Here is a 72,089-nt window from a genome sequence, read left to right on the forward strand (position 1 = left end):
TACTCAGATGTAAACCCACACATTTGACAATCTTCTTGGCAAAATCTCACCAAGTTTGATGAATCCATAACAAGCAGGGTCTGAGATGGAGGGAGAATAGCATTAAGTAAGCAGTAAACATTAGTGGTGGACACAGGACAAACCTCAACCACCTTTCAGGTGTAAATCCTCGATCCATCTTCACTTAAAAAAGTAAACCCTCGATTCAGTCATGTAAAAAAGTAAACCCTCAATCCGTCCTCATGTCAAAAAGTAAACCCTTGATTAACTGCCGTGTAAAAAAGCACACCCTCAATCTGTCCTCACGTCAAAAAGTAAACCTTGATCAACTGCCATGTAAAAATGCAAACCCTCAATCCGTCCTCACGTCAAAAAGTAACCCCTCAATCCATCCATGACAAAAAATATTCCCTCAATCCATCTTCATGTCAAAATCTCAGTGACTTGGTTGGACCAATTGAATATGAGGTCAAAGGTGGAGAGAAGACCATCTGTTGGCTGAGATCTGGGAGCCCTCCAGCAAGAACTGCTTTACGCCTTCATTGGCCACACGATGCAATGGGAACTCCAGCTGTGGGCAGGAAGGAAATGGATTTAGTGGGTGGTTAGAATTTCATCATCAGCATCATTGTTGTCATCATCATCATCATTCAGACCTCTTTCCAACCTAAGGATGTGTTGATGTAGGGCCTCAAGAAAGAATGCACACCAATGGGAAGCCTATCAAAGTCTTAACCCTTCTGCGCACAGTAAGTTTTCTGGATCATGATTTTATTCCATACCCCTTCTCCGCCAGCCCCCCATGTCCCTAGGAAAACATGTATTCTCGCCTTATTTTCGCCACCCAAACATATATATATTGCCATAAAAGCTACAACACCTTATTCACCAATGTTTGTTCTAGCTGATAAGCAAAAAAGAATATAGAAAAGTATAAACAGAAGTACATTAGGCTGGTGTGAATAACCATTCTGGAACATCAATCTCACTTTCCAACACCATAGCTCGATTGTTTTCCCACATACCTCTAATTGTTATTACATGTTTAGAAAGAGAATTTCACCAACTTTCTTAAAGTGTTAACGGCTTTTTGATACAATTTTTAGTTTTCAAGAAAATAGCCAAAAACTAAAGTACTTACTTACAGGGAAGTGATATTTTGTTCACGGTTCTCTAGCAAAAGTTTCTCGCAGATGTTTTTATTTCTTCAGCTTATGTAGAATTTCATGGGCTTTCTCATGGTATTTTCAGATTTTTCATGCACCTCATAATTTCTGAGTAATTCGCATAAAACTACTTTTCATGCACTGTCATACAAAACCTTTTATCGAGACTAACACTACTCAAAAGATTCAATATATTTCTCAACACACATTTGCTGCACTATATACGTATATTTTACACAAACCCACATGTAATCTATCACTGTCTGAGAATGGTGCAATACATTTTATTCAAGGTATGTGGCTGTGAGGCATATTTGACACCTCTCATTCTTCCGCTGTATTTATAATAAATCATGCAATGCACACAACATACTTCTCTACGAACACTCACTGCACTGTATACGAATACGGTAATCCCTCCATTATCCGATGTAATAGAGCCAAAGGCATGTCCGGGAATTGGTTTTGTCCAGATACTGGGCCCCTGCCTCCTGGACTGGTACTTATGGACCTTAACCCAGCCAAACTTTGAAAGCCACCTAAATAACTCCCTACCGGACATGCATAGCATCTATTTAAGACCCTATTGACACCAATAATGGACATAAAGCATGAAATAAATGAAAATGAACCAGAGAATGAGGAATTAGAAGTATGGAAAATATTAAGCAGTGTACAGGGTACTCACAGCACGTCTGTGGCCGCCTCCTCTAAGGCTCTGGCAGTGGTGAAAATGCTCTTGAAGCACGTACAGTAATCCAGTGTTGTGTAGCACTTAATTCTTTGTATTGTGAGTTATAATTGTTTAACACTACATATTCTGTTCTTAATTGCACCACACCAGTTTCATCTGCCTGTTTGCACTACACACTTAATCCTTTGCCCTCTAAATTCTAATTTCTTAACACTGCACAACACTGTAAATTCCCATGTGGTCTAGTGGCGAGGTATTGCAGTTTATTCACTGTTTATTCACAAAAACGAGCACGTGTGGCATCCATTGCGATGAGCATCTACTCACAATGGTAGTTTGGCGGTAACTGGGGAGGGGGGAGGAACAACAGGAGGCCGGCGGCCGTGCATAAACACAGCTGTTCAGTGCCATGTGCCAATTTCAAATTGCGGATGGGATTTTTTTTTTTTTTTTTGTTGCCATTTCTGGGTTCCGAAGGCCCAGGCCCAAAATTTCAGGGTAGTGGGGTATCTGGTTGAAGCGCCTTAATTACCCACTAAACCACCAAGCGCCATAGGCTGGTTATATGGTTACCACCCAGCATAGTAAATGGTTTCCTGGTGTACAGGAAACCATTTGGCTTGTTACTCAGACTGAAGGAAGAGGAAAGAAAGAATGACAGAAAGACATGAGAGGGAAAGAAGAACAAGGGGAAAGGGCAACCACCTGAGAGCAGCATAACATCGAGTGAGTGCATGGTGAGTGCCCCACCTACCACTAAAAATGATATAATTGCTCCTTTGAAAATAAATAATAAAACTATCTATCCTTCTATAGCCAGATGCCCTAGTCCTGTAAGGGGTGGCCACAAACAAACTGTCTTCACGTTGCCCTGTCCCCTGCCATTTTGATGCCCTCCCCCCAATTTACAACCCCCTCTCTCTAATACCTTTCTGTTTCATCCTTGGCCTCCCTCTCCCCCTATCCACCGCACTCACATACTCTCCTCATTAGTCGCTCACACTCCATCTTTCCACATGGACAAACCACCAAGATGTATTTTTCCTAATGCTTTCTATCACAGCCACATCTGCACCACAATGTTCCTTCACCTCTGCATATGCCAGTCTCTCTTCCCATGTAACTCCATATGCTTCTCTCAAATCTTCACTCATCTCCACTGTTCTCACTCTTGACATGTGTCCTTCAAACTCCTTTGAAAAAATATAAAATAACTGCTTACCTCGCTGACAGCACTCCATGTTGCCGAAAGCGCTGCAACAAATGCCTGTAGCTGTCGACTTGTGCGGAAATATAGTGCCCAGTCTCCTGATATTTCACCAGCCTCACTGCACTCAAACTCCTGTGGGAGAAAGCTGTTATTAGAGAGATGATGGACAATGTTTGAATATCTTGGTCATAAATGCATATGTATGCCTTACTTCACCTGCTGATTGCATTTAATCTATCAACTGAAGCTAAGCTAAAATCTGCAACTCCTATGGTGTGGGAGGAAGAAGAAGAGAAGAAAAGTTTTCAAATGGATTTTATATTGGATGATTTTTTTTTTTCCCTCCACCATGGTGTCATACAAGATGTACAGTAGTTTCAATTTTTAAGTTCAACAGTTTAACCATTACAATATCCTGAACTTATAAAAATTTTCAGAAATAAACAAAAGTGAAGAGAGTATATTTTCCTAAACCCTCAAATACTAGATTTACTATGGGCTGCATTCTCAAGAAGTTATGAGATTACTACTACTAAAACACACACACACATGCACGGTGCCCAGAGATGAGTTTTATAGGCAGGGAAGATACAACTTTGGGAAAGCAAACTTTACAGGATTGAGAAAATTCTTTGAACATGTGGATTGGAGAAAATTCAGAGAAACAAGAGAGATACAGAGGATGTGGGGGGGAAAGAAAACAGGAAAAAGGAGTGGTTTAATGGAAAGTGTATGATAGCGAAAAAAAAGAGAGGGACATGGCGTGGAACAACTGGAGGAAGAGAGGTAATAACAGAACAAAGGAAGAACATAAAAGAACTAGAAATGAATATACAAGGATATATAGAGAGGAAGAAAGGAACTTTGACAAAGGTATAATAGACAAATGTAAGGATGAACCCAAACTGATTTATAGATTTGTCAATGGCAAATTGAAACAAAGGGAAGGAACCACCAAACTGAAATTAGATGGAGAGGTCTATAAAGATGCGGCAATGCAGGCTGAAATAATGAACAAACATTTCCAGTCAGTTTTCACCAATGAAAGTGAGTTTGTGGAAGGGGATGGCGTGACTAGAAATGTAGTGATGCAAGATATAAAAGTGGAAGTACAGGAAGTGTATAAATTACTGAAAACTCAAGATGTAAGGAAAGCCCCAGGAACTGGGTACTGAAGGAATGTAAAGAACAACTGGTGGATAAGATTCTTGGTTCAATTGTGTGTTCTCTGGAAGAGGGGAAAGTGCCTCAAGAATGGAAAACGGAAAATGTGGTACAAATTTATAAGGGAGGAAACAAGGAAGAACCCCTGAATTATAGACCAGTGTCCCTAACCTGCATGGCTGCAAAATTGTGTGAGTGAATCCTGAAGGATAGATGGATGAAAAATCTGGAAGAGATGAATATTTTGGCTGATAGTCAGTTTGGATTCAGAAGTGGAAGGTCATGTGTTTCCAACTTGCTGAGATTTTACTCTAGAGCAATTGATGTGCTACAGAAGAGAGATGGTTGGGTGGATTATGTGTACCGTATTTAGATTTGGAAAAGGCCTTCAACAAGATACCCCATAAAGACTATTGTGGAAACTAAAGCATATAGGAGGACTGAAGGGAAACCTCCTGGAATGGATGAGAGACTTTCTGAGAGACAGACAAATGAGGACAGTAATTAAGGACAGGATGTCTGGATGGAGAGAAGCAACAAGTGGAGTCCCCCAGGGGTCTGTGTTAGCGCCAGTAATGTTCCTGATTTACGTTAATGATATGGTAGAGGAAGTGAACAGTTATGCAAGTCTCTTTGCTGATGATGCAAAGATCCTGAGGAAGGTAGAGGCAGAGGAGGACTGTAAAATGCTGCAGGAAGATCAGGACAGGATACATGATTGGAGCCAGATGTGGGAAATGAAATTCAATGCACAGAAATGTAAACTATTGGAAATGGGTAAAAGTACCACGAGGCCATCACTGAATTATATGATGGGTAATGAACCTATCACAAAAGCCAGAGAAGAGAAAGACTTAGGAGTGCTGATCCAGGATAGTTTGTCTCCTGAAAAACATATTAACAAGTTGGTTAGAGAGATGTATAAACTTCTGACTAACATAAGAGTAGCATTTCATTACATGGATGAAGAGGTGATGAAAAAATTAATAGTGGCCATGATCCACCCCAGGTTAGAATATGCAGCAGTAGTGTGGTCCCCACACAAAAACAAAGATATAAAAAAGATTGAAAGAATACAAAGAACAGCAACTAAGATGATCCCCAGTCTGGCAGATATCGTACAGTGAGAGGATGGAAAAGCTGGATTTGCCTTCCTTAGAGGAAAGGAGAGAGAGGGGCGACATGATTGCAGTGTTCAGGACCATGATGGTAGTAGATAAAATTGACAGAGAAGATCTGTTTTTATGGGATAAGAGAGTAACAAGAGGACACAGAATGGAACTGAAGACGCAAAGCTGCTTGAAGGATATCAAGAAATATAGTTTTCCTTATAGATGTACAGACCTGTGGAATAACCTGGACAAAGAGATTGTCCAGTCTTAAAACTTAAACGCATTTAAAGCAAAATTTGACTTACTAAGAAACAGAGACGGGACCCCACGAGCGTAGCTCATTTCCTGTATATCATACCTAGATAAATACAACTACTGTAGGTAAATACACACACACACAAACACACACACACACACACACAGATACCAGTATTAGCACAACAGATCACACAAACTTACCAACAAACATGTTGTAGGACACTCAGCATACAGTGAAACAGACGACAAGTGCTCCAGTGAACTAAACGTCAATATCTTCAATTCTCCACTCCCTTTGAAGCCCTTATTTGCTGGCATCTTCTTGCTCTCACTTGGTATTTCATTTTTCGCTTTGGACTGGCCTGGTTTCTGCTTCACTGGGCTGTAGGGAAGTTTGGAAGCCGAGTGCCGTCTCTCCGGACTTACACCGGGGTGTTTAGAAGCGGAATTCCGTCTCTCGGGACTCACGCTGGTGACTGGGGAATCAGGTACCTTGGTAAGGCTGAACTGACGTCTGTGATGGGATTGGCTACTATGAACTGGGGTTGAACTTCGCTCTCCACACGTGGGCTGGGTCAAACTTTGTTCTCCGGATGTGGGATTGGCTGAACTTCGCTCTCCAGATATGGGACTGACTGAATTTCGCTCCCCAGACATGGGACGTTTCCTTGGGCTCCCTGGGATGGAAGATAAACTATTGGTGCAGTTCAGGCCAGTTAGGGAGGCACTAAGGGGCTTGCGGTCCTTCAGGTTGGAGACAGATAAGTTTGTGGGTTTCACATTCTCCTTCTTTTCTAATACTGGTGGGGTTTGTGTGGTGGCAGCTCCTACACACTGCTGCTGTTGGAACTGCACAGCTCCCTGGGTCCCGCCAGACTTCTCACCATTGGGATTATGGGCAGATGATGTTTTCTGTGGAGTCGGGCCGAGGAAGATGTTGGATTGCTGAGTTAGCATCACACCAGACTCCAACAGTACCACTCGACATGCCACCTGGTTCCGCTCACTTACATCTCGCATCTGAAATGTTGGAATATTTTAGACTGATATATTTTTTCATCAATATCGTCATCCAGACCTTTCAGTAACACCAAGCATATAAAGGTGAGAAAAAAGGTCACAAACTGATGATGATGATGATGATTTAACCCGCCACGTGCCAGAGCCATTTTAAAATGGTCTGACATTATTCCGTGGCCAGTGCCAGTGCTGTTTTAAAACGGTTTAAAATAAAAAATTTCACTGTGACCGCATGTTTAAAGATTCACGGGTAAAAATTGCAGGCATGTATGGTAACTGTTCCTCTACTGTCCCTCAGGCTGTCAAGGCCTTACACTCACTCGCTCCACCCCTCACACTCGCTCTGCCTCACTGCCTGTGAGCCTCATTCAGTGCTGTACACAGTGAAGGCATTTTGTAAATATTTTCACATGTGTAAGTTGTAAGCATTTTCTTGTAAGTGTAAGGACTATATAGTGATGTCAAGTTGTAAATACCTTCTTGTAAGTGCCAGGACTGTACATAATGAAGTCAGGTTGTACCTATCTCCAAGTAAGTGTAAGATAATGCATTCATTGTGAGAAAGACACGCAAACTGTGATAGATGTTGAACTAATAATTAATCAGAAAAGTACATTGAACATTGCTATACCTTCCCAGCATAAATACCTGAGTATACCTTACATAGAAAACGGCTTTCTCTCACCTACGTGGCGAGCGTGAGAGCGGCTATACCTGTATACGAGTATGCAAGACTCAATAAAACCCATTTTTGAGCTTCGGTGAGCATTTTAATGGTGAAATTCGTTGTTTTCACATCAAAATATATCATTTAAGAAAAAAAAAAAAAAAAAAGTCAAAAATTGGCCAGCACGGAGGCGACCCATAGGGCTAAAAATAGTTGGCACGCGGCGAGTTAATTACTGCAAAAACAACACTCGATGGATCAATAAGTGATCGGATGATGGAAGAAACTCTAAAAAAGGATGCCTTAAAAAAATATATATATAAAAAAAAAAATAATAATAATAAAATAAAAGCCAACTTCAAGATTATTACCTGCCAAAAGTGATAAATTACTGTGCACAATTAAGGCTGCTTAAACTTCAACACAAGATGCTCTGGAATTAGGCATACTTTTTGTAATACTGTACTTATAACCTTCAGTCCTAAACCAGAAGCAAGTGCATTACTTAGGGCTGCTCCTTTCAGATCTGAAGTGGCATTCTGCATGAATCCATGGATGATAGAAATAATGGCTTGTACTGGTACAAATCCCAGCACCGGTGGTGTGCATTTATGCAAATGGAGGAAAAAGGTAAGAGAGGTAAAACCTGAGTGTGGTGAGCATGACTGGTACTGTACAGACAAGACAGAAAGAGTAAAAAAGTATACTAACGCCTGTGTTGATGGTGGTAAGGAGTGCCTGCAACCAGAACGATGCCTGATGCTCATCCGATGCTGCAAGCAACAGCGGAGCGGCACCTTTACGCAACAGCTGTCAATACACAAAAATACATTACCACACCAGTTACTACACAATTACCTTCTTCACTCCAATGTCATCTTTTATATTTCTCCCCTTGCCATAAGACTTGTAACTCACTCAAACACTCCTCTTGCTCTTTCTTCTCTCTCACCAATATATTGCTTCACTCTCCTTCAACCCTGTCACAACTGCAACAGAGAGTTTAGGTAGTATAATTATAGTGTGGGGGTAGGTCTGACAGCCAATATAAAGAGGTTGAGTCTACAGTCTTACACTCTTTCTACAATATATTTATGGTTCATTCACTCTGATTTAGTAGAGATTTCTGTCTTTTCGCGGCCTATTTCCTGGAGCTCAATGGTAGATTAATACAGTAAAACTTCATTATAATGGACTAATTGGGACTCAAGCCATTCCGAAAAAGCGACATCCAGACTTCCCCCTGCAAACCCAAACTTTTTTCAATGTATCAGACATTAGTCTGGATTGCACCAATGGTTTTTAAACTGTTTTCACTACCACTGCAGTACTATACTGTATTATACAGTATATTCACTACAATAATCAAATGGTATAACACTGTACTGTACACTGATAAATGTCTTTTATTTACCTACTGTGGTGAACATGACTGAAATGGTCAGGCTGTCTGGACTGCTTCTGGCTTTATCGGACTTTTTCTGATATATAAGAATATAGTCCGGTAGCTCCTTGATTCCGATAAAAGTGAATTCCAGTCTACTGAAGTCCGTTATATTAAGGTTTTACTGTACTATGGTTCTGCATTGTTTCCATAGCACTTCACGAGTAGTACCATTTTCGTTTGTTAATCTCTAGATATAGCTCAGCATCCAAGATGGACAGATGGCAATTTTATACGCTGTTCTACTCAGCACAGTTTTGTTTTCATCTCCTAACACTAAGAAAATTAAAATAACAGTCCTTGTGGTACTATGTATAGTTGTACACAATGCAAACACCTGGAATGCATATGGTCTGTGTGTGGTTAGGGCACTACACTCTTTCTACAATAGTTTATATCTTTAAGTTAAAAAGTTCTCCAAGCAATATGTATACAGTGTACACACCTGGAATGCATGTGGTCTGTGAGTGGGCGGGAGTCTGACACAACCCACACACTGCCCTGCCTCCACTATCATGTGAGGCAGGCGTTCACGAGCGTCATTGAACTGGTACAACACACCAGCCCTGTGGACAAATTATGATACTACGATTAAATCATTTTCTGTCCAACAAGACAGTAGTTATGAATACTGTTCTGGTTGGGATGATGCAATACAGTGTGACTTCACAGATATGGAAATGAACAGGGAGGCTGCTAGATACTGAGCAATGTGAAAAGCCACCATTCAGTGACCAAGGCCAACATGACAATATTAATGTATTCAGCTGAGTGTGATATCTTCCCCACACAGGGTTAAAACTGTACTATACTCTAACAGCAAAGTTAACCCTTTCACTTTTTTTTTTTTTTTTCTGGATGTCCCACACACGGGGGTTTTGAGATATATAATGGTAATTGTTTTGATAAAATATTCCACACCAATAAATAACCATAATTTCCTGAATAAAATGATGCCTAACATAGTGTAAGAAAAAAATAATAATCACCAGGTACCTCTGTGGTGAGCTGTCAAAACCTCTGGTGTTGGAGTTCCTCCACTGCCAGACATATGCCATTATGCATAATGATAAAGCTGTTTTTTTCTCATTTATAACAGCACTTTCATTTTCACTCACTTTCATCAGACAACATAATCTGAGTCATCAGACATCGCTTCCATCAGATCCAATAAAGCTGCCATGGTAGCAAAACATCTCACATCGTATGCCTCAACATATTTCTCGTGCGTGACGAAAATAATAGACAATAAAATAGTCATCCCGTGATGGCAACTCCTCAGTCTTGCCACCTCCTGATACTAAATCACTATTGGGCCCTCAGTACTGACATGCAAATATAAAAAGTCCAAAATATGTATATGTGCCATTCAATGGCTACAGTCATCTCCTCGGTGGCAAGTTGATGTGCCACCTGATATGAAAGGGTTAATGATACCAATATGCCAGCCTCTCTGTTTCCCTACATGTACAGCAGTACAAGAAATTCCATTTAGACAATGATGACATCCATCCATCCATCATCCAATCCTATGTTGCCCCATGAGGAGCATAGGAGCCCGGGGCTAGGAAAGTTGGTCCTGGCATTTAAGATGAGAGTGACCAGCCTCACTCATCCCTGAGTGGCATTACATGAGCAATAAACCCCAACCATCCCTTGGATATAAACCTTCACTGGCTCAATCCGATTGGAGCACCTTTATCACCCACTAAACCACCTGGAGCCAAAATTTGGTTATATGGTTACCACCCAGCATAGTAAATGGTTTCCTGGTGTACAGGAAACTATTTGGCTTGTCACTCAGTGTAGAGTCACCCACAGGCAGAAGGAAGAGAAAAGAATGAAGGAAAGAAAGACACAAGAGGGAGTGTTAAGTCACCTGCAGGCAGAAGAAAGAGGAAAGAATGAAGGAAAGAAAGACAGAAGAGGATGGATGGAAAGGATGGAGGAGAGGAAAGGGCAGACACCTTGAGAGAGCACTACATCAAGTGAATGGATGGTTTGTGCCCCCACCTACCCAATGATTAATAAATATGTAACATTACATTCATTTTATTTAAGTATGAAAATAATTCACTTGAGTATAAAGTAAGCAGGTCTCCAAGGTGTGAGTATGCCTGGTGGTTTAAACATAAGAGGTCCTTCTTTAGTTGGTCCCAGTGGCCCTGCATCACCACCACCCAGACTGCTGCCATCCTCCCAGTCCACCAACCACCACTCACACACACTGCCCACACTCTGAAATGAAAATGCACACCATCATAATTACTCCACCCTTAAACATAAACAATCTCATCACCATCACTCCTTTCTTAAACATAACTTATTATCACCATCAACTCCAACATTACACATAATCTCTCATTATCATCATCCATACCTATTTTCCCACCTAAGGATGGGATGGGTTAAGATCTTAAATGCAAGAAAATACCTGACAGAGGAAGACACCGGCCCATTCCCATAGCTGTAACTCTATACCCTATCCTTCTGTCCAATTCTGTCTTCTCTACCTCACTCACATACACTCTCCCAGTCAGTCTCTCACTGTCCAATTTCTTCACACAGCCAAACCATTTCAAGACACTTTTCCTATAAAGCTACGGTACTGATGCTATATGGTAAACAATCATACCTGGACATGCAGCAGTGTTGACAGCCAGCTGTGCATGCCAGCCAGCTCCCATGCTGGGTGAATGACAACAGCTGGCAGCTCCTCATCCCTGACAGCCGATCTGTTCCAGAACCTCCCTCTCCCTTCATGTACCAACCCCCACATCAACCCGTTCTGTTCCTGGTCTTGGAGGGTGAGTCGCACTGGGGAGAACTGGCCTGTACTGATTTCTGCATCCCCAACAGTCTCCCTTGACCCCATTCCAGTTCCCTCTGAGGTTTGCTCAGAAACCTGGCTAACAGAAGCCTCACTCAGGCTTGAAAGGGACTGGAGCATGTCTGAGGATGTTGGGGTCTCTTCGGACGTGGACGAAGTGCGGCTCATGTTTGAAACCAGACCACTGGCTTCTGTTGACTCAAGACTTAAGTCAGCAGAAGCACGACTGGGATTACTTATCTGCTGACTTCCGCTGGGTACAGATGGCTGACTCAGTGACTGCTCTGCTGATGTTCTGCTAACTGACTGCTGACTGATGCTGGAGGCCTCACTGACTGACTGATCACCAGTAACTGACTCCTGACTGGTATTATTTGAGGTCTCGCTGGCTTCGCTCGACTCATGAGTTACATCATTACTCGCATCACTACTCACATGGCTATAATCAACGCTCTCTCTACTGGCACAACTCTCCTCTTCATGTGTACTCATAGTAGGCGAAGCCAGGGAGGAATCTTGGCTCCCTTCACTCTCTGGGCTCATATCATTCTGCTGTGACTTCCTTCCTGCCTCCCAGGCATTCAGCAATGACTCCTCTAGCAGTGAATTGGAGAAATTGTCAGCGCATTCCCTTGTAAGATCTTGAAGTAGCTTTCTCACCGGGTGGCTCAACCTTACGCTGGTCTTGCTTGATGTCTCCTGCGTGATTTCGCTTTTCCTCAACCGAGCCTTGATGGATGATAGGTGTCTTCGTATGGCTAATTCCAGGCAGCTCATGAAACTGTGGGTGACGTCAGGATCTCCAACTTCCAAATGAATTCCTGGGCTCACTCCTGATACTGAGAGTTCAAATTCCACAGCTCTCTTGCTTAACAGACAAACCCACTGGTCGTTCGCTCCAACCTAAAATGGGTTATGCCTGTTAAATGTGTTATTATCATCATCATCATTAATCATTATCAACATCACCAATATCCCAAAGTCTGTCATTGTTTTTATCATCATCAACAAGACAATGCTCCTAAGAATATCTTTTAACTGGTCACTTGCTCCAATCTGAAATGTTATACTTAAGTGTATTATCATCATCATTATCACTATTATCCTTATCCCACCTCTACTTAAAAAATCATCATCATCATCATCATCCAGACCTCCTTTCCCACCCTAGGGCATGATGAGGAGTAGCAACGTCCAGACAGCCCATGTTTGCCCACTCCAATGGACTAAGCTTTCATTCACTCATCATTCAAGTCCTCGGAATCCTGGCGATATACTACATGCCAAATACATTCACTACATTCTGTAAATGGTTTCCTGGTGTACAGGGAACCATTTGGCTTGTCACTCAGTGCAGAGTCACCCGCAGACAGAATGAACATGAAAGAATGAAGGAAAGAAAGACAGAAGAGGATGGAAGGAAAGAAAGAAAGAAAGAAGAGAGGAAAGGGCAGGGACCTGAGCACAATATTTATACTTACAATAATGGTATGCAGATGTGTGTATGGCAGTGTGTGTCTGGTTCTAACTCCTCGAGGAGCTGGTGTAACAACATACAGTGCTCTTGAGGACAAAACCACCCACACACATATGCAACTGCCACTGCTATGGTCTTCTCGGACGCTGAATACCTGAGGAAAACAAGGTTCATTATCATCATCATCATTCTTGTTATCATTCTCATATAAGAAATGGTAAAACAATTATATACACGTGACTTTCCACTCCCTCTTCTGTCTTTCTTTCCTTCATTCTCTCCTCTTTCTTCTGCCTATGGGTGACTCTACACTGAGTGACAAGCCAAATGGTTTCCTGTACACCAGGAAACCATTTACTACACCAGGTGGTAACCATATAATCAAATTATGGCACCTGATGGTTTATTGAGTACTGTACTTAAGGCGCTCCAATCGGGTTGAGCCTGTGCAGGTTTCTATCCAAGGGGTGATTGGGGTTTACTGCTCACGTTATGCTACTCAAGGATGAGTGAGCCTGGTCACTCTCATTTTCAATATCAGAACCAACTTGCCTAGTCCCAGGCTCCTACACACCTCATGGGGCAACATAGGACTGGATGATGGATGGATAGAAAACAAATATAGTCATTATCATCCTTGTTGTCATCATAATTAGCATCATCAGTCATCATCATTACTGTCATTATCAATATAAATCATAACACCTGGGAAAAAACTCTCATCCATCCATCCATCATCCAATCCTATGTTTCCCCATGAGATGCACAGGAGCCTGGGGCTAGGCAAGTTGGTTCTGACATTTAACATGAGTGCCCAGCCTCACTCATCCCTGACTGGCATTACATGAGCAATACCCCCCAACCACCCTTTGGATACGTAAACCTGTACCGGCTCGATCCGATTGGAGCGCCTTAATTGTCTACTAAAACACCAGCTGCCATAATTTGGTTATATGGTTACCACCCAGCATAGTAAATGGTTTCCTGGTGTAGAGGAAACCATTTGGCTTGTCACTCACTGTAGAGTCACTCATAAGCAGAAGGAAGAGGAAAGAGTGAAAAAAAAGAAAAACAGAAGAGGGAGTGTAATGTCTCCCATTGGCAGAAGGAAGAGGAAAGAATGAAGGAAAGAAAGACGGAACAGGTAGAAAGGAAGATAAGAAAGGGAAGACACCCAAAGCAGCACTAGATTGAGTGAGTGGATGGTGAGCACCCCCATCTACAACTCTCATAATCATTATTATCACCATCATCATCATCACCCCAAGCCTTATACTCACCCTATACAGATCTTCACTGGGCTCAGAAAAAAGAAGTTTTGTGAGCCTGTGTCTGAGTGCAGCGCCAATGGTATGTCCAGGCAATACTGTGTTGGACTGACCCTGAGCTACCTCCAAGGCAAGATGCAATTCTTCATCTTTAAATGTGGCTGGATCCACCTGGGCAGGAATGTAATGATTTGGCATATTCTTGTCTTGCCTGTACATCTGTTTGTATGCCTGCCTCTTCTCCTGTAGGTCCAGGCGTCTACGAGATATGTGTTCACTGGCTACGGATCCCCTCTGACTGCTGTTCTCACTTAACGACTGGAACACCTGACTTAATCGCTGCCTGAGCTTGGGCCTGAACCCAAATGTTTGGTGCTCCTGCTCTGCCTTGCTGAGGGTGTAGTTAATGGAGTCCCTGGTCAGACCTCTTCCTTCGTCCTTCAGCATCTCCTTTCCAATCTTTGTCAGCTCCTCCCACCTAATGCCGCTAAGAATATCCACCTGTTCTGCAAAACATCCGATCTGTTTGTGTCCATCTTTTCCTGATTTCATGTCTGCCGAGTCTTCTAAAAACCCAGCTACATTCATGCAGCTGCTGTTGTTGTTGCTGTCGTCATTGATGCTGTTGTTGTTGTTGTTGTTCAGGGGTGGCTGCTGTGTGGGGGTAAGGCTGGTGATGCTTTGGTGTAAGGGTGGGTCCTCCTGCCCCTCGGGGGGTGCCCTCTCACTCAGCATTGGGCTTGTCTGGGGAGATAATTAACAATACTGTACTTAGGTATTATACATGCAGAGAATATGGAGAATAACACTGACCAGGTAAGTGCATAAGAGTGAGGGAGAGAGGGAAACCAAGGGATGGGGCAAAGAAGTAAATGAGAAAGGTGCAAGTTGGAAAGGGCAGCTTGATGGCACTGGACAGGGTGATATGGAGGCAATTCATTTGTAGCCATCCTTTAAGGGATTAAACCATCTGGTTACAGACTGAGAGAAACAGGATACAACCTTGTCACATAACTAACTTCCCATCATCATCATCCTGAACAACTTAACTCCATCCTAATTCCCATCATAATGCCATGTTATAAGTTGCATTTATTAAATGTTCTTTCAATGGGTTCACAGTAACCTACAGATAAATTGCCTCCTAAAGAGCTACTGCTACCCATTTCCCACAATTTTCATACAGCTATCAACTGTATATAAAAATGTTGTAATATTTTGGAACATATCTTTCCCCTAGGTATTATCTTTGGTTATCATTTTACCTAACAACCCACAAACAGAAGGCAGACACCTGAGTCAAGTGATGCCAGCTGCCTGTACCAGAATTCAAACCCTGGTGTTGTCAGATCAGCAGCTTCTTAGACAGCAACACTACCATGACCATTCTGCTACTACCAATGATGCAACAAACAAAACAGGCTAACAAAAACAAGAACTGCCACTGTCACTATTACTATCACTCACCTGGTCAAGTCCAGTAAACAGGTCATCCAGTGATACAGACAGGGGCAGCAGCAGACCCTTCTCCTTCAGGGCCGAGAGCAGGTCCTTCAGGTCACTTAGGTCTCGGATCTCCAGACCTCGACCAGACTCCCCCACAAGGCTCAGTCGACTAAAGAAGGAGAGGAAGGAAATTATCATTATTATTAATACTGTATGATCACCAACAACATCATTATTATCATCAACATCATCGGCCAACACTCTTTCACTTCCTTATTTGTCTGTCTGTCTGTCTTGCTCTCTCCACATATAACTCTACAGGCTCCTAAATGCTCCTTCACTTCCTCACATCTCACAGACTTTTGACAAACAGCAATCTTCACCATTTACATATCAAAATATTAAAATCTTTTACAGCTAGGCACAGAGGGACAGCAATGTCAGGCCAAGGTAATGTGAAGAGAGTACAGTACAAGACTTTACCTGTGTGCTGCTTTGTGAGTATTTCCTTCAGAATCGGTGAATGAGACTCTTTTCTCTGTATTCTTGGCTCCCAGAAGCTGCCGTCGACGGATGACAACTGAATCACTTGCTTGCTGTTTGCTATCACTAGTATCTTTATATTCATCATTAAGTCTCTCACTCTCCTCTCTATTTTCCTCACTAAGTCTCTCCCTTCTATCTTTATTTCCCTCAACCCCACTTGTCTCTTTATTTTGTCTCTCACTTCTCTCTCTCTTTTCCTCACTCCTGTCTTTCCCCCCCTCACTGTGTCTCCCCAACCCATCCAAAACACACTCCCTACCCACCTCCATTGCCCCACTCAAAACCAAGACGTCACTCTCTTTGGTGTAAATATCACACGGTCTTTCGGGCAACTGGTGAACAATGATTTCCGAGGCTGCAACTTTCTTCTCCTCACTATATCTGGTGATGTTACTTCCTGTGGGTGTTATGTCATCGGAGGAGGAGGCCTGTGACGAACTTTGGGACGATGATTGGCTGCATCTTTTCCTACGCGACAAGGTCTGGAAGAGAAGGAGATTTTAACTGCCTGAACCTATGTATACTCATTTTACTCTTAATTCTATCAAAAGTTGGCCTAGAACTGCCATCGTTTCACAGTGAGAGCTGACCAGCAAAAAGAGATTAATACAGTATTAGAATATGGTGCTAGTTCCAAAGAAGTGCTATGGAAAGGATGTAGAGTCACAGCAATCTCTGTCTGCAATAGAGCTATGTGAAGTTGGCTACAAAAGGACAAAAATCTGGGCCAAGTTAAGGTAAAAAAAACTAGAGACAGAAGCTTACTGGCTGCTGGTAAGAAGATGCAGGTGCATTTGTGAAGAAATGTACAAGCAAAATACTGTTCTGCTGTCATTCACAAACTCAAGGTTACTGTTTGATAATGTCTGGTCTTGAGTCACCATAGATAAGATACCAATGCTGTACCAGAAAGATTAACTCTTTCTCTGTACTCTTTTTCACATCATCATCATCATCATCATCATCATCCAGGCCTCCTTTCCCATCCCATGGTGGGGTACAATAGGATCTAGAGAAAAATAAAAAAATAAATATAAACTAAACTTTGCCCAACTGAATGAGCAACACTACCACTCACTCATTTTGACTTGGTTTGAAATCTGCATCTCTCCATCTTGTGCAGATTTGTTACATTACATTAACAAGAATATGCGGGAGGTGGTGGCTCAATAAGTAGAGAGGTGGCCAGCAGTCCTAATGGACCCCGGTTCAAATCCCTGCTGGGGCAGGGAACAGTTTCTGGATTTGAATTTCATAAAGGCAGACTTTACTGATATACCAGAAGACCCGCTGACCTGTTGTATAAACACCCCCGCTAATATCAATACACCAGTCCTGTATGAGACAGCCCTAGCATGTACAGGTATTCAACATGGACAGTGGGTGTTAGTAATGAAGTGGTGACAAGTGGAGATGTAGGGGGACTACTGGGCCATGGGGATACGCCCTGAAGTTTTTGTCCAGAGTCGGACACACACACATATATATATATATATATATATATATATATATATATATACCGGTATATGTATAGTCCCACACTTATCCGGAAGTGCATATACTGTATAATCAATAGGATAGAAGTTGTGGAAGCAATGAAGAAAGTCGAATTGGGGAAAGCCCTAAGAATTGATGGAGTGTGTGGTGAAATGCTGAAGCATAGGGGAGAGATAGTAGTAGAATGGATGTGGAAGATGTGCTGACTGGCCTGGGAGGAAGGTAGAGTCCTGGATTGGAAGTCAGGTATAATTATTCCCTTGTACAAAGGAAAAGGGGAAAAAGAAGTGTGTGGTAATCATAGGGGCATTTGTCTTCTTAGTGTAATAGGAAAAGTGTATGGTAGGATACTTACTGACAGAGTTAGGGAAATAACAGAGGAATTAGTTGGAGAAGAATGAAAGGAAGAGGTTGTGCAGATCAGATATTCATTCTTAGATCTTAAGTGGAAAAGTTTCTAGAGAGGGGAAAGAAGCTGTATGCGGCCTTCATGGATTTGGAGAAAGCATATGACAGGGTGGATGGACATGGATTGTGGAAAGTATTAAGAATATATGGAGTTGATGGGAAGTTGCTGAATGCTGTGAAGAGTATGTATGATGGTGCTAAGGCTGCAGTGCGTGTGGATGGTGAACTGCGTGAATTTTTCTCTTTGAAGGTTGGGTTGAAACAGGGATGTGTCATGTCTCCATGGTTGTTCAATCTGTACATGGATGGGGTAATAAAAGAGATACAAGGTAGGGCAGTGGATGTTGGAGTGGCCTTAGTGAGAGAGGGTAGTGTTTGGAAACTCCCTGTACTGTTGTTTGCAGATGATACTGTGTTGTTAAGTGAAGATGAAGGGGAGCTGCAAGGCTTGGTGGATGAGTTTGGGAGAGTGTGTAAGAAATGGAATCTAAAGGTGAATGTTGGGAAGGGTAAAACAATGGTCTTTGAGAGCGGTGAAGTCAGTGAATGTACAGTGAGGTTGGATGGTGAGGAAATGGAAAATGTGAGTACGTTTAAGTACTTGGGTAGTGTGATGAGTATGAATGGAAGTTTGGAGAGTGAAGTGCTTGAAAGGGTACAACAAGGAAGAAAGGTTGCTGGTTCCTTGAAAGCAGTGATAAGAAACGGGGAAGTGAGCAAGGAAGTGAAAAAGTTACTACATGACAGTACTGTGAAACCAACTCTTAACATATGGAAGTGAAGCTTGGACGTTGTTGGAAGGACACAAGTCAAGAGTGAGAGCAGTGGAAATGAGTTATTTAAGAGGAGCCTGTGAAGTCACATGGAGAGACAGGCTGACAAAATTATGAGGATATAAAGGAGCATTGTGGTGTTGATGTGGATGTGATAGGAAGTGTTAGGAGGAACACACTGAGGTGGTTTGGCCATGTGGAGAAGATGGAGGGTGAGAGACTGAATGTGAGTGAGGTGGAGGGGGGGAGTGGAAGGGGGAGGCTGAGGATGATACAGAGGGATAGAGTGGAGAAGTATATGAGAGAGGGGGGTGTGAGTTGGAAGCAGGGCAGTGAAATGGCGGGGGACAAGGTGACATGGAAACAATTTGTTTGTGGCCACCCCGTACGGGATTGGAGCGTCTGGCAATATTTAGATAGATAGATAGACAGCATATATATATATATATATATATATATATATATATATATATATTCACTCAACTCCCTGCTATCACACTTATCTGCTATCACGCACACATCAAATGCACAACCATACATGCTATCACGCACCCCAAGACCGCTATCACGCGTCGAGTTTGAAGACAGGCTAAGCGAAACTTATTCACACGGCACTTCATACGAGGTTTGCAGAGGATACGATGGTTAATCGGAACGGTAACGTGGTAAAATTCCCGATTATAGCACGAGCATTTGGAATGCATCTGAACGGATTCCTGCCAAGGACATGACGGGCAAAACAGTGACCAAAGCCCATTCAGCTCGAAAGAATATAACGTACTACAGCATTGAAATTTAGCCAAACGCTGAATACTTATTAATATTGTACTGTATTTTAGAATAAATATCAATAGTTTTGAAACCCTTATAAAGAGTTAATATTTCTTATGCTGAAAAAACTGTGATGTCGATAAAGTAATCACGTGTTTACAACTGAGACGGGGCTCTGACGACAGTGTGAGGAATGTGTGTGATAGCGTCCATGTTTTGTTCCACTTAAATGTTCCTCAGCCATTCCTGATATAAGGTACCATGTGATACCCCCTTTAGCTGTGGACACTAAAGAAATGGAGACAGCCAAAGAGATCTGGCGGCAACTAAGCCACTCCCAAGCCTCGGAACCCATCAAACCACCCAAGCCGTAATCCTTATAAAAGTTTGATGGCCTTTTATGTTGTTTATTTATTCATTATACTGTTATTATTAATGTAATAATGCTTTATTTCATGTTAGAGGAGAGATTGGCAGGAAATCATAGGCATAAAGTGGTTAAAAGTTAGAAAAATGGGCCACCGAAAAACCAATTAGAAATTTTCCCATTGATTGTTCAGTTCAGCTATCACGCGCGTTTCCTGTGACCAATTAGGCGCGATAGCAGGGGGTTGAGTGTATATTTATATATGCAAATCCCACCCACCTTGGATACATGGAGTATTTCAATAGTTGTATCAGTGTCCTCCACAACTGTGTCTGATGCTGGGGTGCCTTCCTCCACTGACATCTGAAGTCAGAGAAGATTCCAATTAATACGTAATTACTGGGTTTACACGAGAGGGGTTGTGCTTGAGAAAGATGCCTTCATGTGGTGTCACTGATAGAACCTTAAACAACCACCTCTCAACTCCTTCCTCTCCCCTGATTGAAGGATGGCAGACTGTAGGAGAAGGGCAGCTTCAGTCTGCAGTCCACCAGGTTAACCCTTTCAATACTTAGGGCAAAGCTGCAAAAGTCACCCGCTCGTTACTGAACACCAAAAGCTACATCAAACCTACTCTCACCCGCTTGTTACTGGACAAAGCAAGCTGCGTCGAACAAAATCGCTCCTTGATGGAAAGAAAAAACATCGTAAATTAGCACATAATTTATATTCGCCGAATGTTTTTATCGACATAATAAGCAAGTACAACTATTCAAGATTAGATGAATAAAAGATCAGGCAGATAGAGGCATAAATAAAGACGGGAAAAAATAATTTAGCAACAACTTGGGCTGTGTGAAACACTGCTCCCGCACTGCAGTGCAACTATAAGATAATTTCCCTTTGCAGTATTTAAAATCGACCCGAATCGTCCTACAGTAAATGTTTATATACCAAAATGTAGCCAACAAAATTTCCTAAAACTCTTTCTCAGCAACAATTACCATAAAACATATATTTCTATCAGAAAACATGAAGGAAAGAAATAAACGTAAATTAGCGAATAATTTACATTCACCAAACGTTTTTATCAACACCATAACCCAAGTACAGTACAACTATTCAAGATTACGAGGAATAAAAAAATCATGGAGACAGATGCAAAACTAAGGGTGTGAGGATAAAATGTTTAAGAAGTACCACGGGCACAGAAACAGGAGAGGTTCTCCCAGCACTCAGCCATGGCCAAGCTGAACCACATCCTGAGTACTTGCCGGCGCCTGGACGCAGCCTGCGTTGTCCAGTAATGAAAGGGTTAAAGTGAAGAGTCTGGATCCATGTCAACAACAACAATAATAATACAAAACGTGTAATGGAGGATGCATATCTAAAATATTTAGAACATTTCCCTTGAAAAATATCCATTTACCCATTATCCAATCCTTCATTGCAGTCTTAACAGCACAGGGGCCTGGGGTTAACTATTTCATCTACACAATTATGGTGAGTGGCCCTGTGAGTGACATTATAAAAGCAATAAGCACCAGACACCACTTTCTAAGCCATGTCCAACCTGAGTGACTAGTCCACTAGAATATCTATGTTGCAAGTTATTCCTCTAACCCCCTTAAGCAGTAAACTTTTCTTTTTTTTTGCCTTACTATTGACATCACCATCATCTCCTCTAAATACGCTGTTCCCTTAAGGGTTACCCTCCCAACAGATGGCGATGACAGAACTGCCTCCAGGTATTTCTCTCTCTCCCTCTCTCTAACAAATGGTACAACTACAAGTCGTGTGATATTTAACTACTGCCAATTAACTCACCCATGTTTCCTCCAATGCCTCAGCGCATGTGGTGTCAAGGTTGTAAGATGAGGATGATGATGATGATGAGATAAGTGAGGTGGAACTAGATGCAGAGCAGCCCCCAGCATTGCCCTCAGTCTGTATCCAACCAGGCACTTCCTGAAATCGATGTATAATATTTCAGTTGGGAAGAATTCACCACCAGAATGTGCATAATGTCCACTTAATATTATTCTTGCTTGAGAAGGAGGTGGAAGGAAACACAGGTGAAGTAGAGTCTAGCTTTATTCCCAACTAGTTTCTACTATATGGGTTCTTCAGGGAATGGGATTATTCCCATAAGCTAGGCCTAGATAGATCATATTGCCCTGCTAGGGTTACAGGAGAGCGCTACCCCTCTCACTAAAGGCAGCTACCCGGGCAAGGCGAGAACTCTCGACCTCGCAATCTCGAGTTACACACTTTACCACTGAGCCATCCTGCCCCCCCTTCTTCAGGGAAACTAAAGAAACTCAAGGAGTCACATAACTTTACACAAAAAATGGATTACATTCTGCTGACTATCAATCAGTGTTGTCCTGTGACTGGCTGCATACCTGTCTCATGCAGCTCCAATGCTTGGTTATGCAAACATCCCTCAACTCCCTCCCTAAACCCCAAGACGAGGATAGTTAAGTGTAGGAAAAAAGCAACTTTAGCCTGCAGTCCACTGGGCTTACAACAACAACAACCACTCTTGTCATATCCAATCCCTGTAAGTGATCATACCATCTACGCACACACTCTTCCTCCCTTTGATAAATAACACAATTTCCTGACTCATCTTTTGTGCTTCTCACTACTCATTATCTTCTCCAATCTATGCACATCATATACTAGTCAGTTTGTTTCCACCTGGCAAAGATCTGTAACCCTTTCAGCTCAGCTGATGCCCAAGTGTAATCAGACTAGAGGGCTGATTTTTCTAGTAACCAAGAGACTCATTACCTCCTCACAACTACGGCTCATTAAATTTCATGTAACCACGGCTTGTACCGGTATTCAAGTTATGGAAGTGGCTCAGTTGTCAGGTGAAAACAGTGGCTATACTCTTTATCTAACCAGTGTCTATTCAACCAGGCAGCTCTACCGCACTGTTATACAAACATCCCTCAGCTCCCTCCCTATAATCTGATGGGGATAGTGGACTGCAGGAAAAGACCAGCTTCATCCAGCAGTCTACTAAGTTCACATCTAGATAACTTTGGGGCCACAAAAACAACAATAAAAACAATCACCCTTATTACATCCCTTCTAAGTGACTATACTGTACTATCTAGGTACACACTCTACCACCTGCTGATCAATGACTCCCTTACTGGTCTGTTATGCATCAGGCTGTTTATTCTGTCCAGTTTTCAGACCCAAAAATATTCCTCAGCAGTCCCGCTTCTACTCCCTGCACGACTTTTCATGTTATCGACATCATAATCATCAACATCATTTCCAACACCTTGCTTCTTCTTAGGAACCCCTCATTTAAGGGATGGCCATGACAGGACTATATCCAAGTAGTGATATTTTATCCTAACAAACACTCCTCCTCCCTTTCCTTCTCTCTCACCAATCTACTGCTTCAATCTCTTCTTCCACACTTCTCTTCCTCTGCCTTCCCTCTCACCAATCTCTTCTTCCACACATCTCTTCCCCTTCCTTCTCTCCCACCAACATACTGCTTCAATCTCTTCTTCCACACCACCCAAGATCTGTCCCTAGTTATATATAGCCTTCAATTATTTTACTACACCTCTCTCATTCTCTTAAAACACTTCACTTCCTTTTCAGTCACCAGTATACTGCTCCATTCTTATCTCCCATACCTCTCTCTTTCCAATATTCCTCTTCCTCTCCAGTCACTCTAACAATATACAGTGCTACTCCACTCTCTTCTTCCTTACCACAAAAGGCCTACCACTATCAATATTACACTCAATCTCGCTTTCAAAGACCAACATTTAAGTGTTAAATATACCAACTATAGTGCACTTACTCTAACCTGACAAGGATTGGAGTGTAAATTTGATAAGTAATAAAGGAGACTCATTCTTACCTCAAAAGAAATGCTCATCATGTTTCATGGAACCATAACTTAGTGTTCATATTGTAGGAGTGGTCCAGTTCAGTCAGATGAAAACACACTTTCTATATAACTGAAGACCACCTAAAATTCTAATGCTCGTGCTGCCTATCATAAGAAGGATATGGGTACTATACTCTTTTCATTTTAACCTGGCCTTAAACTGCCAAAACTAGTTATAACAATGGATAACATTACAACATACTGTCAATCATGAAGAACTGCTATGGAATGGGTACAGAGCCAACAAGTTAAAGTCAAAGACCTATATATATATTCTTTATGTCCATACTGACCATAGGTATAAAAAACCTGAGGTGCTCGAGTCCGGCCACCATCATAAGGAGGATGTGGGCTCTGTGTGGGTCCCTCAGCAATGCATGGGTGGAGTAGTGGCCTTCTAACAGGGTCTGGTGACTTATTAGGGCATGTAGGTAGCTCTCCATCTGACCCTCGTTTAGGCAAAGGCACACCCACGAACGACCTGCAAATCATCACCATTATCATCATCATCCAGAACTCTTTTCCCACCTAGGGAAGGAGAGAGGTATGGTCTAGAGAGCGAGAAAAAATCTGGCAGAAGTAAAACCTACATAAAAGTCTTCTGACCTACATGGGTCACATTCATTCACTCAAAAAATATAAGAGAGAGAGAGAGAGAGAGAGAGAGAGAGAGAGATGCAATGCTTCCTCTTAACCCGTTAACTGCGCATGGCGGTTTTTTGGAGGTGTCTGTGGTGCGCAGACATAGGGGTATAAATGAAATTTCCCAAAGGCCAAATTTTGCCTAAGGAATTGTGAGAACACATGCCAAAGTATATAGTAACAAAATATTAGCTCAATATTTACCTTGGTAAAGCCATGGATGAACATCGAAGAGTTTGATTCCCTAAAGGAATGGATGGTTTTCGTTTGCTTTTTCGGTTCTGGTTTTGAAGGCTCAAACATGCTTGCATGGGTCGGCCTTGGTCACCATGGCACTATATTTGAAAGTCACCTGCGCAGCCAGGGCTGTATTGAGCAGTCGCACGCGGGACAGCCCAGGCCATATAGAGCAGTTAACGGGTTAAAGAATCCCCATACTGGGGTTGGCCAGGGTCCAGCCGATGTTTTCTATGGATTGGTTGCTAAACCATATGCAAAACCAGTTTATTACTTCACAACAGTTGCTGAAAACCTTTGAGAAAAAACAAATCGAGAATGTGCAGTAACATATGTAACAATCATAAGAGTCTCAGCTCTGACTTGGACTCATAGTAGGTACAGTACTTGTGACTGAATGTTTCCCATGAGCAATGATTGTGTGGCTAGTTACCAAGCTTGTAGCTACATTTCACTATCATGAGAGTACCTCCCACAGTTGAGGGGAGCCAACTATCTACTACCTACAGTATTAGTTATATTTACCGTACCTACAGTTACAGTAAATCCAATGCCATACTTGCAGCCAGCAGTGCTGTGGTGTAGGACAGTGCTGTGATGGTGGCCAGGAAAATGCAGTCAAGCAGAGGCACCACAGTCAACCAATAGTGTCAGAACTAACATAAAGCTAGGGTTTGGGTCTGAGTTGGAGACCATGCAGTAACATACCTCTGGCCAGTGGTGTGGTGGCATAGGGCAGAGTTGTGATGGTGGCCAGGGAGGTACGGTCGAGCAAGGGCACTACAGCAGGCCAGTACCCTGTGGCCAGGCTGGTGAGGCCATGCAGGAGCGCTGCATCCAGGCTTACCACGAGCCAATGGCCCGTGCACCCTCGTACACCACCACCAAGGCACCATTCAACCTGTGCCTGTTGCGTGTAAGATGGCAAAGAGTTAGGCATCACACACACACATATATATATATATATATATCTATCTATCTATTGCCAGACGCCTCAATCCCGTTTGGGGTGGCCACAAACAAATCGCCTCCAAGTCGCCCTGTCCCCCGCCATTTCACCACCCTGCTCCCAACTCACACCCCCCTCTCTCATATACCTCTCCACCCCATCCCTCCATCTCATCCTCGGTCTCCCCCTCCCTCTTCCACCCTCCACCTCACTCACATACACTCTCTTCGTCAGTCTTTCACCCTCCATCCTCTCCACATGGCCAAACCACCTCAGTGTGTTCCTCACAACGCTCCCTATCACATCCACATCAATACCACAACGCTCCTTTATATCCTCATTCGTCAGCCTGTCTCTCCACGTGACTCCACAAGCTCCTCTTAAATAACTCATTTCCACTGCTCTCACTCTTGACTTGTGTCCTTCCAACAACGTCCAAGCTTCACTTCCGTACGTTAGAGTTGGTATCACAATACTGTCATGTAGTAACTTTTACTTCCATGCTCACTTCCCCTGTTTCTTATCACTGCTTTCAAGGAACCAGCAACCTTTCTTCCCTGCTGTACCCTTTCAAGCACTTCACCCTCCAAACCTCCATCCTTACTCATCACACTACCCAAATACTTAAACGTACTCACATTTTCCAATTCCTCACCATCCAACCTCGCTATACATTCACTGACTTCACCTCTCTCAAAGACCATCACTTTACTCTTCCCTACATTCACCTTTAGGTTCCGTTTCTTACACACTCTCTCAAACTCATCCACCAAGCCTTGCAGCTCCCCTTCATCTTCACTCAACAACACAGTATCATCTGCAAACAACAGTACAGGGAGTTTCCAAACACTATCCTCTCTCACCAGGACCACTCCAACATCCACTACCCTACCTTGTACCTCTTTTATTACCCCATCCATGTACAGATTGAACAACCATGGAGACATGACACATCCCTGTTTCAAACCAACTTTCAAAGAGAAAAATTCACTTAGTTCACCATCCACACGCACTGCAGCCTTAGCACCATCATACATACTCTTCACAGCATTCAACAACTTCCCATCTACTCCATATATTCTTAACACTTTCCACAATCCTTGTCTATCCACCCTGTCATATGCTTTCTCCAAATCCATGAAAGCCGCATACAACTTCTTTTCCTTCTCTAGAAACTTTTCCACTAAAGATCTAAGAATGAATATCTGATCTACACAACCTCTTCCCTTCCTAAAGCCTCCCTGTTCTTCTCTTTATGCAAATATATATATATATATATTTGCATAAAAAAAAAAAACTCAAGGGATTTATCTTGGAAGGATATTACATCTCTTGTAAAATCTGCTTCCATGAGACTGGATGTGCTAAGCCGACTCCGTACTTTCTTTACCCCTGCACAGTTGTTGACTTTATAAAGGGATTTTATTTGTCCCTGTGTAGAATACAACTCTCATGCTCCCCTCATACAGCTCTTCTCAACAAGGTGGAGTCAAAGGATTTTCGTCTCATTGACTCTACTCTTCTTACTGGCTCCCTTCAACCTCTGTCTCTTTGTTGCACTGTTGCTACTTCAATAGTCACTGCTCCTCTGAATTATCTGTGTATCCCTCCACCTCTATGACGGGTGCACAACACCCATCTAGCGTCAAACTCTCATCCCTTTTCTGTCTAACTCTCTAATGCAAGAGTTAACTGTTACTCCCAGTCCTTCATTTATGCAGTAAGTCAACGCTGGAACTGTCTCCCTCTGTCTGTATTTCCTACTTCCTATGATCTCCAGTCTTTCAAACACAGTGTGTCCAGGCATCTCAAAATGAACAGATCTTGAATTTGACTCTGTATTGTTTTTTCCAGGAAGGAATGGTTTGCAGACTCCAGCCTTTGGTTCGTTCTTCCTTGCATTAAAAAAACACGCAACAACAGCAACAACAACAATAGCAACACACACACACATGCACACAGCAATTCATGATTGTGTTATCAGACAAAACAGATATCACTGATCACTATCAAATTAATGCACATTATCACACACAAAGATAAAAGTACGGTATTGCCTGGTTTAATGTTGGCACTGGTAAAGGGAAGACCACTTACACACTACGGTACTGTACATCAGAGCTGTAAGTCATTCTAAACCATCACCACCACCATCACCATCATCCCTAAAATTATGATGATGTTTAAAACTGAATATTCATAAATATGATAGGTACTCTTCTACCTATCCATTTATTGTTAGAGGCCTTACTCCCTAATGGGGTGGCCAGAAACAAACCGCCTCCATGCTGCTATGTCCCCTGTCATTTCACTGCTCTCCTTCCACCTCACACCTCCCCTCCCTCATTATCTCTCCATTCCATCCCTCCATCTCATCCTCAGTCTCCCGCTTCACCCACACTAAATGTTATACTGAACTGAGGGTAGCTATACAGTAATATGATAAAATAATTGTATAATTGTACCTTTGTATGATTATCTCTTTCATTTGGTATTTATCACAACCCCTCCATTATTGTTGAAATTCTGAGGGTAACACTATTCATAAAAACTGTTTTAGTGTGTGTGTGTGTGTGTGTGTGTGTGTGTGTGTGTGTGTGTGTGTGTGTGTGTGTGTGTGTGTGTGTGTGTGCAGTGACAGGGCTCAATAGGGAAGGGACTGATTAGGGTACAGTACACACACTCTCTCTTCTACCTGTATCTGTGATGCCAAAATGGGATCAAGTTAACCACCAGGGTATACCGTACACATCAAAATGTTATCTCCCTATGTGGATAGTGAAGGAGGGAAGGAGGGAGAGACCTGATAAATACATGGCAGTATCTGGCAACTCATACTCTGTGGGTAGAGGCATGCCCCTATGACTCATCACTGAGGCTCATTACTCACAACACCAGATGGGCAGTTTGCTCATCATCATCATCAGCAGCCTAAACCAGCTTATGTAATATTTATCATGTTCATTCTACCTCATGTGGGCAAGACATGATCATCATCATACCCTACACCAGCTTATGTAATATTTATCATGTTCATTCCTGCTTCTCATTAACACTCATATGGGCAGGATATCTGCATCATCATCATGTCTAAACCAGCTTATGTATTATTTATCATGTTCACCTGAGATTATATCAGCAAGATATCATCAATTTCATCATCATCATCCTAACTCTATTTCCCACTAATATTTAAGGTGGGTAGTCAGTTTAAATAAGTACACATTTTTGAGCACACAGTATGACTCAGAACTCCAGGAAATATCTCAAGTGTCCTATTAAGAGAGTCGGTCATCAGCAGTTCTGTGGGTCAGTACAGTACTGATATGTTTTGTTGTTACTGTGGTGGCATTGTGATTTTGCAGACTGCCAGATCTAGATTCCACAGTTTCTTGAAATGTTACATACAGGAGCCAATAGATTATGTCAGGATTAAGCCAGAAGTAGGCTTGCTTGCGAGTCTGAAGTTCAAAATGCAGTATAGCTAACACTACTGCTATACAAGATTTCAAAAAATTTTATCCATGAAATCTAAATCCGGCAATCCGTAAAATTACAATGCCGTTGCTGTACTGTAGGTCCAGCATCACCTGGATGTGAACCCGGTGGACTGTAGGCTGCTCTCACATGGTATAGCACACAATCCTCTGTTCAGGGGATAGGGAGGGAGCTGAAGGATGTTTGCACAATAATCACTTGGATATCAGAGGTTTCAGCTTACCTAGAGTACCACAAATTGGTAATACCGCAATTGCTCTTTGTGGATTTGAAATACAGTATACTGGCAGGGATAGAAGCTGAAAAATCTCCCCCCACCTTAAACACTTGAGAGAGAGAGAGAACAACTAATGTTTAGAGAAGAAAAACTGCTTAGACCTGCTTCAATAATTTTTTTTTTCATTCATTGCCAGACACCATGTATCCCAGACAGGGTGGCCAAGGGCTTAGAGTTAATTGTTTTACAGGGAGGGGCACTAATCCTCCACCAACCCCACTTGACGTAGGGATGCCAACAGCATCTGGTGTTCCCAGGCGGTCACCCAACCAAGTACTAACCAGACCCAACGTTGCTTACATTAATTCCAGCATTCAATGGCTGGACGAACAGTAATTCAGAAACTTTACCAGTTAAGAGAGAGAAAAACGAAAGATAAAAAAATAGCTACAGCATCCTAAACATCATTCAGGAGTTACTGCAATTCTTTTATTTGTTCTACATTCATGATATTTTATTCTGCTTAGTGGAGACTGCAAACTGAATGGATTAAAAGTTGGGCGAAACTACAGGACAGCTCCCGTTTATAATTCGTGCCTAATTATCATACTGATGGAACAAAAAGCTGCAGAAATGCAAAAGTTTAAAGATATTAATTATAAAACCTTACATTACCTGTTTTGCATGCAAATTGGGGCAAACATTTGGTTTTCTGGTTAATTCTGCTTTGTGGTCAACCCGTTTTTATCATTTCATCCCTACTATCCTAAACTAATACAATTTAACCTACCCTGACAATTTTACCTACCCCATTAATCCTAACAATTTAACCTAACCTAACTAATGATATGGAGAAGAATGGTTTTTGGGACCAAATTTACTTTCAGCCCTCTGCAGATATTCCTCCATAAATATACCACGGTACGTGTCATGAATTTCGGTGTACATTTATGAAAGTATATGTACAGTAAATTTTCATCTTTTGTTTGATGGAACTCTCTTGCAGTCTGGCCAAAATGACCTTTACTAATCTCTTCCTCACTAAACGTATAATCTTGGGGCAAAAGCGAGTGAAGAAAAAATCTCTATGTGAAAACTATTACTGCCATTCCAATTGTTTCTTAATGTTTATGGTTGTTCGACTGCGAGAGGTTGGCGGATCGATGCATGTCGGTGTTTCCTCATTTTTTACCCTCCATTACTCTATAAAAATAGTCGTATACTATATCCTGCCTTTAATATTTAATATGCATGAAGTACCCAGATTAACTTTTTCCCGCTAGGCGATTTAAGTTACAAGCCTTTAATCAAAACGTCGCCACGCCTCTCAGCACTTAGGTGACATTACAAAAATTGTATTTTACCTGCTTAATGGCTCGTCCAATCTCGTGAATAATGCGGTCCTTCACGCCTCCCTTAACAGCTGCCATGGTCGGACACGTATACACCTCCTTGCAGGAGGCAATAAAGGGCGAACACAATAACTACGACATCCTTTCTTCCGTCTGCACCTCCACAGAGTTCACCATTCACCAGCTGACTGAGGGGCGGCCGCGCCAGAGTTGCAAAGGTCTCTGGGGACCGCTATAGCCCAGTTGAAATCCGCAAAATAGCCCAGTCTCAGACCTGTACTTTACACAGGAAAAAACCATCCAATATATTACCACTATGACACCGGGACGCTTAGGTGAGACCCTAGCAGCAATCCACTACGCCACGACCAGGTAAAACTTGACATTATCAGAATCTTGTAACTAGTGTCCCGCCGGGACACTGTGGGCCTACCCCCAACCACATGGGAAAGTAGATGGTTTTAATCTCCCTCATTCACTAAGCAAGTCAGTGGTGTAGTAGACTGCTGTCTGGCTTTCACCCGAGTATCCTGGGTTCGATTCGCGGCAATATAAAGTATATTCCATACCTCAGCCTCGATTTTTCACATGAGATTACTTCACGTGGCCAAGTGGTGGAAAAATACTACGGCTCTATCATTTCCATAGAACTTTTTCGTGTCTATCATGTTCTAGGGCTAATATAGGTCCACCGACAACAAAGCATTCAAGATGGAAAGAGGACAGCTAACGGATAGCCCCTTGACTAAGAAAAAGTCATTTGTACTGAAGTGATTAGTAGCTGTATCAAACCATTATTTAGAAAAGTCCAACTTGAATAAATAGTCTTAATTAAGCCAGCAGGAACCAAGAGAAAATTACTTCCATTCTTGTTACCACCATTGCCAGACATGAGTCGATATACGAGTACAGACATCATTTGCTGACTAGCACGATCAGATAAATCACCATTTTAAGATGTAAATATAAGTGGATAATAAAAAGGCGTAAAAGGCAAGTTTATTTACAAATGAAAATAAAATGCAAACACATGCAGAACCTGATAAATGGAGAGAGAGAGAAAAAAAAATGATTTGCACTGATGTTGGAGATACAACTTTATGATGGTTAATATTTGGGTCATTCACATATTTCCCTTTTAATATTTAGTAGCAACTGAAGTGTTACAGAAGTACTGTATAGTGCTCTTAGCCAATGTTGAAATATAAACATTAAAAATATTTGGCTCATTCAGAGATTTCCCCTTTAATATTTATTAGCAACTGAAGTGTTACAGAAACAGTGTTAGCCAATATTGTGATATAAACATTAAAACATTCAGTTGTGGTTCTTAAGTATTTTCTCCTATAAGTTGTCAATTATTAGCTGGGTGGGAATTGTTGCATGCCCGTTTATAAACACAGCAGTAGGTATAAGGGCACTGACCATCTTTTCATCACATAACAGTTGCGCCATGCATGGACTTAGTTACAATGTTCAAAGTGGGCTGGCCAAATTCACATACGGGGTGACCCGTGTGGCAACTCTTCTTGGGGGTCTGTAAGTATTCTTCCAGAAATCTGAAGAGGCCAGACAGATACCAAGGGCGGCCAGGGCCACCCTGGTTACCACGGACTGTCACATACGCCATGGCCATCAGTGCACCGTAACAGATGCGACCTGGCCATCACTGGACCGTAACACCTGCGCCATGGCCATCACTTCACCGTAATAAGTGTGACATGGCCATTTCCAGTGCACCGTAGCAGCTGCGACATGGCCATCATTGCATCTTAACAGCTGCGACATGGCCATCATTGCACCGCGCCACCACTACACCGTAACAGCTGTGGCATGGCCATCAAGCAACCGCCGCTCTGCAAATTCACGTCCCCACTTCAGCTTTCTTGGATAAGAAGAGTGCAAAAATTGGTAGACAGACCGGAAATCAGTATCGTGGGGTGTTCTCAGCAGAAAGCAACGGGACGGCTGATGATGATCATGATGACACAAAGCTTCCAACTACAACTCGGAGAGAGAGAGAGAGAAAGCTGTCGAAGATGATTTCAGTACGACACAGCGCTTCAAACTTTACCGCAACACGAAAAAAAACAAAAAAAACAACGCCCAAGTGTGAGGAAAAACATCAACCTTTGCAACACTGATGTGGTCGTAGCTTTGCGGCGCCTGTCATCATCTGAACAAAGGTGCGACGTATATTTATCCTTACATGGCTTCTTTCGTCGCCTATTTTTTTTCTTTTTTTTCATAAATACCATATGAACGTTTGAAATTCAATTTTGCTTACATCCACTGTACAATCGAATAATTTTCAGTCGGTGTGTGTATCTTTACAGGAATGAGTCAAGCTCGTACTGTCCCGTGTCTTAAACCATATTCATCGTACATATCCTTAAAATTGTGGATTGTTTTGGCACACACTATTTCATTCGGTAGGCACACTATTTCATTCGTCCAGGCAACAACGCCGTATCTCCCTCGCGACCCGGCGCCCCTCTTCCGCGCAGCCAGACCACACGGTAGTGCACAGGGAAAGTATACTACTCTCCGGCAGAGGGAATGTTCGCCAGAATCAGGGTGGGACTTGCAGTGGCAAGTTCCCAGGCATACCCTCGGACGCCGAGTCTTCTGGATCGGCTCCACAACTAACTGAGGAGTGAAGGCTCAGGGGGAGCCTCTAGGGTTGCTATTCCCCTGCATGGGCTGGAGGAGGGCACGCTCCGTCGGAGCTGTAGCGAAAGCCGAGTGAGTACGTCCGACCTCTTCCTCTCAACGTTACGGGGACAGGACCTTCCCAGACGGAAGGAGGGCACGCTCCGTCGAAGCTGTGGCGAAAGACGAGAGTGTACGTCCGACCTCTTCCTCCTGACGTCTCCGGGACAGGTAATGACAACCCAACGTAGGGAGGGCACACTCAGTCGGAGCTGTGGCGTCACTCTTCCTCCTGACATCTCCAGAACAGGTAACCCCAACCCGACGTGGGGAGGGCACTCTCCGTTGGAGCTGTGGTGTAAGCCGAGGGTGTACGTCCGACCTCTTCCTCCCGAGACCCCAGGGCAGGAGGCCCTAGCTCTTCAACAGGAGTGCCCTTGCACCCCTGTCCCACGGAGGAGCACAGGCAGTGCCCAACGGGGCTGTCTGACGAAGGGAGTCCCCTCTGGTTCACCTCACCACCCTGGTGTTAGAGCGAGATGTCACTCCTTTCAGCTCTCTCCTTGGGAGGCTGAAGTTTCTCCCCCTACAGGCTCCCCACCTGAGTCCGGACCAGACTAGGCGCCCCCAAGGCCCAGAATCCGGTCCCTGCAGCTCGGGTCACCACAGGCACTGACGGGCTCCGCCAGGACCAGAGGCTGCAGTTCTACCCTGTCGGCCTCCCCCTGCAGCCGAGGCCACAGTCCCCGGAGCCAGTGGACGTCCCTAGGTGCTTGCCGAGGCCGAAGGGCCTCTCCCGACCCAGGCGGCCGCAGTTCTCCCCTGGCGACCGCCCTGGACTGGGGTACAGGCCGCCCTACCTCGGCGGCACCCTCCTCCTGGCCGACACTCAGGCCAGGCCTCCACCAGGCCCTCCCCCGGACCCCAAAGACGACAAAGGGCCAACGGCGTACTGCCCGACCTACGGTATATTCTCGGCCGGTGTGACGCGTATTAGAGGCTTAGTTAGCTAGGGACTGCTGTACATGTCACACAGAGATGATGTATTAGCTAGGACCCATCTATGTCACGCGAACACCTAGGCTTAAGAGCTGTCCCTGTGGGTATACTGGGTAGTGTTGTATGTAAACCTCTCTGTGTTGATGTATTATCTATATTGGCGCAATATTGCCTGTGATACTGTGAGGAAATAACCCAGATGTGAGACAAAGATGCTTAACTAGGTGGACAGTGCTTCAGACCAATATCAGTGTAAGGCATTGTGTAATTTCGACTCTGGTCATAGAATATTGTGTGTGTAATTGTTTCTCTATTAATATATTGTTGTATTTGTTCACCCATGGTGTTTGTGTTTCCCTTCCTTGCTAGTGCTGACCCGGTCAGGAATTAAGGACCCAGAGTTGCACCGTGACTGGACCCGAGAAGTCGGGACACAGAACACGCTGCATAACAACCATAATAAACAAAATAAATCACTTAAGAACAGGTGTTAAGGGGCTTTCTTATCCGACGAGAATGCGGACCCCTATATCCTAGCTCAACCAATCATCGGGTGTTGATGATAGCTAGTTCTGTCATGTTTTTGGGTCAGGGGAAGGTAAAATCCTAATACGGCACTACTTATCACGGAGGTCAGGGATATCTCAGGAACTGCTCATTTTCGAAGCAAATTGAAGTTAAAAATCGAACAAAATCTTACAATAACGTAAGAAAAAAAATATCGTAAAACTGAGTTTGGAGTGAAACGAGGAAATCATCCAACGCCACCCTATATCCTATCTAAACTGAGGTTGGCTATGGTACCGATCATGGTTTATATGGCCTGGAAGCTAAACCCTTTGGCCGAACCTACTATAAGTATTTCCCAACACTGCTGGGGAACATTAGTGAAAACATCTGTGAAATGAGCTACTCTGTTTTTACTCTAGCGGCCAAAATTTTCTTTTTGCTGCTAGTTTACCGTAACGTAGCTGACAAAAATGGACAATGGGTCTATCCCTTCCCACGGCACTTCTTTGTGACTATCATATTCTAGGTTTCATCTGTTGTTACAACTCGGCACAGAAGATGAAAAGGGACAGGGAAATGTTCCCCCGAGCTAGACCTTAGATCATATAGCTCTGATAGGTGACGGGAGGGCGCTAGCATGGTAGCTACTGGGCGTGGCTCGAACTCACGAACCCCCGGTCCCAAGTCCGACGCCCTACCAAAGAGCCACCCTACCCAGTAAACTGAAGATGAAGAGAGTAGTTTTCGGCCAGGTTAGAGTAAAAAGGGAATAGCCTACTAAGGTCAAACTTTCCCTTCACAGTTCCCTGTTGAATGTTCTGTTGACCCTACAGTAGATTTTGGAGGCCATCACACACCTACAGTACACGGGGCATCTTAGCGTCATAAATTTTTATAATAAGCTGATCTGAGGAGGTGTGAGATAATGAGCTAACAGGATAGGCCTTACCTCTCTAGAAGGGCGAAGCATAAGGATCTGACAGCACCTGGGACCAGCAACATCCTTTTCCACACGGCCATTAACGATTCACATTCGAGACCGAAAAATGCTTGAATTCTTAAACTCTCGTTAAGGTCTAATTATGGAGTAAACAATGCTCCTCAAAATATTTGATGATTTAAAACGGTACACATCACCATGTAAACTTATCAAAGAAAGCAATGACAAAAATGTTACGAATTTCAAAATCCAATTCCATCTAATTTCTTACTCTATAAACATTTAAAAACTTAAAAAAGATATAGATTAGAAAACACCATATTGTATAATTACGATACCTAGGGACAAAATAATCCAACTTAAATGTCAAAGCTTCCTCCATTTAAACTGATGCCTTAAATAATTTATTTTCATATCCTCTTCAGTCAGCTCCTGCTGAATCCTTAGTAATCTCTCAAACCCCTCTGAAGCTCCCCTGAACAGAATTTGGCATTTGCTGTAATATTAAAATTATGACCATGAGAGGGTTAATGGTACTATACTCTTTATTCTAACCTGCCCTATCTTAAATGTTGAGTTGTAATAACAGATCAACACTAGAATATGATGTTAGTCACGAAGCAGTGTAATGAAAAGGCTAGAGCCGTAAGCACTGACTTTTTCTGCCATTCAGTTACATGAAACACACTGGGGAAAAAAATGAAAATCTGAGCCAAGTTAAGGTGAAACGGGCATATTAATATAAGCCCCAATGACTCACACAGCTGAATAAAGTTGTCTGATATTAGCTAGCACAGAACAGCGAGTTGTTATGACCATGAATGGGCTTACTCTGCTCTCATCTCTCTCCTTCCCTCACTCAACCCAGTTGTTTGGGATCTAGGTGGTCCCAGTTCCATTTAAGACCTACTCTGGTGCTAGAGAGGGATGCCATCATATTGACACCAATGCAACCGGGCGGTGGAATTGCTCAGTTACACAAATATCCCTCAAGTCCCTCCATCCCCCCAAAAAAAGAACGGCGAGCTGCAGAAGTGCAGCTTCAACCTTCAGGGGTTGCTATTGCTACTACTAAGACCTGTAATTTCTCCTCTAGGGTACCAGGATCTGAGGGTGAGTCATAATCGGAAACCATGGCAATGCTTACTACTACTGTAAATTAATTTTCTGACTTGGAAATGTGTCCTCAATATCACTAGACAAGTTGTTGGAAGTGGCAAGCAAAGCACCAGGCTTCTGACAGACTTCCATCTTATCATTAACGTTAACAAAAATAGGAGGCTCATGGTGGAGATATTTAGCTGCTGTTATCTTGAGAATATCAAGGGCCCTGCTACTGGTACAGCTAACATATAGGGAAAAGGTTTATTGTATTTACTGGTCTGATGAAGCTGCATCTTGAGGACTCCTGGTTGTCTATAACTTGGCCTCTCGAACAAATCCTCGCTTGCCATCATCATGTACGAGCAGAACTGGCATATACATCCAGCCCACTGGAAAATCAGCATTAACTTAAATTCCCCATCATTCCCACTGCAATGGATCGGGGTGTGGGAATCCGAAAGGAAACCACCATATCTGATGCTCTCACACCTATTAGGCCCACAGTGGTGTGGTGGTCATGAGGCCTCGCTCTCAGAGATGCTTAATTGACCTGATGGTGTAATGCAATCTTAAGACTATTGTTCTAAGAGACAGGGGCTTCTCCAAGATCAACACCTGATAACAAAACTGTGATCAAGGATTCATCTGGGACAACTAGAACAAGATAATTCAATATTTACGAAGGGCCTGTGAAAATGTGAAGGTTGGTCATACCCAGAGTTTTCAATGATTTCCTGTAATGGCTGAAAAGGGTGGTATAGCTTTACTCCAAGGAACTGACAACCCCAGTTCTATTGGACGTCTTTATGACTATCATCAATCAGTGCTTATATAATGTTACAACTTAGCAGTCAAGATGGAGAGATGGCAATTTTAGAGCAAAACAAGTATACAGGAGCTTTAATTAAAGACATGTTCCGTGGTATAGAATGCTCCTTTATTGAACATTTCACTCACACTGAGTAATGCAAAACCGAAGGACACATACACTGAGCAGTCTAACTCCTTCACACACGCACACTTCACAGCTTTGTACATGTTTAAAGTCACGTTATAAAATAATATATCAATGATATTACTAATTACAATAATAAACCTCTGAGGCATCCAACAGACAGGACAATACAAGGGACATTTTTTAGTATACACCGAGTTTCAGCCCAAAATCTGTTATGATTGTGTGTGTGTGTGTGTGTGTATGTGTGTGTCTGGCTGAATTAGGGGGTGCCTTCTCTGACTTTTTCCATTGCAAAGTATTTAATCTATTATTTGCCAATGAGACCAGTTGTCCACCAGTGTGGTATTAGATGAACAATAAACCTCAACCACTCCTTGGATTTAAACCCAATACAAAGCACTAAACAAAACTTCTGCAATGAAAAAGTCATGGAGATGACCCCCACTAATTCAGTCAGATAATGTAAAAAACACACACAGTAAAAGATCATACCTGATTATCGGCTGACACTTCGTATCTACCAATTTTTATTTTCATTTAACATTCGGCGTCTCACAACCACTTAACCCTCTGACTGCGTTGGATTTCTCAGCTGAGTGAAGTAGCCTGGTGTTCAGTGGAGAAAGGTCAGTTGTAGTAGCAATAGTGGCCCCAAGTTCATCTGAAATGTGAACCCAATGGACTACAGAATGAAGTTGCCCTTCCTTTGCAGCCCACCATCCTCCCTTTGGAGGACAGGGAGGGGACTGAGGAACACTTGTATAACCAGGCAGTGGAGCTGACCGGTTATATCAGTGCCACTGTAAGAAGGCATCCCTCTCCAGCAGCTGAGAGGGTTGATGTCTTAACCCTTTCATAATGAATAGGTCTACCAAGGCTACATCTGACCCCTTCAGCTCAAGATGTTAAATGCATAATGAATAGAACAGTCACGAGGCAGATAGAGATATAAAGACAGAGATCGAGACTGAGATCAAGATCAAGAGAGAGATTTACTGCGTTCGACTACTTAATCGAGATCATTTTAAACCCTCCTGCGACTTGGCCCTCTCTCAGCTGAAAAAATCCTTTGGTGCTCACAGCTAAAGGGTTAACCACTCCAACCCGATTATGTGCATTTCATCTTATTCTCACTAAGTCCAACAGGTTTTATCCAGCTTAGGGGAGACTTTTCAAACTGAAAGAATTAAATACTGTATAGCCTTCATTAACTCCTTCACTACTAGCAGTTCTCAAACAGCAGCATTAGTTGTAACCCCAGGCTCAACAAATGGGGACCAAGTTGACTGCAGGCTGAGGCTGCCTTCGTCCTACAGTCCACCATCCTCCTTGTGGTCAGACAGGGTGAGTGTTGAGGGATGCTTGTATAACCAGGTTGCTCCACCACCCAGTTATATCAGTGTCATCACATGAAGGCATCTCTCTTCAGCAGCAGTGATGGGGCTAATGATGGCTATATTTAACTCCCCCAGTTTGAAAAATTCATTCCCTGAGCTAAATAAAATCAACTGGAATAGGGATAAGATTAAAAAGCAGGCAGACAGATTGAAGGGTTTTAATGAGGGATAATGGTGGCATGAAATTTTGATCCCTTCCCCTTCCACGACAGATCTGAATTCCTTTCTTGCAATCTCCAAACAGTTTAATTCAGGTTGGGATCAACTTTATGGACTATGGGGATAGCTAGACCCTTCATTAGGCCCTTCACTACTATGGGGCTCCCATTAAGCTGAATTAAATCACATGGAGATAATATGAATAAGGAATACTGTACATCAAGGAGATTAAGAGGGGTTAAAATCAGCCAAAGTCATTGACTCAACTTGTCTGTCAACAGAATAGGAAGTGCATCATGTTACAGGAGTGAGCCTGCTTGGGTATATTATATAACTATGTACATCACTTACATATTTCAGCCACCCTTCCCTCGACACTAACGCCTTCTATTCGTGACATCAGACCACCTCGCTTGTCATCTGTGAGAACTGTTCGAGGGGTTAGACAACAGGGATAAATTATTACTGGCACTGAAGGCTTTAAACACCTCTTCCTTAGTTATTTATTTTACATATTTCACCTTTTTTTAAGACAGGGATATACATTAAGACAAAGTTACTATGAAATCTCCAAAGAAACTTAGAAAATTAGTCTTAGTTAATCCCCTATTACTTAAGCAAAAAATAAATAAAAAATAATAATAATAATAATCTCATCTTTTTTTTAATCCCTTCACGAGAGAGAGAGAGAGAGAGAGAGAGAGAGAGAGAAAGGGGGAGGGGGAGAGAGAGAGAGAGAGAGAGAGAGAGAGAGAGAGAGAGAGAGAGAGAGAGAGAGAGAGAGAGAGAGAGAGAGAGAGAGAGAGAGAGAGAGAGAGAGAATAATAAACTCTCCTAATAAAAGGGACGATGGTCCGGTGTCGTCTAGATTAAAACGCGTGACTGGAGGGAGGTGGTTTTAAAGATGCGCATATTTACCGCAACTTCGAGTGTCTGTTTATTACATTATACAGTATATATATATATATATATATATATATATATATATATATATATATATATATATATATATATATATACTGTATATATATATATATATATTTTAAAGAGGCCTTGCTGTTATATGGCATGAGCAAAATAACTATATATAAATGTTCCGGTGGCCACGAGATCGAACTGGCGCTGTGGGGGCTGGCGATGGGGTGTGTCTCGCCATGTCTAGGATAGGGTTTATGCTCTAGGGTACTCTATACAAGTGTGTTTATATATACTGTACAGGGTGTCCCGGGAGACATGCGGCAAACTTTGGGAGGTCATTCTAGGGCTACATCAGAGTGAAAAGTGTTATATCAACACAGGTCTGATTCTCAGCCATTACAATGCTAGTTACTGACGACCTTATAGGTTAATATCAGGAAGAGCACTTTGCTACATTAGGTGGGGAAGGATACTACAAGTGGTGACACCTACATAACCAGAGGGTGAAACTACCTGGCTATACACATATCCCTCAACTCACTCATCTCCTGAAACATGGATGGTGGACTGCAAGAAAATGACCAGTTCCAGCCTGCACTCCACTGCAATCTCAAGCCAAAACAACATGGTTACAATTGCTGATGGCCTTATGGGTGAACTGAGGAATCATTTCACTGGTATCACCCTCTCTCTGGTGTGTGGGCTTGATGTTATTTTAAGAGTGGAGACCAGCCTATTCCTCTGGTGGCGTTAAATGAACTGAAAACCTCCAGTCATCTCCCGGGGCTCAAACCTATACGAGACTGTCCCTCCAATTGGGGCAACCTAACAACTATCCCACCAGGGACCCAAGTATCATCAGTAACTGCAGCTCTGTAATGGCTGAAAAATGGATCCACAATGGTATAGCATCCACCACTCAAAATTAGCCTTGGCATGACCTCCTGACATCTGGCGCACAAAATCCCAGTGTATATAAACAAACAGACAAGCCCACAACATCAGTCCAGTATGGCAAACACCAAACGTAAAAAATATTATCACCTGCGCTATAGAATAAAAATGTACAGCCATCTTAGAGCAAGACATCTGTGTGGGGGAAAAAAATAATTATGATAATAAAAAAAGGAACTATGAACATTCCTAAAAACATGCCCAATGTCGATATGGACAGCAATATAAAATATTTAACAATGTTCTCTCTAACAAAGAACAAGGGGGGAACAATAGCCTGTCATTTTCAATAGGACTTCTGGGCCCTCATTATGTACAAAGAATGTTCATAGCGCATTTTTACAATGTACCACTTGCAAATCAAAAGCTAAGTATATATTATGTAATGGTGAAGATGAAGCTTTTTTTCACTTTCTCCATGTGCACTTCAAAATAAACCTAAGCATGACATTTCCAGGTTTGAAGTCCAGTACGATGCCAAGATCTGCTGTATTTGTGCATTGAGGTCTGTATTCCAGGTGGCACAGGAGGTTCCCTAGCACCTCCTCCGTAGTGATTTACTATGCGTATTACGGCTTGACATTCTCCTGTATGTTATCTATATCATGTTACATTAATAACACACAAAAGGTTATAATGTGTACTATGCAGAATAATTCACTAGAGGTGTTAGAGAATCTCCTAAGCCACCAATATTCTTGGTGGTACAAGAGCCTTCGAAACACCCCTTTCTCAGAAATTTTCCATGCCTATCACACCTGGACATTCTCTAATATATTCTCTTACGTCATTTTATCACTGATTCAATTTTCACCAACAGTGCACAAAAGGACAATGAGGAGTAACATACAGAATGAACCACTACAGAAAAGGCATCAAGAAGTCTCCCTGGCCACCCAGTTTGACTCACATTAAGAAGCTCATCCATTTGGCACACTGGATGAAATCAAAATGCATGCACAGAAGAAAAACACAAGTGAGGTAAATTTCACAAGTTTTACAGCAAATATTGGAGGTCAACAGCAGGATATAATACAAAATTTTATTCTTTATTACAAAAAATATTCCTCTAATTGAAGACTACAGACTTCTCAAGCTTAAAACCCTACAAAATGTGGAGGTCAAATGATTTTTTTTTTAAATCTTGGTGTGGATGTGTGCATGTGGATTTTTTTATGTATGTGTTTACTTTTTTTTTATATATACACACACCAAATATAGGGTGTCCCAAGAAATGTGAGAAAATTAAGCTTATTGAGTAATAAATGCTATATTAACCTGATTCCAAATCTCTGCTGTTATGGAACTACAAATAATGATGACCTTACAGGTGAAATTATAAGGAAAATCATTTTTGCCAATAAGACCAACAAAATATGTAGTTCCATAACCATTCTATACCCACTAAGAATTGGACACATGTTTATTCATAAAATTATTCCCATGAATAACTTCCCTAAGTTTCCGCATTTATTACTTAAAATTAGCCCAGTAATATTATTAATATTCTGACACATTTTCCGAGACACTCAGTATTTTTCAAACACCAGCCTTCATTAAAGGATTATATTATGTTTAGGTCTACTGTAGATTTATCAATAGCCCTTCCCTGAATTTATATCCAAATATATTTTACATATGGGTATTTTTTTTATGGTAAATATTGTGGTATTCTCCAAAGACATACTTGTGCTTAACACTTCTGTCCCCCATGGACGTACTAGGGCATTTTCTTCAGACTACAACGTATTATTTTACTAGACAGAAATTTTACAAGTCAGGGTTGAAAGCTGCTTGACTTTCCATCATCACTATTATAATCATCACCATCATCATCCCAATCTCTCTTCCCACCCAAGAATGGGTGTGGCAGGGTCCCAAGAGCAAGAAAAAATCAGATGGAAAACTAACAACATAATGACAAATTAAATGGGCAACACATTCCTTCACTGGTCATTCAATGCCCTGAAATCCTGAACTCACCTTCACTTCCCCATCAATTAAGTGAAATAAAAAGGGTGATAAATCTGTTGTGTCAAATTATCATCCAACAGGTTTAACATCAATAAATGGTAAAATGCTATAGTCTATTTAGCAAATAAAATTAGAGTACTTATGATTTAATATCATAGAGGAACGTTAACGCTGATTTATGCAAGGAGAATCCTGCCTCATAAATTTATCTCTTTTCTCAGATGTCTATGAGCTAGTATACAGTGATAAAGCTTACGATATTATTTATTTCGAATTTAGTAAAGCATTCGATAGGGTTCCTCTCATGTTCTTAATCCGTACACAGCCTGATGAAAATGCCCAACCATGTCCATGGCATCAAAAATCCTAATCCAGAAGGAACATATGATACTAACATGTTAAATTTTGTCAACACACATTTGGACATCCTGTGCAACGAAAACTTTTGATATCAACCTCTTCTCACCCATTTGCAACCCCTTGAAAACTGTGACATTTTAAATGTTTTATTCTTGTTGCCTATGTGTTACTTCATTTAACTTAAGAGACTTCATGAACTGGAGGGGTTAGATCTAGCCCTTATTAACCATTCACTAGAGTATGGTGTTAGAGAGGGAGGCTTCATGAGGTGGCACTGATATAACCAGCCAGCTCCACTGCCCAGCTATACGAATGTCCTTCAATACCCTTCTTATCTCCCGAAAGGAAAACGGTAAACTACAGAAGGGCAACTTCAGCCTGCACTCCATTAATTATCCTTTTCACTATTATGAATGCTGGAGAAAGATACCTTACCTTGTGGCACTGACATAACCAGGCAGCTCCAATGTCAAGTTATGCGAACATCCCTTGAATCCCCCCAATCCCCCAAAAGCAGGCAAGTGAACTACACAGGGCACCTGGCTATTGACAGATACTCATAGCTAGATAGATAGACCGACAGACACAAGACTACAGTACAGTATATCATATCCCTCTAGTTCAATGTCTGTCCCAAGCTGAATAAAACTGCAAGGAGGCAGGAAGAATACAACATTGGGTGGTCCTTATATAACACTCTTGTTCCACTCTACTGGCTGATTACTTGTGTGTTACAGGGATGGCTCTGTCAGTGTTAACAGTGTCACCTGGCACCATTTAATCATTTCCTACTCCACTGCCACAATTATGCCCACACCAGCACATTGATGTTCCTGTAACACTTAATATACAACTGTCTGTCCTTTATAATTTATTCATTTCCCACTCCCATTAACACACCCATGCCCAAACCAGCAGACTGAACCATACTTGGAACACTTCTAGATCATTTATTTATTTCCCACTCCTACTCCCACTGCCACACCCACACCCACACCAGCAGACCAGGCCATCCCCACAAAATCTGCCATCAGTTGTTGATTTCCTATTCCCACTGGCACAGCCACACCCACACCAGCTGACCAAGTACCATGTACAACTCCACCAATCATGTGTTTGGCAGTGTTAGCTTCAGACCACCCTACATACAACGGGTCAACAGCTCCATGGGGCTTAACAGGGCAGGAATTAAAGCAAAGGTTCCTACCAATTCACAAAAATAAAAATCTGTTTACTGGACTGTAATAGCTAGTGTTTGGAAAGCTGGTATGAACTGTCAACGGGTCTATAACACAATCTCTTTCACACTGCTTTGTCCCTTAGAAGCTGAGTGATACTCCCCCTCCTTTTTTTCCCTTTTGTCCTTCTCTCCCTCTTTTAAGTAGTTCAAGATAAATTTGTCGAACTGGAGGTGTTTGATACAACCTTGAGAAACCCCTTTGATATGAAGTCTTTTACAAGTTAAAGATTCAGTTTCAAAATGGAGGGATTTGTAATAGCTCAGCCAATTGGTTCATTTGTCTGTAAACCCAGTGGACTGCAGATTGAAGGTGCCCTCTTCCTGCTATCCACAATCCTCCTATTTGGGAATACAGAAGGAAATGGGGAATATTTGCATTATCAGGCAACAGGGCCACCTTGTTATATTGGTGCCACCACATAAAGGCATCTCTCTCTATTACCAAGAGTAAGTTCATCTTCCTCTTGGCATACAGTGCCTCCTCCCACCTTAAACATTCTACATACACTGATCTCTCCACAAAATATTAAACTTAGAAAAGGTCTTTACAATTAAAGGAACTTATTAAGGCTATAGCTAACCCATCCAGTTTGAAAAGTGACCTAATTTAAATAAAATCACCAGAAAACTGCAAGAATGCGATGAAAAATGTATCACCTGTCTTTCGTGGAGGAAAAAGATCAGCACCTGGAGTTATGAATCACGTTCTCATCCTGCAATTCACCATATGAATCACAAGCTCAGTTGATGCACCACTCCATGAATCACAATCTCAGTGTGATTCATCATAATATGAATCACTTACGTGATTCACCATAACATGAATTCACACTCTCATTCCGTGATTCACCAAAGACCATAGCAGAGAAACTCAATATTACACATACAAACTTGAACCCCAAGCTGAAGGTTGTCCCATCCAGCCATACTACTTGCGGCTGCGTCGGATGGCCTTCTTGACAACCCTGCCGCTGGGAGTGGAAGCGTTGAACGGATTATCTCCACCCCTGAGGATAAAGAGGGTGGGATTAGTTGGCAGGGAAAAGGGAGGCTTGATGATGGAGGACAGTGTCCCAACCCCTGTGGAAAGAAAGGGTGAGATTAGCACAGGGACCTGAAGAGAGGGCAGCCTGAGGGTGATGGACAGAGTGACATGGAGTGATTCATCTGTGGCTGCCCCAACTAAATTTAAAGTGTTTGGCTATAGACAGATAGGGCATAATTACCACCTGCGTTGCAAAGCGAGCGGAGTGGTAATGTTTCCATTTGTGAGGTTGGCTGGCTGGCGCTGTTTGTGTGAGGGTAAACAAGATATCTCATGAACGGCCTGAGCTACCAACATGAAACTTTCAGGGTATCAAGATACGACCAAAATCTTGGATGCGTTAATAATTGGGCACTCGGGGTAAAGGTCAAGGTTGCCAAAATGGCTGCCAAATGTCAACTATTTGACCTTCTCTGACCTTTACCTAGACCCCGAGTGCCCAATTCTTAATTCGTGCAAGTTTTTGGCCATATCTTGATACCCTGAAGGTTTCATGTTGATAGCTTGAACTGTTCAGGAGATATCTGGTTACCCACACACAAGCAAAATCAGCCAGCCAGCCTCAAAGCTGAAAACATCACAACTCCGCTTGCTTACCACCCGTGTTGCGAAGCGAGCAGAGTGGTAACATTTTAAGTTGTAAAGTTAGCTGGCTGGCTTTGTTTGTGCATGTTTTACATCCTGATTCTGCGTCAAATCAGAAATGGAGGTGTAAAATTATGTGACATGAAAAAACTTTCTGGTTATACAGGTGGTGAGCTCCCATCATGAGATGGCCTCTAGTTCTTAAATAGGACTTCAAAGCATCATCATCATCTCCAATGCTTTGCAGTCTCCTGTGAACCCCCAAACAGGGGATGGTCATAACAAAAATGCCTCCAGGCTCTCTCTCTCCCAGACACAGTTCTTCCTCTTCCTTCTCTTTCATCATTTTAATTGTTCCTCTCTCCTCTACCATATTCTTACCTACATCTGGGGTGTGGTACTACTTCCAAACAAGGAAATAAATAGTATGAACATGGAAGAGTTATCAACAGCATCTCCACTGAGATAGGTTATATAATTATTCAAGCAAGAAAAGGGCAACTACAGCCTGCAGTCAGCTAGGTTACCATCTAAATGATCCTGAAGCCACAATCACCACCACCACCACCACCACCCTAACTACATCCACTCTCTCCACATGACCATACAGTTGAAGGACACAATCCTCATCATCATTAGTATCATCATCCTGCCCCCTTTTCCCAACTATGGCTGGAATGAGGTCCAGAGAGCAAGAAAAAAATTGACAGAAGTAGAAACCAGCCAAGTCTGCTAAATCAAATGGGCAATACTTCCTCTCACACATCATTCAAGTTCCTGAAATCCTGACTCCACCCCACACTCATCAAATCTCTCTAAACACTCCCTGAACCCATGGCAGTAATAGCTGCATCCCATGTTCATCTGAAATGTGAGCCGTGTGAACCGTAGGCTAAAGCTGCCCTTCTCCTGCAGTCTACCATCCTACTTTGGGGGGGGCAGAGATGTTTGTATAACTGGGCAGTGAAGCTGTACAAAAGTGCCACCACATGAAGGCACCCCTTTCTGGCACTCGTAAACCTGCAGGAATAGATACGTACAGTACAGCATACACAAAGTCTACTCACCCAAAGGCAGTGGCTGGTGCTGGTACTTCAGTGCCTGTCGAGCCAAACTGAAAAATGCTGCCTGACGAACTGCTGTTGACTTGATTCTGTACAGCACACACAAAACCATTAATATCTGGACTCTTATGACACCCATATGGGGTGGCCACGAACAAATTGCCTTCATGTTTCCCCCCTCCCCCCCACCACCAAAATTAGTGCCAGTTGTATTGGAAAAGCTGTGAAACTGACATACTGTGTTATGTGGGGATGAAGATGCCTTCACATGGTGGCATCAATATGACTGAGCAGTTAGCCTGCCTTGTTATACTATTCAATCATCCCTCAATCACTCTCCCTTTCCCCGGAAGGAGAATGGACAGTGGAAGAATGCCAACTATGCTCTACAGACCACTGAGTTCACAGTCACATTAATCTGAGGCTGCAACTTACACCAGTACAACTATTTTCCAGTGACCCAGTACAACTATTTTCCAGTGACCAACTCCATAAAAGCAACAACAATAGCTCTATAATAAAAACAGTGCACAAAAGTGTGAGTAAACCCTTCACACTGAATATTTCTGATGGTCACTTATGATGTATGTGTAATTGTTATATGGGATCAGCCTACATCCACATTATTAGGTGCAGTCAGTAAAGATACAGAAAGTACATCTTAGAAATGACACTACGATAATTATCTACAGCTTTACAATCCAGAGCAATGAATAACTTGTGGATAAAGATGTATATCCATAAAGAATTAACAGTGGACAAAACACAGAGAATAAACTGCAGATAATAAGTAATGAATAACATGTGGACAACATGCAATGAATAAATTACTGATAATGGGAATGAACTTATTGGTACAGTTAACTTTCTCATAAAAATATAGGTTCAATGCCTTAGGAACCATTAACATGAGGTTGGTTATGACACAGCTGGTTCCAAACAAATTTGTCAACCCATGCTTCCCTTGCCTCAAGCCAATCCATTCATTCTCTCACCATACGTCATACCATGTCCCTTTTGTAATATTATAAAATGAACTAGCTACAACACAAATGTTCTAACCTCCCAAAGGTACCTATCTCCTTTCGGCTCAGTTGATGGTCAAATGCATTCTTTGTGAAGAGCTAATTTTACTGTCCACCAAAAAGACTTATTCCTACCTCATAGCTATGGCTCAATGAATTAGTCAAGACTTCCTGGTACCATAGTAGAGTAAGACCTCCTTAAATTGGGTGAACTGAAGCTTAAGCCTGTTCAACTTACATTCCATGTTGCATGCTATATAGTTAAGCTGTCTGCAAATCTGACTTTGTGACCATCCCATCCCATGCAGGAATTTGACCCTATTCTGCTATAAAATAAACAAATAAATACAAGCACTTCAACCTGTCCTACGCAGCTATTCTGGGAAGATTTTTATTATTCCTTATAGAATGATCACATACAATGCATGTAACAAAAAATACAAGAAAATACAGTACATGCAAGCCAAAAACTGCATCCAACTTAATGGAGTTTTTAACTTACTGCATAGAAATCTAACTTGTAGTCTTACAGTAGCTACTCAATTTGTACAAGTGGCCTAAAATAGCCATTCCTCTATCCTCTATGCTGAACTGTAACAATACATTTACTGTGTAATGTGGTGCTAGACTGCTGGTTAAAAAGAGAGGCAATGGAAAGTATGTAGTACTGTACTTTTTTTGCCATTGACACAATGTACTGTATCAGAAATTATGAGACAAGTTGCAAAAAACAAGAATGTCTTGGATATTTAAGGTGAAAAGATTACAGCAGCCAAGGAAAATCATTCCTGCCTCATAACTATGGTTCACTGAATTTCAAGCAACCACGACTGCGCATTCAAGTTATGGGAGTGATACAGTTCCAACAGGTGGAAACAAAATGACAATAGTTACTAAGCAGGCTCAATCATGCATCATAACTATGGCTCACTGATTTTCAAAAAAGTTTATTATTCATGTTGCAAGACTGCCACAGCTCTATCAGGTGAAAACAAACTGATGCTGGAGATTTAACTGCAGGCTACATCAGGGCTATTCAAGTCCTCCCGGAATAGTGCCGATTATGAAGCTCATAATGATAGAAAAGCCATACATTTATTTTAGTTCCATTTCTTCCTCTATCTAAACACTTACTGGTATACGGTACATAGACGGAAATGAAAAATTCATATATAATTTGCCTTTACATTTTCCACTATGCACATAAAAAGAAAAATGCTAAATTTTGTTTGTTTATTTGCATTCTTCCGAGTCTGTCAAAGGCCAATGAAAAACAATTCGAGGGCTGGATTTGGCATGCGGGCCGAGAATTGAATAGCCCTGCTGTACATAACTAATGCTTCATGAATTTCAAGTAACCCTGACAGTGCTTGTGAGAGTGGCACAGTTCTATCAGATAAAGAAACTAGTGTACACTTAGACTCACCTGACTACCAAACTGAAAGAGTCCTGCAGCCGGCTGTGATGCACCACCAAAGTTGAACCCCCTGGCAGTGGGAGTGGGGTTGGTGGCGGCCTGTCCGAAATCAAACCCCGCACTTGGTTTCTTCTCTGATGATTGGCCGAAGATGAACCCACCAGATGAGGAGGAGTTTGTGGCGCTGTTTGTGTTGCCAAACGCTGAGGTTGCACCCCCAAATGTAAGTGCTGGGTTGCCAAACGCCGGGGAGGGGGCTGTAGCTGCTGGTGCTGGGGGGTTGCTGTTGCCAAACTGGAAGCTTGGGGTGGTGTTTGAGGAAGGAGCGGGGGCACCAAATGCTGGGGACGCTGCGGGGGGAGCCCCAAACCCTGTACCGGATCCAAGCTTGTTCTCTTTACTCCCAAAAGTGAACAGGGATGGTGAGGAGGCTGAGACCCCGTTATTTATACCTGTGCTGGGGCTGCCAAATGCCATCTTCTTGGCTGGCTCACTGGCATCCGAGGTGTCCCTTTTGGAACTGGTGTTGAAGGTGAAGTTCGGCTTGGTCTCGTCTTTACTCACAGTGGGAGCAGTGAAGGTGAAGGGTGGGAAGGTAGTACAAGTAGCAGCCTTATCACCAAAAGTAAAGCTACTACTTGAAGTTGACTTTGTTTCAGTTTCAGTTTTTACACTAAATGTTGACGTCACCTCAGAGGTTGAGTCCGCGGGTTTGGACACAGTGAATGTAAACAGCGGAGACAGTTTCTTATCACTGTCTTTGTTTGCCGATGCTACAATACTGTTCAACCCAAACATCGTGGTCTTACTGTCAGTACAGTCAACTTTCGCCCCAAAGCTCGTTTCGGTTTTCGCCTCAGACCCTTTGCCCTTTAGTGCATCTACAACACTGCCTGACTTCAGTTCTACCGGATTTACCTCAAAAGGAATAAGTTTACTTGGACTCTCTGACACAGGTGTCTTTCCAAAACCAACATTAATGTTTGTCTTATTAGCCGTGAACTGAAATGTCGAGGTCGAGTCTAAGCTTCCAATGCCTGAGCTTTCTGATATTCTGTTCGTTGGCAATGTACTAGAGAGTTTATTACCAGAGTTTTCTTTAGTCTTATCCTCCACTGGTTGCACACCAAATGTAAAACCACCACCACCACCACCACCACCACCACCACTAGAACTCTCAATCTTTTCTTTTCCTGCTGTGTCATTCACAGACCTGACACCGAAAGCAAAACCAGTCAAGGCATTCGACTTTTCAGTAGGCACTCCAAACTTGAACTCTGAATCCCCCTTCTTCTCCTCCTCCTCAGGAATTTTGGCACTCGCCCCAAAACTGAAACCCCCACATTTTGCCGTTGGCTGAACCCCTGTCTGCGAATTACTCAGTCCAAACTTAAACTTACCACCAGCACTACTACTATTACTAGAACTACTTGTATTTACACCAAATTTAAAGTTTCCAGTGATGGCATGAGACACACTTGCAGCGCCGGGCTTTGGGGTCTCGCAGGATATACATGAGGTGGCGTCACTCTTGTTGCGAACTAAACACGTATCACACTCCCACTCTCCCTTCGCCTTGGCAAACGCTGTGCCAAAGCCCATCACAGGCTTATCACTCTTGCCTTCACTCACACTCCCACCCTCCACTCTCGACTCTCTTTTGCTTCCCGGTCTGGGGGTCTCACAGGCAACACACTTGTCATTGGAGTCCTTGTTGCGTACCATACATGTTTCACACTCCCACTCGCTAGTTGATTTCTTAAATGCATCTCCCCAACCAGGCTCACTCCACAATGCACTAGAATTACTCCCAACTGTGCCAGAGTTACCCCCAACCGTACTAGATACAGCAGAAGCAGCACTACTAGAAATGCTCTTTCCTTCTCTAGGGTTTTGACATGCCACACACTTACTACAAGCGTCCTTGTTCCTAACCATACACACACTGCAGTCCCATTCATTACTCGATCTTTTGAAAGCCGAACCAAAGCCCTGGAACTTTTGAGAGCTGTCAGCTTCCTTGATGATGTTATTGATCGGCTGTGATGCTGGAAAGGGTTTGCTATTGGGCATTTTAAGTGGATCTTCATGGTTATTGGGAAGCGAGGTGTGAAACTTATCAGGACTGATGTCTCCCTGGGGTTTAAGAACATCAAGGACACTGCCCTCCTTTAGTTTATCCAAGGTAGGAGATTTACCTGCGTTTGTCTTCAGTTTGGGGGCGAACGACATCGTACTGCTGTTAAACATTATCTGAGTGGTGACAACAGGGGTGCTGGGACTTTCGTTGTTAGATTCTTCCCTCCTGGCCTCCCCAACGAGCGCGGGACTCCTGAAGGTGAACGTTGGGGGAGTATGCAAGGTCTCAGACACTTCCTGAGCATCGACTACCTCCGGAGTCGAGAACTTGAAGCCTTTAGGGGAGGAGGTGACATCAGAGGGAGTACCTGGAGCTGGGGATGCAATGCTCAGGTTGATCTTAGGCAACGAGGGCATGGTTAATGAAACCGATGGTAGTTTGGGGTCCTCCACAGTCTCCTCGTCCAGTTTGGTAGAGCCCCTCACACTCTCAACAACTTTTGACTTCAACTTGCCACAGAATTTCTTTGAAGACAATTCTGCATCACTGAAAGAGGCATTATTCATGGATTTTAAGAGCCATAACAAGGAACAGCACCGTCAACACTTTCATCCTGGCCTTCTCTCCCACCAAAGCTACATAATGAACCAATGAAGGCATTATCCACAGATTATTAAGGTCCACAATAAAAACAAACAATCAACATCATCATCATCCTGGCCTTTCCTCTTGCTTAGGAATTTAGCTCCCAAAATATAGAGCATCAAAGAAAATTTATTACTCAAAAGATATATAACTAACATGAGCATTATCTATCACCTAATCCTTTATTGCTCTTTCAACTGTGAGACAGCCTGGGGCTTCGCTACTTATGGTCATACGTTTGAACAAATTGTGGAATGCACATTTGTGGGAGGCTACATCTGTGCATTCTTTGAATGCCAAAATTACTTAGAAAATGTGTGAAGCATTAGGTTCTTCATAACTCTACTCAAACTAATATAATATGCCATAAACCCACTATTCTTGTACTGTCATGGTTAACAACCTCAACCCATGCCACAGTTGTACCTAAGCATACAGACAAGCTGTGTAATCCCTTGTGGCACACGCAGACAACACAAATGTGTGGTAGGTGGGGGCACTCACCATCCAAGCACTTATAGTAGTGCTGTTCTCGGGTGACTGCCCTTTCCTCTCTTCCTTTCTTCCCCTCCTGCCTTTCCTTCTTTATTTCCTCCCCCATCTGTCAACAGGTGACTCTACACTGAGTGACAATCCAAATGGTTTCTTGTACACCAGGAAACCATTTATTATGCTGGGGAGTAATCATATAATCTAACTATGGCGCTGGTGGTTTAGTGAGTAATTAAGGCATGCCAACTGGATTGAGCCTCTGTTGGTTTATGTCCATGGGGTGGTTGGGGTGTACTGCTCACATAATACCACTCACGCATGTGTGAGGTGGGTCACTCATTTTAAATGCCAAGATCAACATGTCTAGCCCCTGGCTCCAACACTCCGCATGGGGCAACACAGGATTAGACGATGTACAGTATGTATGTATGTATGAATGTATATATGTATATATAAACAAATACACAATGTGGGCAGGATGGAGGTAGAAACTAACCTGACTGCTGTAGTAGTGGCAGGCTTCGGCACAAACTGAAATGCAGGTTGCGAGGCACTAGAGTCCGAGATAAGGCCAAACTTAAAGACTTCATTGGGGGCTTGTGATGGGACCAAACGGATTGACGATGACGATACTGGTTGGTATTTTTGTTGAGATGGGGTTGTGAATTTGGCCGTGGCTTCTGCTGCCGCCTTGGTGAATATTGAAATCCCTGGGTTGCCACTCCCATCCTCCTTTCTCGAGCTATCCTTCTTTGACTCTATGGCTGTGCTTGGCTGTGTGGTGGTGTTTGAAGTGGGTGTAGTGTCCTCAGGTTTGCCACTACCTACGCTTATTGCATTCTTTTGGGTCTGGGAACTGTCTGACGATGAGTTAACCACCTGGCCACTCGTGAGGAGACTAGTGGCAAGGTTGGACTGAACTGGAACCTGGTGAGTCAGAGGAGAAAATCATAATCATCATCATCATCATCTAGATCTCTTTCCCCACCAAAGGCTGTGTTTGCATCAAATGCTTGTTGCCATAGGCAGGAGCTGTGCATCACTGCAACCAACAAAAGTAAAAGCTCACACACCCTCATGTTCAGTGAGACTATCTGCTTAGGCTAGGCCTAGTGATGCAAATCTCCCACCCAGACCAGCAAGCATGATGTGCACAAGGTCTAAGGATGGAGTGAGGTAGGGTCTGGAATGCAAGAAGAACGCTGACAGAAAGAGGAACTAACTGTAGGTCTGTCCAATTAAATGTGCAAGAAAACCATGTATTGACCAAGAAACCTACCTTAGTGGGTGTGAGTAGCGAGGCAGTAGGTGGTGCGGACACGCGAAGTGATGTCCGATGTCTGTGGAATGCCGCTGCCCTGTACGACCCTGGCAGGTGGTCCAGGAAGCTGCCCCTCTGGCCTGGGGTGGGTGTTGGGATGCGTTTGGCGTCAGATATTGGCGTGGACATCTGTTCCAGGCCCTCCAGGATGCGTCGTGCAGCCTGGCTCAGACCACCATCACTGCTGCCACACTCACTAGGAGCCTTGGCCTTCACCTGTGCACGGCTGGTCTGTACAAAACAAGCAAAAAAGTGTGAATTATTTTAGCAGGTGTGTATGAGAAGGTATGGAGGCTGACAAGGGAAACTAATCAAAAGGGGGAAAAAATAAATAATAAAACAAAATAAATAAAAAAGGTGTGGACCATTTTTACACATAAGTGACATACAGAAGCTGGCAAGGCAAATGAATTGACAGAAGCTCAAGCTGGCAATAGCTATGTACTGGGAAGTACCGGTATGTAACAACTGTTGCCTGAAATATTATATATACATTATTCTCATCCCATCTCTCTTTCTCATTCAAAAGTGGCATAAGATAGGACCGTAAAAAAAGAGGAAGAACTATTCAACAGCATGCTTGATGATATGGGTTAAACACTCATTCACTAATCATTCAAGAAACACTTTTCCACACACATGTGCTCCATAATTACCTATCACACTGTGTTATTCTGGCAACTATTGAAGTTGAAAAGAGAAGTCAAACACTTGTCACGCAATCCTGTGTACAAAATTCAGGCAGTCACCTGGGTCCTCTACCAGTACCCAGCCTCCTCAACCTCCATACCTCTCTTTCTCACACACTCATTTACCACATCTATCCACCTTCTTGGTCTACTATGCCTTTTCTCATCTTCAAACTCACTCACACATACCCTTTTCATTGCTTTAGTCACACCCATTCTCTCCACATGTACATACCTCATAAGCACACACTCTTCATTTCCGGTGTCTACAGACTTCCTTATTCTCATGTTTTACTATTATTCTTTATCCTATCCACTATTCACACTCCACACACATTCCTCAACAGTTCTATCTTTATTGCACTTGCTCTAGGCCTTTCATTTTCATGCCACACCACATTCTCACATACAGAGAGTAGGCACTAAAACTCCTTCATGCAAGCCTCTTGCTGCTGCCACATCAGACCTATGCTCCTTATCAAAGCCTTCATGGCACCAGTGTCTTTCCTTTCCTGTGCCACATTACTTCCCACTTCTTTTACACATTTCCCTCTTTTCTATCACTGCACCCAGATACTTGAACTCTCTCTCCAATTCATCTCTCTTCACTCACTGCCTTATAACATCACACTGGGAATCACCTCTCTCAACAAATACACCCCATTAAACTCAACAAGTACCTGTAGTTGTGTTCTGGACTGCAATCTTCTACTCCTGGTGTATGCTGATGCTCCACCGTACATTGTTTTGCCAGGGTAGAACGGTGATGCTTTAAATGCTGAATCACTTAGCACAGACTTGTCATCCTGCAACCATTCACTTCATTACTAAGCATTCAGCATTACCATAATCACACTTCACAACAATAAACTGTGGTACATACACTACTGTGAAAATATATATATATTTTTTCTTAAATCAGTCAGTCTAAACATGGTCAACTACTTCTCACTAAAATTAATGAGGTGAATGGGATCACAAAATGGTACTAGAGAGGAGTGGCTCCATGCAGTGACAATGATATAACAGAAGAGTTCCACGAATGTCCCTCAACTCCTTCCCTCTTGCCAGAAAAGAGCATGGTGGACTCCATAAGGAGAACTTCAGCCTCAAGTCCACCAGGTTCACATTCATGAGACCGAGACCCCAAACAACAGGTTCCAAAAATATGGTAGGATTAAGAAATCACAAACTATGGTAACTGTGGCAGGAGTGTTTGCGTGTACTTACCAGCAGTGGTGATCCATACATCGATATATTAAAACGTGGGCGTTTACTGGCCAGACCAGACGGCTGGGGCTGACCGTGGCTCATGGACCCAACCTCACTGAACAGGGACTTGCTGCTCACACTGCCCTCTGCTCTTATACTTGACTGATCTGTACACAAAAGTATTATACAGTATATAAATTAACCCACTGCATGCAAACTGCTGGCAAACTAAATGAACTAGTTTGAAGATTATATATGCTGACAGAGTGAGAGGCCTACAATACAAAAAAGTGTTGAGGAAAAAAACAGTTTATCATTCAATCTTCATCCCAACCATGGATGTGAAAGTTTGGATGATGAGGATCCTTTAGCATCCAGTGAGAAGTACTCAGGCCTTAGGCTAGGCAATTTAGTCCAAAAATCTAAGGCAAGTCATCAATCGCTCATCCTTGAACAATACTGTTCATCCAACCAGCCGTCCATCATCCAATCCTGTGTTGCCCCATGAGGAGCATTTAGGCCCCCAGCATTAGGGAAGTTGGTCCTGACATTTAAGATGAGAGTGACCAGCCTCACTCATCCCTGAGTGGCAATACTTGAGCAATAAGCCCCAACCACCCCTTGGATATGTAAATCTGCACAGGCTCAATCTGATTGGAGCACTTAATTACCCACTAAACTACCTGGTGCCATAATTTGGTTTTATGGTTATCACTCAGTGTAGTAAATTGTTTCCTGATGTACAAGAAACCATCTGACTTGTCACTTAGTGTAGAGTCACCCTGGTAGAATGAAGAGGAAAGCATAAAGGAAAAAAAAACAGAAGAGGGAGTGTAGAGTCACCTATAGGCATAAGGCAGAGGAAGGAATGAAGGAAAGAAAGACAGTAGAGGACGGAGGGAAAAAAGGAAGGAAGAAAGGAAAGGGCAGTCGCCCGAGAGTGGCACTACATCGAGTGAGTGGATAGTGAGCACCCCCACTTATCACTACTTAAATAATAACAATAATAATTATAGTAATAATATAATAATGAAACAATAATAATATAACAAAATTACATAATAATAATAATAATAATAATAATCCGACAAATGTGTGTATAGTGACCTGGCTCTAAGTCCCTTGGTCTCTTCCGGGATTCTTCCAGTGTGGGTAAGATGGCAGCCGCTGGTGGCTGCGTTGACGGGGTTGCTGGTGTGGGTACAGTCTTGGATAGTGAGTCCCTCAGTGTCTGCAGTGACTCCTCATCCAGCTGCAGTATCTCACGCTGGTAGTCACGCTCATCCGGACGCGGCACCACAGATGCATCCACGCCTGTGTCCACCGAAGACTCGCTAACCTCACTGCTGCCGTCATCACCTGAACGAGATCAAAATTCAGCCAAAGTTGTTGTTGCTCACCAATGAGCAACTTCTCCAAACACTGTTTCTCTTATAACATGTATAGGCTACATCCACTTTTTTAAAAATTTAATTATTCTATAACTACTTCATTATGGAATACTGTATTTTTAAGTGTTTCCCATTTTAACACTTCTGCAGTCTTTGGACGCAGATCTGCATCCAACCTGAAGGTGTCCAACTAGCTCTTTAGATGCAGATCCGCGTCCAAAGAAATATTCACCATAAATCAGGAATTGCGTCTAGTGTCCTGAAATTGGGTCTGATATTTGCCTGACTGAATTCCCAGTTTGGTGATACTATTTTCATTCATGGGAAAATTTGAAAACATGACCAAAAAAACGCTTAGAAAAAAAATGGTATTGCATAAGCATTCTTATGTTCTCTTTCAACTTATACTTGTCATTACTATTTTACTTTATGCAATATCACTTTCTATTTTCTTTCATCTTATTCTAAAATGTCTCAGTTTTAACGGTATAAAAACAAATCCATTTATCCAAATATTTTGGGGTGACATAATGATCGGAAAAGAAAATACTCGAGCATGTGGCAGAGGGGAAAGGGAGAGCAGGGTGGGGGGAAAGCCAGAGGGTTCTGCTCGCTGCAGGAGAGTTGGACCGCGAAAGTGTTAATCAGGCTAAGAAACATATAGATAAACAGATACAGAAAGGTTGATGGACAGATAAAGTGACAATAAATATATACATATATATGTACGTACAGTATAAATATCATTATCATCATCATCAGCCGTTGAGGTCCACTGCAGGACCGGCCTATCACTACCGAAGCAGGGATGATACAGCCAATGTATCTCTACCAAGTGGCTTAGGCTGTCTGGCAGAGACTGTATGTAGGGTGAGAAGTGCTTGTGAGTGTGATTGTAGTGTTGTAGTGGCTTTGGATGTGTATGTAGCCTGTGAACTAAGTGTAATCGGCCCGCCTTAAGCCAACTGGGTGCAAGCATACTAGTATGCGACACTGGTTCAACCACAGCACCCCTTGTGTCCACCAAAGTAGCAAGTGGCCTGGTGAATGCTTCCCAAAGCTTTTACAACTCTGGCGGGAGGCGAACCCGCGCTCACCAGCGTGTGAAATGCACACTCTACCACAGAGGCTCCATATATATATATATACACACACGAGCATTATAGTATACAGCTATATATTGTAAGTATGTATGAATGTAATAACATATATGTCTTCACAGTACATTATAAATACAGTACAAGTAAACACAAACCAGTAGGTGTGGATGTAGCAATGAGGGGGAGTGACCGTGGCTCAAGGTGTCCCTTAGCCCGACTCGCAAACATTGATGTCGGGGTTGAAGACAGGACGGGAAGCCTGCGGCCGGTGACAATGGGACTGGCCAAATCCCCACCACCCAGCTGCATGGGGCGGGGTGGGGCAGCAGACAGGCCTAGCGGGGCGGCAGATACAGCAGCAGCAGTTGGGGTGCTCATACGGCTGGTACTGGCACCCTCGTTGATGCCTAATGACTGCTGGCCAGAGCTGTCTGTCTCACCTGCAACAGTTACACTCTTCTTGCTAACATTTCACACACACACAATGTAACTACCTCATCAATCCAGTGTAAAAGTAGGTGGTGTTCACATGGTGGCACCAATACAACCAGACGGTGAAGCTGCTCAGACATTCATACATCCCTCAACCTCCTCACATTCTGTCCAATCTGGTGCTGAGAAGCCTTTACGTGGTTGTACTGATATGACATGGCAGCATTTATACAAATGCCCCTTACCCTAATCCTCTCTATCTAGTGAAAGGATGGCAGTGATTTGAATGAAACAGGAACTTTGCCCGCAGTCCACCAGGCTTATGTTCAACTGAGCCTGGAGTCAAAAACACAAAATCCTGCACAGTAAATCCTCACTTACTCCTGTAGATCTGTTCCTCAAAACTTCTGTGTTAGGAATACAAGTTAGTTTCAGATGCTTTAACTCTGACCCTTCACTGTACATCCTGATCACATGATACAATGTAAAAAAGACAGGCAAACAGCAACAGAATTAATGGTCATTCAAGGCTGTTTGTTATAAGCTAGGTTACACAGAATCTAATGAAACAACAGTACAGGTAAGCCCTTAATTCATGCGAGGGTTACGTTCCCAGACCCTTCGCGTATGTGGTAAATTCGCGTATATATTCTGCCCCTGTGTGCACATAATTACGCATGTCTATTAAGTATATTACATCTGAATAATACTGTTTATGCACTACATACACCTTATAAACTAACATAAAGTATGAAAAACAACAAAAATGTAAGAAATTTAACACTGAAACCTAACAAGCACAAGCGTAGGTGGAGACACTTCAGCAGTCTGGTGCACAAATCCTCACTGCCTCCCATATGCTACATTCTGCCTTCTTTATTGTCCAAACAGTTGACTCATTCACCCCAAACATACGGTTCCAAGCCAGTTCACAGGCATAGGTGAAGACACCTTAGCACAGTCTGGTGCACTAGCCCTCACTGACTCCTGAATGCTACGTTATGTCTTCTTTATTGTAAGAACAGTTGACTCACCCCAAATACACGGTTCAGAGACAATTCACCATGAAGTCAATTCACCATCAAAACATGGATGATTCTGTCATTCTATAATTATACTTATTATTGATTAATTAATACTTCAAAAACTAATTTTCAGGTAGATTTTATATCTCATATAAGTAAAAAACTAGTGTACTGTACTTGCTAAATAAACTGGTATGTAAATAAATGACGGGGAATCGTCCTGACGGGGAATTGTAGCCGACATTACTCCCTTAAGTTTGTCCAACACTTTAACTTTCTCTGTCAGCAACATCACTTTACTAGTCCGTTTTGGTGTGTTACCACATGCATCACTAGCACTATGCTTAGGCCCCAGGTTGGCAGACAGGGCAAGCAATCACTGGAAGGCACAAAAATAAGCCACAAATTACGATTCGCGAGTCATGCATGGTTCGACCATCAGATTCAAACTGACTGTGTGGACCGACCTTCCGCGCACACACACACACACATACATATATGTATGCACACAGGCAGCAGGTAGGCATTTTTATATTTTATTTATTTCTCTTGTATATTAAAATTATTTATTTGAATACTATAATTTTGTTTTAATTATTGTACGAAAAATTCGTGGATAACCGAAACTGTGTGAAAAAAGTTCGCGTGAATTAAGGGCTTACCTGTATTATGAGTCAAAGACAAGAACAGCAAAACAGGGAAGCTCCCACCAAACTCAAAACAATGATGAATTACATGAAATGTTCCTATAGTACACTAATTAATAGCTTTACAGTGAAAACATATGAGAAAGTGTGTTCAAAGGGAAATTACCACCATTATCATCATTATCAACACCTCTTTCCCCACCTACGGATGGGATAAGGTAAGGTTCAGATAACAAGAAAGTATAAATAAATTACTGTATTACATTCCTGCAACGACCATACAGTATTTAGGTCAGGAGGGAGGCAAGACAGTCCTTGTGTTGAAGGGGTAAACCATCTGGCACAGAGTCCCCATAAGTATTTTTGGCACTATATTTACCCTCTGGGATACGTCTCTCTGCCATGAATGCACATGCAGCCTTGTGTGCTTGTTGCAAATTCATGTTTTGGCTCAAATTTTGCTTCTCTATTATGACAATGAAGCCTTCTTGTACATATATGATCAATATTTTATGGAGAATAATAAAAAAGGAGAATAAGAAGTGGAAACCCATTTTTTAATTATCAGAATACAAAAACACCATTTTCTCATGTTTTAACTCAATTTCTGTTTCTCTGTTCCATGTATGACACCATTTTGTATATGATCAATATTTTACAAAGAATAATATTAAATTAGATAGATGCAATGACAAGTTGTATCATTTATATTAAGTATACAAAACAACTTTTCATATTTTAGCTAATATTTTTTTTTTTTTTTTTTTTAATGAGAATGTATTCTTGAACAAAGATGATTAAACTTTTTTTCACAAAAAAAAAATAAATAAATAAATGAGAAAAAAAAGAAAGAGAGAGCTCTTTCTTTGTAATAATAATGATGATGATGATAATCATGACGATTATAATAATAATAATAATAATAAATCTACATCCGGACCTCCTTTCCCACCCTAGGGCACGGTGAGGAGTAGCAATGTCCAGACAATCCAAGTTTGCCCAATTCAATGGGGTACGCGTCCATTCACTCATCATTTAAGTCCTCGAAATCCTGGCTCCATCTATCTATCTATCTATCTATAGCCCGACGCCCTAATCCCGCAAAGGGTGGCCGCAGACAAAACGCCTCCAAGTCACTCTGTCACCCACCATTTGACTCCCCTCCCCCCAACTCACCCCCCCCTCCCTCATATACCTCTCAACTCCATCCCTCCACCTCATCCTCGGTCTACCCCTCCCTCTCCCTCCCTCCACCTCACCTACATACACCCTCTTAGTCAGTCTTTCATTCTCCATCCTCTCCACATGTCCAAACCACCTCAGTGTATTTCTCCTAATCTTTTCAACCACATCCACATCTACCCCACAACGTTCCTTCACTTCTTCATTCGTCAACCTGTCCCTCCATGTCACTCCACATGCTCCTCTCAAGTAACTCATTTCCACTGCTCTCACTCTTGACTTGTTCCCCTCTTGCAAGGTCCACGCCTCGCTTCCATACGTCAGGGTAGGGATCACAATACCATCATGCAGTGACTTCTTAACTTCCATACTCACCTCCCTATTTCTCATCACTGCTTTCAGTGTGCCAACAACCTTCCTTCCCTGCTGTACCCTTTCACGTACTTCATCCCCCAAAGTTCCATCCTTACTCATCACACTACCCAAGTACTTGAATGCACTCACATTCTCCATATCCTCACCATCCAACCTCACTGCACACTCTGTGACTTCATTCCTCTCAAACACCATAACTTTACTTTTGTTTACATTAACTTTCAGCTTCCTCCTCCTACACACTGTCCCAAATTCATTCACCAAACCTTGCAACTCCCATTCATCTTCACTCAACAATACTGTATCATCAGCAAATAGCAACACAGGAAGCTTCCAAAGCTCACCCTCATTCATTAGGGCCACCCCCACATCCACTGCCCTACCTTGTACCTCCTTTACGACCCCATCCATCTGACAGGACAAAAAAATTTCACAATGTTCTGTAGCTTGACATATACCGATCTGATAAGAGCCAATCCGAAAGCAGTCATGTTAAAAAAGGGTGTCAAATCCCTGGTCATGCAATTCTCCGCACCAAATTCATCCAGCCTGCTCGATCTCTTGTCAGTCCCTTTGCCTCATCAACTTCCATACCTCCCTTCCTCACATACTCATCCACCACATCCCTCCACCTTCTTCTTGGCCTACCTCACCTCCTCCCTCCTTCGAGGTCACTCAGGTATACCTTTTTCACTAATCTATTGCCATCCACTCTCTCCACAGGACCATACCATCTCAGTACACTCTCTTCAATTCTGGTGTCCACAGACTTCACCACTCCACATCTTTCACGAATCACATTAAAGAATTCCACTTCACATACAGTAATAGTCCTTTAATCCGGAACGCAGTAGCCCATGGACCATCCGGATTATCAGATTTTCCAGACTATCAGACAGGTACCTGAAAAAGTTCAAAACACACCCAAAAAACACCCCCCCAAAAATAACACCCGGGACCTCCTGAATGCCACCATGGGTGCGGAATTGGATAGTTTGGTGCGCCGCTTTTGGCTTTTTTATTCCCCCCCAATTTTTTTACCCCAAAAAGCTAAAAATGACCCTGGGCTGAAAATGCTGAACCATCGGGTTTTCCAAACCATCGGATGTTCACTGTACATTCCCCAGCAGTCCCATCTCAACTGCTCTTACTCATGACTTTTCATTTTCATGTCACACTGTAGCCTCACATTCATATGTTAAAGTTGGCACTAACACTCCTTCATGTTATCCTTGGCAGCTGCAACACTCAAACCTCAGTTTCTTATAACAGCCTTCATAGCACCAGCTACTTTCCTTCCTTGTGTCACTCTACTTATCCACTTCTTTTGCACATTTTCCTCTCTTTTCTATCACTGTACCCAGATATTTGAACTCTCACCAATTCCAATCTCTCGCCATTCACTGTAACATCACACTGGGAGTCACCTTCTCACTAAATAACCATCACTTTACTCTTTCTACATTTACTCTCAAGGCAGGACACTCACAGACATCTACAAAACTCTGCACTAGTCTACCAAGCTCTAGTCTGGTATTTGCAAGTAGCATTGCACCATCAGCATACAATAAATTTGAGATATTTTTTCCATCACCATTCATTATCAACGCCATCACTCTCTCTATTACTCGTGTTTTTACTTCCCTCACCACTCCATCCATATATATATAAACAGTATATACTGAACAACCATGGGGACATCACGAGCTTGCTGCATGCCCACACTGATCGTGAACCATTCACTCAGATGCCCATTTATCCGTACACATGCCTCACTACCATCATAAAAGCTCTTGATAGCACCTAGCAGTTTACCATCTACACCATATATGAGCAAAACCTTCCACAATACTTCTCTGTCTACTTTGTCATATACTTTTTCCAGATCCATAAATGCCATAACACCCTGGCTGAGGTAGAGTCACTTCTAATTCCCCATTCTCTGGTTCCTTTTCATTTATTTCATGCTTTATGTCCATTATTGGTGTGAATAGGGTCTTAAATAGGTTTAAATAAGTGCTATGCATGTCTGGTAGGGAGTTATTTAGGTGGCTTTCAAAGTCAGGCTGGGTTAGGGTCCTTCAGTACCAGTCCAGCAGTCAGAGGCCCACTTTCCGGATGGGACCACTTTCTGGACATGCCTTTGGCTCTATTACATCGGATAGTGGAGGGATTACTGTATTCGATTTCTTAATGGTTTAATCATTTACAAAAGTGAAGAAATGGTTATACAATGAAGCTTTTTCTTAAAATACAATACATGTGCTAGGGGGGTACGGTAAGTGGTTCAATTACTGGACTGGTGGAAGGGACTCAGGGAATGCCAACGGTCCACGGTTTAGGAGGTGCAATACTTTCCTTGCCCCAGGCACTGGCAACCCACACTACGCCACAGCCTGATTGAAATGAAAAATATTATTTGAGTGAAAAGGTTAAAGAGCTTTGCAATGGAGGCTTTGTACAAGGTATTTTTAACAGGCCTTGTGGCTTTTGAGTACTGGGCTAAAATACAAGGTACAGTTGGCTGCATGTTGGCAAGGTGATGGTGTGGAGAAACAATGAGTAATAACATGGCTAAGCAAGACTATTCATAGCCTCAGCAAGATGCTGCCAACTGCCCACAAAAAAGTTATAATACTGTATGCAGTATTTCTTTATATAACATTATGGTAGGGTGGCGGTAGGGAGAAATAACATGACTGGCTGGGAACATTCATAACCTTGGCAAAACACTGCCAATCCCCCCCCACCCTCCCCTTATAATATACAATAATTCCCAATATAACATTCTTCAACTTTTTTTTTTTCTATATTGTTGCTGCAAAGATGCCCTTCTGTAGTTTGCCCTGCTCCATTCAGAGGATCAGGAGGGAGCTGAGGGACACCTGTATGACTTGGCAATGGAACTGCTTGATTTCCACAGTGCTACAGAGTAAAGACCTTTCTCTCCAGAACCATGAGGTGAGGCAGGATCCAAAAATAAAGAAACAAAATACAATATCTTCGAAACTATTAAGTGTCCCCTGTGAAATGGGTCGTACAATCATTCAACATCAATGAAGCCCAAGGAATCTTGGCCCCATCTCATAGCCTTATCCAGCAGCATTTCTTTTGTCCCATTACAGTTCCTTCTGTCTATGGGTAACTCAACACTGAGTGACATGCCAAATGGTTTCCTGTACACCAGGAAACCATTTACTATGCTGGGATGTAACCATATAACCAAATTATGGTGCCTGGTGGTTTAGTGGGTAATTAAGGTGCTCCACTCAGATTGAGCCTGTGTAAGTTCATATCCAAGGAGTGGTTGGGATTTATTGCTCATGTTATGCCACTCTGGAATGACTGAGGCTGGTCACTCTCATCTTAAACGTCAGGACCAACTTGCCTAGGCCCAGGCTCCTATGGTCCTCATAGGGTAACAAAGGATTGCATGATGGATAGATGGTTATTTACAATTCACATGCAGGCAGTGTTTCAGTTATCATTTCAAAATGAATGGCAGACCCGTCGCATGCTTTTACATACAGTAGTTAATTAAAGCCTGTCAAGTCCCAATAAGATTAGTCTATTATCATTTCAATACGTAACACGGTTGTGGAGTCGGAGTAGGAGTCAGAGTACAGTAATCCCTCCAAGACGCGACGTAATAGAGCCAAAGGCATGTCCGGAACTTGGGGGTTTGTCTGGGACTAGGGAAAATGCCTCCTGGACAGGTACTTATGGACCCTAACCCAGCCTAATTCTGAAAACCACCTAAATAACTCCCTACTGGACATGCACAGCATCTATTTAAATTCCTATTCACACAAATAAGGGACAGAAAGCATGAAATAAGTGAAAAGGAACCAGAGAATGTGGAATTAGAAGTGAGTATGGAAAATATTTAGCAGTGTACAGGGTACTTGCAACACGTCTGTGTCCGTTACGAAGATTAACCCACCTCCTCTAAGGTTCTAGCAGTGGTGAGATGCCATCACAGAACCCAAGGTCCGGTCATCCTAGGAAGACTTCTCCAAGGTCTGTTAACATTATAAAGCGAGCAGTAACATAAGGGTTAGACTCCACAGCTCGCTATACAACGTTATCAGACCTTGGAGAAATCTTCCTGGGATGATCAGACCTTGGTTTCTGTGCTGGTATCTCACCACTGTTTACCTCCCAGAACAGCACACACCACTTCTACACTGTTGACTGTACCACACCCATCAACTCACTTATTTCCTCTGTTTGGTGGCCTGGATTCTTTAAAGCTAAGGTTTCACTGCTTATCTCCTTTATAGGGGCCATATTAAGGTATCAAAGCCACAAACACCGCCTGTAACCACAAAAATAATCGACCTAATCAAAGAGCATGGTGCAACACACATCCACTCTCTCTGACAGCCCAGAGACAGCTGAGGCAGCAGCCAGTCAGTGCCCTGTACTCTCATGGGCTGCAGTGACATTTTGTAGTCGCCACATATTTCTGGCTTTTTCGATTCACCCCCATGAACACCATTCTTATTTCACCATAAGTATGCAGTGCCATGAGCCAGGCACCACATACTTCTGTCTAGTATTGTACATTCTGCATACATGGATCCCTTAACAAGGAGGGAGAGCCCTCTCAATGTCAGGAAAGGCAGCAGCTCCCTGAACTTCTTCCAACCACTCCTCACTCTAGCCCCACCTTAAGCACATAACATGTCTCCCAAGTAACAACTTTTCCACATACCCAATAGACTCACAAGCAGTATCAATCCTATCATGCCTGACTATCTCCACATGCTCTCCCCAACACACTGCACACATTATATCAGCATTATTTCAAAGTCTACCTCTGGTACCTCTACATCTCTTATGCACCCACTTATCACAAACACTGGACAAGATTGAGTTTACTTCCCACGTCCTTGTGGCAAACTTCACGTTAACTTCCCTCTTCTTTAACAGTACCACCAACCCTAGATACCATCACCTTTGTTTTATCTGCATTTACTCTCAAGCCCTTTTGCCTCATACCATTTCTTCACTTTCTAAATCTTTCTTCCGCCTCCCTTTCATCGTCTGCAATCAACACCAAATCAGCACCATACAACATCTACCACAAGAGTCCATTTCTGAAGTCATGTAAGAGGTCTTCAAGCATGATGATTAACAATATGGGGCTTAAGACCAACCCCTGATGCACATCAACATTCATGGAAAATGGAAAAGCATATGTTGATCATCATCTCTCTCCCTCCCCCCTCTCTCTCTCTCTCCTTGCATTCAGGACCCTACTTCATCATTCTGATACTGACAGTTTGCATTAATAACACTCAAGAAGCCATGAAAACATATTGTATATACTGTGCAGAATATAGTACTGAGGATATGTTACAAAATTCCCATGACCAGTTCACGTACAAACCTAGACTTAGGCAACTCACCTTCCTCTGGGTAGAAAGGCTTGAAGGGTTTGCGTGTGGTGGCAGGCTGGGCGAATATGAAAGACTCGCCCGGTGGAGGAAGACTGACTGAGTGAGACGCTGATGCTGACTGTTGTCCTCCTCCTCCTCCTCCACTGCCCCCACCTCCCTCCTCCTCCTCGTCTCCTCCCATCCACCCAGACAACCATGATGCAGAGAACAGGCCAGTAACAGAATCTGTCACTCTTCGGATGATACCCTAAGTAAAAATACACAAAGAATTATGACTTTGCATAGGGTCATTCTCTATGCCCTCCTCCTCTCTTTTTATCCCTCCAAACAACCATAAAATGAGAGAGAGAGAGAGAGAGAGAGAGAGAGAAATTGCTTTATCTGTCACTTTTCTGATGATGCCCTGAGCAACCCAAACAAAACTGAATGATGCCAAGCATCCACTAAAGGAATTCCCATACTGAGAATGGCCATGGCGTGGACTGGAAGTGACACAAACTGCCCAACCAAGCTATTATAACCCAACAGTTGCTGGAAACTGCTGGGAAAAATTTCCATGCAGTGTAATAAGATATAACAACGTGGGTCATAGCTTGGAATCTGAAAACACAACTGATTCAGTCCCCAGGAAGTGACAGAAAGCTTTTGACCACTTAATGCCACCAAGGGAAGTAGGCTGGTCAACTTCCCTCATAACTAAATCTTTCACTCTTGCAATGATGCCCTGAATATCAACCTGGATAGTATCCTTATATCTGCCAGACCTAACCGGTGCAGGAAAGCCCCTCTTCGGTCCTAAGAACATGAGAGAGGGTAACTGCAACAGGCTGACTGACCCATGCTAGGCGGTTCCTATATGTCAAACCTAAGTACTAAACACAGTAAGATGTGGCTAACAAAAAAAGAAGACTTAGGTACTGTCTGATGGATTACTTAACCAGACCACAAAGCAAACAAAGTGGGACCTAACCTACCAAAGAAAGCTGCATTCTTTTATCCTTACAGCATTTTTCAGTCCAAACACTGGCATTTTTCAGTCTAAACACTAATAGTTATAAGATTTATCAATTCAATTACAATACCGGTATCTAATTTCAATGAAATTCTAATCTATTTATTTTTAACTCATTATTCTTTGTTACAGGTGGTTGGATGTTTTTAAAATTAAACTAACCTTAATGACCCAAACCATGAGATCTCACAATCTGCAGACTGATGTATTTACTATTAGTAACAACTGTCACCCATCCCTAACCAAAGCATTTCACTCTTTCATAACAGGCTACATCTTAGGCTATGCAGGGAAAGACAAAGTTGGCTAAAATTCTAAACACATTTCCAACCATCTACACAAAACACAAATTCTGGTGAAAAAGGGCAAAAAAATGAAGAATCCTTGAAGTAACATCCATCCTCCATTTGCCCCAATTGTATGTTCTCCCCAAATGAATAAAAAAAGAGCCAAGTGGTTGCCAGTGCAAATTTCAATATTGTAGGATTAGATATTGCCTTCAATACCAGAACTGCTTTCTAACTTTAAGGAAAAAAGTCACCCTAACTGAAATGAAAAATATCCTAACGTTACATGGGAAGTATAAAGACCATGCAATTTGTAACTGCAGAAGTCACTTAAGTATTATTCTACTTCCCTACACCCCTTTCAACCTTCACCATTGCCCTATTTCCACCCCAACACTCACCAGTGCCCTGGATACTGGCGGGGTATTTACTAGTATTGGTGGAAAGGTTTTCCCAGTGGATGAAAAACATGAACCTCTCTGCCACAAAATAGTATACATCAAAACATTCCACTCCCTCTATCCCTTGCAACTTTCACTTTTTTCTATTTCCAACCTAAAACCCACCAACGCCCTGGGTACTGGTGGGTATTAGTGTGTACTGGTGGAGGAGTTTTGTCAGAGGATGAAAAACACGAGTCTCGCTTGCACAGAATCCACTAACCACACCAATTCCCTTCCACCCATGACCCACCTATTTCCACCAACCTATCCACTCTCGCGCTGAGCAGTGGTGAGGCATTTACGGCCACTGGCTAGGGGGTTGAGTCGCTGTGGCCAAAACTGAAAATACTATGGCATTTCCCAACAGTTTACGGTATGCCATAATAAACAAAATAAGGCAAAATAGTTACCTTGGGTCGGTCATATGGCTTTGGCGCTCTGCTCTTACGTTCTCTGTACTTTCCGGGGCCATCAGAGGCCATTTTGAGGTGGTAGCACGACAATAAGTTGCTAAAATCCCATAAATTCCGATATAATCCCGGGCGTACAGTAACTTGTTAAGACTGGGGGGGAAACATGGCGACGAGCGCGCTGGTTCCTGATTGGCTGATGGCTTCACTCCCATCAGGCTTTCAATTTTGAAAACAAGTGAATAACCACCACATATTTTACCTGTTTTTACCTATTTAAACTCTAAGTTACCCACATACTAGCAATAGAATAAACACATACACTTTTAATTTCCAAATTCCTCCTCGCCTATATTTTATAGTTGATGTACATATAACTATATGCAACTTATGTACTTTTTTTTTTCTTTACGTAGTACACATTTAAACGGATCGTACAAACGTCATTCATTCACTCGAAAATATACCTATTTAAAAATAAAAAATGAAAACTACGCATACATGATAATTACGTAGCAGGATAATGTTATATAATTAAAAGCAATGGGGATGGAAAGAGTTATATAGAATCTATGGCTTATAAACGCATAGTACACCCACGTGACTCTAAGTGTTTATCAGGGGGACAGATTCACAAACAAACTTACGACAAATCCATTGACTCATCAAGATCCATTGTTGCGGGAAGAACAAGGACTTGGTCCAAATTTTTGCCATGCTTTAGCTTATTTCAAATAGCTCAGCGATAGAAAAAGAAAATGTTACAGCTCTCTAGCCTTTTATTATTGCCACAACTCATCACTGAAGATGGAGAGATGGCAGTTTTTTAGAAAAATTGGGTAAAAAAAGCATAGTAGGAAGATCTGAGTACTCTTTCCTTGTTTTTCCTGTAAAATATAATAAACCTAGAGTTGCTGTGTCTCTTAACCAAAATTTGGAAATTTTTTTGACATTGCCTGAAACGTTTGTCGTCGTAAATGTATTCAGACTAACTTACATGATAAGTTAAAAGAGGTGTCGGGTGAATTCACCAACTAAATACACTAAATGTTATCTGCGGCCGAACACATACGCACAAACACGTGAGAGAGAGAGAGAGAGAGAGAAAATGTAGCTCACTAGGGGAGCAACCATGATCTGCGGGTGATGCTTCTTAACAATGGTCACTCATAACGTTCGCCTCATAAGCACTTCGTGGCTATACCGTGCTTAACCAGACGCAGTCAGATTGGAGACTAAATTTGATTAGTAGCCTAGCCAAGGAGATTATATAACTGCTCATCGAATTTAATGCTGCCACGACATGACATTCAAAGGAAATCAAACCGATTATATATTACAGCATTCATTTCTCAATGTCTCAAGGCTATCTTGTCCCTTCTACTACTACTGCTGCTGCTGCTGCTACCAAGGTTGTGTCTATAATCCTTGGCTGCTACATGATTCAGACGGTTCTGCTTAGCATACCCCGCTCATAGTACATGGGACAGAAATAAACAAGCTCAAACCCTCCAGTTAGCGTTTTTTTTTTTTTTTTTTTTTGTCATCGCAAACCTCAGTGGCCTGTGTATTAATGCACACATATATTCATGTATACATAAAAGTGTACAGTACCTTGGCAGTGGATCGGGTGTTAAGGTGGTCACCCAGTCCAAGATCTGAGATTACCAGTCTAGGTGAACTGAGTCTGATCAACTAG

The 72,089-nt window shown here is 42.5% G+C and overlaps 2 protein-coding genes across 2 annotated transcripts; both read right to left on the reverse strand.

The window, feature by feature from the left end:
* Window positions 1-274: 274 nt before the first annotated feature.
* LOC145396075 (uncharacterized) lies at window positions 275-31,019 on the reverse strand. Its single transcript, XM_080269541.1, has 17 exons — window positions 30,954-31,019; window positions 25,634-25,832; window positions 24,340-24,527; window positions 21,946-22,086; window positions 20,398-20,481; window positions 16,240-16,784; window positions 15,778-15,925; window positions 14,323-15,054; window positions 13,047-13,196; window positions 11,371-12,468; window positions 10,813-10,973; window positions 9,181-9,301; window positions 8,003-8,101; window positions 6,241-6,624; window positions 5,806-6,159; window positions 3,083-3,202; window positions 275-571 (listed from the first exon to the last, which is right to left on the reverse strand). Exons 1-17 carry the CDS (start codon window positions 31,017-31,019, stop codon window positions 470-472), a joined length of 4,692 nt encoding a protein of 1,563 aa, XP_080125667.1. The 3' UTR covers window positions 275-469.
* Window positions 31,020-45,493: 14,474 nt separating this feature from the next.
* LOC145396076 (nuclear pore complex protein Nup153-like) lies at window positions 45,494-70,506 on the reverse strand. Its single transcript, XM_080269542.1, has 11 exons — window positions 70,391-70,506; window positions 68,248-68,485; window positions 59,328-59,612; window positions 57,789-58,040; window positions 56,700-56,848; window positions 56,150-56,275; window positions 54,739-55,011; window positions 53,956-54,386; window positions 50,252-52,868; window positions 47,804-47,889; window positions 45,494-46,113 (listed from the first exon to the last, which is right to left on the reverse strand). Exons 1-11 carry the CDS (start codon window positions 70,460-70,462, stop codon window positions 46,035-46,037), a joined length of 4,608 nt encoding a protein of 1,535 aa, XP_080125668.1. The 5' UTR covers window positions 70,463-70,506; the 3' UTR covers window positions 45,494-46,034.
* Between the last annotated feature and the right edge of the window lie 1,583 nt (window positions 70,507-72,089).

This window comes from Coenobita brevimanus, chromosome 34 (assembly GCF_032717465.1).
Source record: "Coenobita brevimanus isolate Jiangsu-jjx chromosome 34, ASM3271746v2, whole genome shotgun sequence".
NCBI classification, from domain to species: Eukaryota; Metazoa; Arthropoda; class Malacostraca; order Decapoda; family Coenobitidae; genus Coenobita; species Coenobita brevimanus.

Bases quoted from the DNA above. Each gene is read 5' to 3' on its own strand.
- LOC145396076 (XM_080269542.1), bottom strand. From the start codon at position 70,462: ATGGCCTCTGATGGCCCCGGAAAGTACAGAGAACGTAAGAGCAGAGCG. The intron at 56,849-57,788 runs GTCACTATACAC...TTTTGTGTACAG, and splicing joins ACCAAGGGACTTAGAGCCAG to ATCAGTCAAGTATAAGAGCA. The intron at 46,114-47,803 runs GTGAGTAGACTT...CTTTATCCTCAG, and splicing joins GCACCAGCCACTGCCTTTGG to GGGTGGAGATAATCCGTTCA.
- LOC145396075 (XM_080269541.1), bottom strand. From the start codon at position 31,019: ATGGCAGCTGTTAAGGGAGGCGTGAAGGACCGCATTATTCACGAGATT. The intron at 24,528-25,633 runs GTATGTTACTGC...GATGATTTGCAG, and splicing joins CACCACACCACTGGCCAGAG to GTCGTTCGTGGGTGTGCCTT. The intron at 6,160-6,240 runs GTCAGTCCCATA...ACGTGTGGAGAG, and splicing joins TGTCTGGGGAGCGAAATTCA to CGAAGTTCAACCCCAGTTCA.